Here is a 72,089-nt window from a genome sequence, read left to right on the forward strand (position 1 = left end):
GTCTAATATTGACAGTGGGGTGTTAAAGTCTCCCATTATTATTGTGTGGGAGTCTAAGTCCCTTTGTAAGTCACTCAGGACTTGCTTTATGAATCTGGGTGCTCCTATATTGGGTGCATACATATTTAGGATAGTTAGCTCTTCTTGTTGAATTGATCCCTTTACCATTATGTAATGGCCTTCTTTGTCTCTTTTGATCTTTGTTGGTTTAAAGTCTGTTTTATCAGAGACTAGGATTGCAACCCCTGCCTTTTTTTGTTTTCCATTTGCTTGGTAGATCTTCCTCCATCCTTTTATTTTGAGCCTATGTGTGTCTCTGCACGTGAGATGGGTTTCCTGAATACAACACACTGATGGGTCTTGACTCTTTATCCAATTTGCCAGTCTGTGTCTTTTAATTGGAGCATTTAGTCCATTTATATTTAAAGTTAATATTGTTATGTGTGAATTTGATCCTGTCATTATGATGATAGCTGGTTATTTTGCTCGTTAGTTGATGCAGTTTCTTCTTAGTCTCGATGGTCTTTGTATTTTAGCATGATTTTGCAGTGGCTGGTACTGTTTGTGCCTTTCCATGTTTAGTGCTTCCTTCAGGAGCTCTTTTAGAGCAGGCCTGGTGGTGACAAAATCTCTCAGCATTTGCTTGTCTGTAAAAGATTTTATTTCTCCTTCACTTATGAAGCTTAGTTTGGCTGGATATGAAATTCTGGGTTGAAAATTCTTTTCTTTAAGAATGTTGAATATTGGCCCCCACTCTCTTCTGGCTTGTAGAGTTTCTGCTGAGAAATCTGCTGTTAGTCTGATGGGCTTCCCTTTGATGGTAACCCGACCTTTCTCTCTGGCTGCCCTTAACATTTTTTCCTTCATTTCAACTTTGGTGAATCTGACAATTATGTGTCTTGGAGTTGCTCTTCTCGAGAAGTATCTTTGTGGTGTTCTCTGTATTTCCTGAATCTGAATGTTGGCCTGCCTTGCTAGATTGAGGAAGTTCTCCTGGATAATATCCTGCAGAGTGTTTTCCAACTTGGTTCCATTCTCCCCATTATTTTCAGGTACACCAATCAGACGCATATTTGGTCTTTTCACATAGTCCCATATTTGCTGGAGGCTTTGTTCGTTTCTTTTTATTCTTTTTTCTCTAAACTTCCCTTCTCACTTCATTTCATTCATTTCATCTTCCATCGCTGATACCCTTTCTTCCAGTGGGTCGCAACGGCTCCTGAGGCTTCTGCATTCTTCATGTAGTTCTTGAGCCTTGGCTTTCAGCCTCATCAGCTCCTTTAAGCACTTCTCTGTATTAGTTATTCTAGTTATACATTCGTCTAAAGTTTTTTCAAAGTTTTTAACTTCTTTGCCTTTGGTTTGAATTTCCTCCTGTAGCTCAGAGTGGTTTGATCGTCTGAAGCCTTCTTTTCTCAACCCGTCAAAGTCATCCTCCATCCAGCTTTGTTCCATTGCTGGTGAGGAACTGTGTTCCTTTGGAGGAGGAGAGGTGCTCTGCTTTTTAGAGTTTCCAGTTTTCTGCTCTGTTTTTTCCCCATCTTTGTGGTTTTAACTACTTTTGGTCTTTGATGATGGTGTTGTACAGATGGGTTTTTGGTGTGGATGTCCTTTCTGTTCGTTAGTTTTCCTTCTAACAGACAGAACCTCAGCTGCAGGTCTGTAGGAGTTTGCTAGAGGTCCACTCCAGACCCTGTTTGCCTGGGTATCAGCAGCGGTGTCTGCAGAACCGTGGGTTTTTGTGATCTGCAAATGCTGCTGTCTGATCATTCCTCTGGAAGTTTTGTCTCAGAGGAGTAACCAGCCGTGTGAGGTGTCAGTCTGCCCCTGGGTGCCTCCCAGTTAGGCTGCTCGTGGGTCAGGGGTCAGGGACCTGCTTGAGGAGGCAGTCTGCCCGTTTTCAGATCTCCAGCTGCGTGCCGGGAGAACCACTGCTCTCCTCAAAGCTGTCAGACAGGGACATTTAAGTCTGCAGAGGTTGCTGCTGTCTTTTTGTCTGTTCCCTGCCCCCAGAGGTGGAGCCTAGAGAGGCAGGCAGGCCTCCTTGAGCTGTGGTGGGCTCCACCAGTTCAAGATTCCCGGCTGCTTTGTTTACCTAGCGAGCCTGGGCAATGGTGGGCGCCCCTCCCCCAGCCTCGCTGCCGCTTTGCAGTTTGATCTCAGACTGCTGTGCTAGCAATCAGCAAGGCTCTGTGGGCATAGGACCCTCCAAGCCAGGTGCGGGATATAATCTCCTAGTGCACCAGTTCCTAAGCCTGTCGGAAAAGCGCAGTATTTGGGTGGGAGTGACCCAATTTTCCAGGTGCCGTCTGTCACCCCTTTCCTTGACCAGGAAAAGGAATTCCCTGACCCCTTGAGCTTCCCGAGTGAGGTAATGCCTCACCCTGCTTCGGCTGGCACACGGTGCGCTGCACCCACTGTCCTGCACCCACTGTCTGGCACTCCCTAGTGAGATGAACCCAGTACCTCAGATGGAAATGCAGAAATCACCCGTCTTCTGCGTCGCTCACGCTGGGAGCTGTAGACCAGAGCTGTTCCTATTTGGCCATCTTGGCTCCTCCCCCCGAGGCAGGAATTTTTTAAAAGAGAGAAGAGGAATTATAACAACAGAAACAGGTTAGCCAGCTGCCAATTTAGATGAGCATAATGAGTCCCTTAGATAGATCATTGGTGACTTTTATCAAAACACTATCAGTGGAGTTGTGGGAGTGTTAGGCTGACTATAATGGATTGAGGAATTAAATAGTGATGAACCCAAAACAGAAAGTCTGAAGAAATTCCCTTTGAGCCAAAAAAAAAAAAAAAAAGGCCAGGTGCAGTGGCTCACACCTGTAATCCCAGCACTTTGGGAGGCCAAGGTGGGAGGATCACCTGAGGTCAGGAGTTCAAGACCAGCCTGGCCAACATGGTGATGCTACTAAACATTGTCTCTACTAAAAGATACAAAAATTAACCAGGAGTGGTGGCAGGCAACTTAATCCCAGCTACTTGGGAGGCAGAGGCAGGAGAATTGTTTGAACCCGGGAGGTGGAGGTTGCAGTGAGCTGAGATCAAGCCATTGCACTCAAACCTGGGGGACAAGAGGGAGACTTCTCTCAAAAAAAACCAAAAAATTCCCTTTGAGCATCTTTGCTGTAGAGATGAAATAAGAGAGAAGTGGATTCTTTAGTATAGAGACGGAAAGGTATGGAACTAGAACATGTGGGTTGTGAACAGTGGCTAATTAAACCAGGACCAGTAACCTAGATATCACATTGGACTTAATTGCTGGGTTATTCATTCATTCAGGCAACATGTATTTGTTGAGAGGCTGAATGTGCCAGGTAATAGAGACACAAAGGTGGTTAAAATAGACCTTGGCCTCTGTCTTCAGGAAGCTTCCAGTCTGAAGAGGGATGAAGATACATATTAATCAAATAATCCCACAAATGCAGGTATAATCTGCATAAACTGACAAATATATCTACTTTGGTGTGAAGAAATTAAGAGAAATAACTGATGTGATCAGTGAACAAGTAAGATTTATTAGGAAGATGGAAGGATGACATTATTTCAAATATATTGCAGGAAACCCCAACCATAGTAACAACATCAGGCCTATCTTTACATATGTTTAATAATGCTTAACTTCACTTTTGCTCCTATCCTCCCCAAAGCAATCTTCAAGATCTTCTCTATCTTTGTTTTATTTTCTTTGTTCTTTTTTGTCTCATTTCCTATACTGTTTTTATTCCATACTTTGACAGTTCAGTGAACTCCTTTGATAGATTCCAAGTCCTCCTTTTTCAATATTTACAGTTATAATCATTTTTGATCACTCCAAAACAGAGAACTTTGAGTGTAGATTTTCTAGGCTTCTTATTTTATTTTTAGACATTATATAGAAAAATTAGAGGGAAGGGAAAAGAAGGATGGCAACATGGTAACTGGGACAGTGTTCAAAAGGTCCAAGTCCTACTTCTCACTCCATAAAATTACCTGCAGTTGTTTTATTTTTGAGACAGGCTCTTATCTCTCACCTAGGCTAGAGTGCAGTGGCATAATCATAGCTCACTATAACCTTGAACTCCAGGGCTCAAGGGATCCTTCCATTTCAGCCTCCTGAGTAGCTGGGACTATAGCTGTGTGCCACTACACACAGCTAGTTTTTTTATTTTTTTTATTTTCATAGACACAGGGTCTCACTATGTTGCTCAGACTGGTCTTGAACTCCTGGCCCCAAGCAATCCTCCTGCCTTGGCCTCCCAAAGTTCTAGAATTGTTACAGGAAAGAGGTCCCAATCCAGGCCCAAAGAGATTTTATTTATGTACTAGTGTGGAGCCTAGCCTAGGACACATCAAGCAGAAGTGCAGATAAGGTCTGACTCTTTCCAGTACAGCTAGGGTGCCTGGCTCTCCACATGTCCCCAGGCCTTATCTAGAATCTAATGTCTCCAAGGTAGGTACATTGAACAATTTTCAAAAGTCAAGGAAGCAGTTTATGACCTTAAAGCATTTAGCAAACTTACTATCTGACCTGCCTAATTTAGACCAAATGTTTACATTTTTGAAGATATTTTTATCAGTAATCTTTAAAACCATTTTTTTATTTTCCAAAGATTACTTAAGTCAAATGAACTAAAAGGCATTACACATTTTACTTTTCTGATGAAATATCTGATTTAAGCACTTATTATTTTTAAACCAATTAAAGCTTTTTTATATCACACACACAACCCATATAAATACACAGACAGGCCGGGTGCAGTGGCTCACACTTGTAATCCCAGCACTTTGGGAGGCCAAGGCAGGTGGATCATGTGAGGTCAGGAGTTTGAGAGCAGCCTGGTCAATGTGGTAAAACCCCATCTCTACTAAAAATACAAAAATTAGCTGGGCATGGTGGAGGATGCCTGTAATCCCAGCTACTCAGGAGGCTGAGGCAGGAGGATAGCTTGAACCCAGGAGGTAGAAGTTGCAGTGAGCCAAGATTGTGCCACTGCACTCCAGGCTGGGTGACAGAGGGAGACCCTGTCTCAAAAACTTAATAAATAAATACACAGAAGAAGATAAAGGACTTATCCCCTAAGGCAGGAATCAAACCCTGAACACAGGCCACCATTGTTAAAAGAAAAAGCACGGCCACATGGTTACAAGGTCAAGCTCCCAAGGAAATACAAAACAAGAAGGAAACCTCATCCAGTTTTTTCAGGGACCTGCAGCAAAGTTTGTAACTGATCAGTTTACTGGGCCATCTTGAACAGCAGGCTTACAGGTGTCCTAAGCTCATGTTCTATCCTAAGATACCCCTCTTTATGACAGAATAATACAGAAAGACAAACAACAGATTTGCTACAACTTAAAACTAGCCTCATAAATCCATTTTTTCACTAATCAAAACTTTACAGAGGAAATGAACAGTGATTTTTGCCATCCATTCAACAAGTTTTATAGAGAGAGAGGAAAGCATTGCCTGAGGCAGGGTGAGGAAGGCCCGGCACTCTGAGTGCCAGAGAAAGCCCCACCCATTGCAGCAACACTGAAAAGTTCATGCGGCTGCTTGTCAGTCATGAACGGATTTTTTCCAGCAGTCCCATCAGCTCTCAAGTTTCCCTTCTTAGGGAGGGAAAAGCTCCCCATGTTCTAAAATCCTGTACATGCCTAATTCTGTCAACCATAGCCATCAGCAAAGAGTGCAAGGCAGATCAATCCAAAGAGAATAGCGGTTAACATCCTGTAATGCCAAACCTGTTCTTAGCCGAAAGGGACTTTAAGGAGAGGGACTTTACTGAGAGGGGCCTCTAACCCCCTAAATCTTATAAGGGACTCTAATCCTCCTAAGTTGGGCCTCTAACCCAATGTCAGTCAAGCATCCTTGCCTTTTATTGAGGAAGCTTTAACCCTCTCTTAGGAGAGACTCTAACTCCCCTAAGTTGAGCTCTAACCAATCCCATCCTTTGCCTGAGTACCCCACCACTTACCCAAAGTTGTCCAATTAGTAACGCAGTCTATTTCCTTTGTGTTGGGGGGTCTCCTCAGTATCATCCCTTCGAGTTTCACCAGAAAGATGTTACCAGACCCCACCACTTACCCAAAGTTAGCCTTTGGATCGGGGGTTTCTGCATTATAGTCACTTCAGTGGTTGCCAGAAAGATGTTATAGGACCCCCAACACTTACCCAAAGTTAACCTTTGGGTCAGATATTTCTGCATGATAGTCCCTTCTGTGATAGCCAGAAAGATGTTATAGGAAAGGGGTCCTGATCCAGGCCCCCAGGAGAGGGTTCTTGGATCTTGTGCAAGAAAGAATTCAGGGTGAGTCCGCAGTGCAAAGCAAAACCAAGTTTATTAGGAAAGTAAAGGAGTAAGAGAATGGCTACTCCATAGACAGAGTAGCCGCAAGGGCTGCTGGTTGCCCATTTTTATGGTTTTTTCTTGGTGATATACTAAACAAGGGGTGGATTATTCATGCCTTCCCATTTTAGACCATATAGGGTAACTTCCTGACATTGCCATGGCATTTGTAAACTGTCATGGCGCTGGTGGGAATGTAGCAGTGAGGACGGCCACACTAATGTGTTTTAAACCTTTTCCCCAGCCAAACTACATAAAAGCAAAAATTACTTTGTTTCAATATTACCCCTAGTGGCTAACACACTAGCAGGTCATCAGAATATTTGCCATTCCTACAAAATTCCAAGATTCTGTGATGATCCTTTGAGTATAAGAATCACAGAGATACACACAATTGTTACATGCTTTCTTTAAGTTATCTTTGTTATATTTTCTCTTTATACCCCCCACCCCATTTCCTGACTCCTTCTTTTTAAACGGTCTTTGGGATCATGAAAGCAAAATGCAGCATCCTCAGTGTCACATGCATCCATGTGAAGAGACCACCAAACAGGTTTGTGTGAGCAATAAAGCTTTTTAATAACCTGGGTGCAGGCAGGCTGAGTCTGAAAAGAGAGTCAGCAAAGGGAGATAGGGGTGGGGCAGTTTTATAGGATTTGGGTACGTAGTGGAAAATTACCGTCAAAGGGAGTTGTTCTCTGGCAGGCAGGGGTGGGGGTCACAAGGTGCTCAGTGGGGGAGCTTCTGAGCCAGGAGAAGGAATTTCGCAAGGTAATGTCATCAGTTAAGGCAGGAACCAGCCATTTTCACTTCTTTTGTGATTCTTCAGTTGCTTCAGGCCATCTGGATGTATATGTGCAGGCTTGGGCTCAGAGGCCTGACACTCAGCAGCTACTGCCACCATTGGCACCACTGGCACCACTGCCGCCACCCCACCACACCCCAGTTGCTTCACTCTCTATCACAGAAGCCTTTTCAGCAACAGCCAACGTTTGTACCCTCACCAAGCCCTCTGATTTTCCCAATCACAAGGCCTTCATTACAATATTTTCTTCATTCACAAGTGTCACCTATTCTCCATCCCTAAGGTAAGTAAATTCTAATTTTTTTGCAAGGGTTGACAGAGGTAAATCCTGTCCAGATACCCCATAGATGTTTCATCTTGGCAATTCTTGACTCTTACAAGGAAATAATAATAGTCAAATATAACTAAGTAAAATAAATAAGAATATATAAGGTCTGTAAACCAAAAATAAAATTCTAAGCCCCCCAACCAACTGAATGGACCCCTCCTCTCAGCCAAGGGCATTCTAAAGTTAACCTGAAAGACTAGTTCAGGCCATGATGGAAATGGCTGGTCAGGCATGCCTCATTATATCCTCCTCCCTTTGGAATTTAGGCACAAAAGACCAACATTAACATTAAAACAGAGACCTTAAGATTGACAAAGCAGTCTCTTTGTAGCAATAAGATATGAACACAACAGATAGCAGGCCCCAAAATATATTTATTCAACATATTTTTAAATGGCTCTGCAAAGCTGTCTCTTGTGGGGAAACCTACATTCTGTAGAGAATGCCCTTCCCTTTCCAGATCTTTTCGCTTATCCAGGAGAGAATTAACTAAGAGTCTGGTACCTTTTTAAGTCTGATAAGAAACATTTACAATCTATTCTCTCTGAAGCCTGCTACCTGGAGGCTTCATCTGCATAAGAGCCTTAGTCTCAGAAGCCCCTTATGTTAATGCAGATACTCCCTTCTATTGACTTCAAGACTTTAATCAGAAAATCTCTGAGTCTAACTATGACCTGGAAGCCCCCACTTTGAGTTGTCCCACATTTTCAGACCCAACCAATGTACATCTTACATGTATTGATTGATGTCTTATGTTTCCCTAAAATGTACAAAACCAAGCTGTAGCCTGACCACTTTGGGTACATGTTCTCAGGTCTCTTGGAGCTGTGTCATGAGCTATTGGTCACTCATATTTACTTGGCTCAGAATAAATCTCTTCAAATATTTTATAGAGTTTGACTCTCTGTGGACAAGTCCTAGTTTTAAAACAGTTACCTTGTAGATGAAGGAAACCAAAATGTTCCTCTTTAAAATACTGAGGATTGTTGAGCTAAAGAAAATTAAAGTACAGGGGGACACTGCCCTCCCCCTTCTTGCCTGATGGCAGGATAGCAATTTACAAAGACAAAAGGTCTTCCTGCCCTTCCCTCTGCCTTTTTTCACCCCTTTACAAGGCTTATCAGCTCAGAGACAGTGGCACTAGAAAATCTAGAAAATCTAGGAGCAGACTTTACTCTTCCCATACATTTATCTTCTCACATTTTCCTGCCTCTTAGAAGCCTGAAGATGCTCTCTTGTTTGTCTTGTCACTATAGGATTTATGACTTGTTGTTAAACTACTGTTTAAGCAAGGACCCTAAGCCACTGCCTTAAGGGAGAGATACGTTCAAACTGAAGCGTCTCCTGCATGATGGGTACAGCACAAATCAATAAGCTTCTGCTGGTTTTTCTCTTGTTAATTTGACTTTCATTTTCAGGAGAGTGTCTCAACTAAGAACCTATGAGGGAAAGAAAAGAAATTATATTTTCTCCCCTGCACAGATAATCTGACCACTTCTCTGAGCTCTCCTAAATATAACACAGCTAAATTATCTTAAATAACACATACCCATTAGTCAGCAAATCAGTATAGTGCCTCTGCTGGCATAGCTATAAACTAAATGACTTGTTTTTATTTCATTTATTTATTTTGAGATGGGGTCTTCCCTCTGTCACCCATGTTGGAGCGCAGTGGCACAATCTCAGCTCACTGTAACCTCTGCCTCCCAGGCTCAGGTCATCCTGCCACCTCAGTCTCCCAAGTAGCTAGAACCACATACGTGTGCCACCATGCCCGGCTAATTTTTTGTATTTTTGATAGAGATGGGGTTTCTCCATTTTGCCCAGGCTGGTCTCAAACTCTCTAAGCTCAGGCAATCCACCTGCCTCAGCCTCCCAAAATGCTGGGACTACAGGCATGACCCACAGCGCCCAACCAAAATGACTTGATTTTAGACAAGAGGTGAGAAATTTTTTTCCTCAAAGGGCCAGACAGTAAGTAGATTAGGCCATGGTTTCTCAACCTCAACAGTATCCACATTTTGGACCAGATAATTCTTTGTTGTGGAGTGCTTTCCTTTTCACTGTAGGGTATTTAACAGCATCCCTGACTTCTACTCCCTAGGTGCCAATAACATCTTATTCTCAGTTGTGAAAACAAAAACATTTTCCAGACATTTCTAGATGTCCCATAGGAGGTAAAATTGCCCCGAGGTGAGAATAACTGGTATAGACTTTGCATTCCATATGCTATCTGTCACAACTACTCAGCAGTGCCATTATAGCACAAAAGCAGCCATAGACAATATGAAAATGAATGGACATGGTACTTTCCCAATAAGTACTATGGAAACTGAAATTTAAATTTCATATAATTTTCAAATGTAATAAAATATTCCTTTAAAAATTTAAGCATTTAGAGATGGAAAACCCATTGTTAGCTTGTGGGACAAACAAAAACAGGTGGTAAGCCATAGCTTTCCAACTCCTATTTGTTTTATTTTTGAAAGTTTAGTAATATATGTAATTTAAACCGCTGTATCCAAATAATATTATTTTAACATGTGGTAATTATAAAAATCAATTCATAAATTCAGTATGTATTTTACATTTACAATACATCTCAATTTGGACTAGCCACATTTTAAGTACTCAATAGTCATATATGGCTAGTAGCTACCATATTGGGGCCATGATGCCCTAGAGTATTTGCTTTTAATTATTAGGCATACTTCCTCTCAAGAGGCCCTAGTCATTGGGAACATGAGGTCACTTTCTCTTTGAAAGTAAAAGCCTCTAAGTCCTGTTATTGATCTAAACTCACAAAAAAAAAAAAAAAAACTGAAAGTAAGGTTTAAAAGACCACCATGACAATATTTATCCAATTTGTGACTGTATTTCTGATTGGCAATTCAAAATTTTATTTGGCTTAGTAATTTTTCTTGCTATCTTGAATAGAATTAATCCCAGAAGGTCTGGTAGACAATGAGTGTTTTGGTGTAACTGGGTTTCTTTATGTACAAAGCTACAGAATTCTCCTTGAAGACACTGGCCTTGACATCCCTGAAACAGCAAAATCGACTTTTTTGTTTACTCCACGTGTAGTATATGACAGTTAGTGCACTGTAGATAGGGCCATCTATTGAAATCTACATGTGATTATACTCTATTGAACATCTACTTTAAAACAGCAAACATGAGAGCCTACAATTGACATCTCATTGTTTTAAAAAAACAATTTCACATATATATTCACAAACATACTAAAGTGGTCAATATTCAAAGCAAATAGTAAAGACTCAGATATTCCTCACTTTACACCATGGTTTACTTAAATAATACAAGTACCCCAACAACCCAGTTTAAATTTCAGTTGCCATGGTATATTGACTGTGATATTAAATAAAGTACAAATTTCACTGCTAGGTTTTCAGTATGTAAATTACTATACAACTAACAGATGTGCATCATGATCAATTATGAATCACATCACTTCTTTCACAGTCTTTGGTGACTGGTCACTTATCAGCTATTCAGTACATGTGCAGAGAACAAACCATGTGTTTGTGTTGCCTCTTTGTCTGCCAGTGATAAACCCAAGTGATATTTAACAAAAACATATAATGAAAGAGGGAATTGGCCAATAAAAATGAAAGCTCAAGAAAGAAACTAAAAGTCACAATGCTGGAAATGAAATTCAACTCAAAGGTAAATGAAGTTATAGAGGAAATAGCTGACTGTGGGAATGTTGACACTTCCACTGGTTGGAAAGGCTATATAGATATGAAGCCAGAGGAACTTAGTTAAAGCAGACATTGACATAAATGAGGAATTTGGTTGTGACAAGCAATGCCTATTTTAGACTGATGGCTTGTATCCTCATTAGGGACTGTCAGTATACCAAAAGAATGGGTGTTAAGTCTAGGAAAATTATAATACATCATTATGTTGACTTTTAGTTCCCAAGATTTCCTATAATTACTGTTTTCAGTATTTAGATATTACTGCTAATGGTAAAATGGCCTATGAGTAGAAAATATGAAATTTACATTTCTCTTTATCCAAATTTCCTAGTGGAACCCTGCCCCTAACAATGTTTACCACTTCTTACTGTCCATTTTCACAGATATGGGGGACATGATTACATGCCCTCAACCCATATGTTTTCTAGGTAACTCTACCACAGAATAAAGCGGTACTCAAATTACTCTCAGCTTGCTTAATATCCACTTTAGGACACTGAAAAACAAACACAAAGGGACTAAACAAGATGAACAGTACGTATCCCATTTCTTTTAAGTCCACTATCTTGATATCATGAGGCCCCCTCACTGGTTTTATGTAGATGGGCTACTGGAATGCATAAGCTAGTGCCAATTCTTATTTTCCAAAAATGTTAAAAGATTAACATAGGATGGGAGGAGAGTGAGGATCAAAAAATCTACCTATCAGGTACTATGCTCACTACCAGTGTAATGAAATCATTTGTACATCAAACCCCATGACACACAACTTACCCATGGAAATTTACCCATTGGGTTTTGCTGCAAAAGTACCCCTTGAACCTAAAATAAAAGTTGGAAGAAAAAAACTTAACATAGCAAATTCTTAGACATCGTTCTGACTTGTTTGCAAGACCTATGCTTTCTTCCTAAGCTGGTGCTGGATAGTTCTTTTGACTTTTTTCATTATCGATCTTCTCTCTCCCTAGCATTGCCACCAAGGGAAACTATTTCATGTAAGACATTCTTTTCCCTCCAGCCATCTGGTTGGCCCTAATTTCTCTGAGCACATCTTTCCCACCTGTATTGTGAACCATAGAGCAGGCCTAAGGGAAGGTTATAAAGAAGGTAAGGTTGGTCTGTATTGTCTCAGTCTCTTTTAATATCTATTCCCTTGTGTATGGTACTCCTTCTTCTCAGAGACTCCTGTTCTCTAGCTTCTTCATAATCAGCTTTCAAAATAGGATCTGCTGTCAGCAATTTATCCCTTTAGTGTTAGGATGGTAAATAAATTTTTTCTTGCATGCCAACTCTAAATTATTAGTAGCAGCCACCTGAAATGCTATGTGAAGGATTCTGGGGATGCATCCAGTTGAATTAGTTATGAGAAGAAAAACTGGCTACTATAGGAAAGAGAATCAACAATTCAATGGATTAAACAAAAAGAATGTTAATTATTTCTTACATGACAGTATCAATGTAAAAAGTTCCAATCAGAGAGGGAATTCTGTTTCTTAGTCATTCAGGGACTTGATTTCCTTCCAAGTCATTGTACTTTCATCTCATAGAGAATCACTCTCATCTGTATACTGAAACTGGGTAGTCATTACATCCAAGTTGCAGCTGGTGGGAGAAAGTATGGAAAGGAGAGCATACCCTATGTCTTAGGACCCAGGCGTGGAAATGGCACACATCATTTCTACTCACATTTTATTGATCATAACAATCATTTGGCTACACAGAACTGCAACAGAAGCTGAGAAATGTAGTCTAGCTGGGCAGCCGCACATCAAGCAAGAATGGGAGAATGTATTTTGCTGGGCAACGAGCAGTTTTTTCCTTACTAGGCTTAACAGGAATCAATGCTGTAATTAATTAATGAAATTTTCCACGAGTTGGAAAAAAACTGTGGCATCCACCCATATTATGGTATTAGCTGATCTTGCCTTAAGTGTGAAATGGAAGTCTTGTTTTCTTTCCTAGAGGGTTCTGAAGTTTAAATATAATTCAAAAAAATTTGACAGACATTTTCTACTATGAGAAAGGTACTTTTGTTAGGTACAAAAATAAACTAGTCCTTGCTTTATCACTTATTGTAGAATCAAAGATTCATCTCCAGATAATGGAATTTCAGACATCAGCTACCAAGGAGGGAAAATATAGGCTTGGGAAAGAAGGCCTTCTTGTATGAAATCACACCACACAGGCACTAGACAGCTCTACTTATATAAAGTTTAGCTCTATAAAAATGAGATTGGGGTGTTTCAGAGATCTTATTAGGAAATGTACAGAGAAAACAGTTGATGCGGCAAAAGCTATAAACACTAAGGTGAGAAGGAATCAGAATATAAGCAAGAGTTATAGAAGCATCTAAATGGCATTTGTATCTGTTTAATCAGCCTATCAGGTAAATCTGCCCACTTTTCTCCCTACCAGTGAACATCTGTTTTGAACCTCTAGGATATGGGACTTCTTGCTTGATACCAGAGTCTTTCTGTGCCTACTTATTCTAAAGCCTGATGTCAACTTCTGTGCCTTCCCTTATAGGCTTATTTCCTTCAACACTGACCATTCCTCCAGCATTTCTTATTCTAAAGATGAACAGGTAAAGAAACTTCGTTGGAGGGAAAATTAAGCAGGGATTGGCATTAGAGAGGGAGCTGTGCACAGTCCCTGTCTCAACAAAAATAGCTTAAGATGAGACAAGTACTTTACTTAGCATAATCTTGCTACTGAAGGGGCTATTCTAAATGTCTCCCCGCCCAACACCATTATGTAAACATTCTCTAATATTCGGTACTTAATTTAGATAATCCACCCTTCCTTCTGGCCATTGCATTCCTTATCTAGCAATGCAGGAAAAGGGCAAGAAATCAAAGGGAAGGAATAAAGGGACTTCTGATTCCAGACTGTATTTTGAAGGGAAGTCATGGTTGGTTAGCGATTTTCTTTAGCTTTTGCTTTGCCTTTGCAGAATAGCTAATATTATTGTTTTACCTATGGGAACTGGTATCCAATCTAGTGCCTAATGGGGCTGTTGTTACTAGAGCTATTTTCTGTGAACCTCATAGCAGACTCTCTTCTGCTGAAAATGAGATTTACTATTCATTCTGGGTTCTCTCAAAAGCCAGCCTGCCATCTACAATTAGCGGTCACATCCATTTGGCTATAGTTCAGGTAAGTCCCATACTTCATGTCCTGCTTCTCAGCTCTCTGCTGCTCAGAGCCAAAAACCCTATCTTAGAACCCCAAAATACATGTCTAGTTGCTGTATCAAAGACCAGGTAGCAGCCTTTACAGAAAGTCCCTTTTCTCAGAATCTAGTTGAGCCAATACTAGGCAGTGTCCACTATATTCTTCTTGGTTCATTCTCTTTCTTTTGGAGGCAACAGCTTACTATGGTGAGGACAACTGGAACCCATCTCTACCTATTCACCACTTTTTAAGTAGTAAAAGTGGTAGCTCAAAAGTAACTTTCTTCCCTGCTAAGTCTCACTCTTTCCAATTATTATTCAAACATGAGAGGTGACAGTGAGAAGATTGGTTTGGCATTATAGGATGGTACCATGCAAGGTACTCTAACAACCTGCCTTCTCTCTCATGGTCTATCTCCCCGCAGATTCAGGTTGCATCAGCTGTCCTCCTATGTCCACAATGCAAATGCTATGTGATACTATGGCAGACAAGTTTTCCAGTTCTTCAGGAAGTAGCAACTGTGAGTATTCTAGCTCACAATGGGAGGAGCACAACCACTGGACTCCAGCCATGAGCAAATACAAGTAAAGGTTTAACTGAGACTGTCTGCTCCCCAGTTCTCCAACCCCTGCCTACCCCAAGCCCCTTTTTGTCTTGATTTATAGTAGAAAAGTAATAGTCGGCCGGGCGCGGTGGCTCACGCCTGTAATCCCAGAACTTTGGAAGGCCGAGGCAGGTGGATCACCTGAGGTCAGGAATTCTAGACCAGCCTGGCCAACATGGTGAAACCCTGTCTCTACTAAAAATACAAGAAAAAAATTAGCTGGGTGTGGTGGCAGGCACCTGTATTCCCAGCTACTCAGGGGGCCGAGGCAGAAGAATCATTTGAACCCAGGAGGCAGAGGTTGCAGTGAGCTGAGATTGCACCATCGCACTCCAGCCTGGGTAACAAGAGCGAGACGTCATTTCAAAAAAAAAAAAGAAAACAGAAAAAGAAAAGTAATAGTCACAAAATGGATATAAAAAGAGAGGTAACAATGGGAAACTACAGGGGGGCAAATTAATACTTTTATAGTTTCAGCAGACCTGTAGTAATAGAAGAAAAACTGACTTTCACTTGGTTCAGACTATCTCCCTGGGCTAGAAAGTATAGGGCCAAGGTAGAGGAATCGGAAGTAATGAATTATCTTCCTGTGTCTTCCTTTAAGTAGTTCACATTGCTCCCATTTAGGTACCAGTTAATAGTCATAATTACTATAATCCCTCTCTTTGGATATTCCCTAAGACTTTATTTCCTCGTGAGCATAAAGACATAAAATAGTACACTGGAGGTTAGCTATGATTAGGAAGAGCCATTCTAACTGTAAATTACTCAAAATCCATGCTCTTTCCTGATGAGCATGTATCCGTTATAAAAGAGGCTATGATAATATACAGTGAGAAAAGAATTCGTTTAGAAATTAAGTGAATTTGGATCTAGGGTCACCTCAGCTATTTTGCACTGTGACATTGATCAAGTTATTTTCTCTGGGTTTCAGATGCCTCATCTTTATTTTGTGCATTTAGATACACCAATTCTAATTGGCCCAATGGGAATTACACAGCTAACACCATCATGCAGCAAAACAAAATAAAATACAGTGGAACTGAAGTGAGGGAGTAAAACCACCACACTATGCAGATGAGACTATCTGCCTAGTAACAAGACATTTCTTGGACTCTGGTACTTCAGCCAAATGTCCTCTGGGGGTGGAGCGGCGGGAGACAATATAGCCCACTGCCAGATAGAACCCATATCTGTTCCACCATTCTCATTGTCATTGCGTTTCCTGGGATACTTTCAGAATAATTCATTAGTAACAAAACAAAACAAAACAGCAAGGAAAAGGCTACAAGGGGAAGGGTTTTTCTAGGTCTTTGGGATATATCTAATCATTTCTTCACAGAATATTATAAAGTAGGGTCCACTCAAAGCTCATCCCTCACAAGCCACCCAACCTTTGACATTCTTCTTCTATTTAATATGAGTCTGTCTAAGATTTTTTAAAATCCTGCCTGCAAAGTCTGCTTATGAATTTTTTTCCTTACCACGGAGTTCCCAAAAAATGACAGGTTCTGCCTAAGTAGTTAGCTACCTGCAAGGCTGCTCGAATCCAACTTTCTTTCCCACTCTACTTTGCATTCTGCTGTCCCTTTGCTCTCCTCTCCTTAGGCCCTCAAGTGATGCCAGCTTTTGTTTTAGCACTCTAGAAAGGAGTTACTATTTTGATCCAGCGTACATAGGGAAGCGAAACCGGAGTGGGTAAAAGGAAGCTCGTCACTGGGAATGCTGGTGCTGGGAGAAAGACTGTGGCAAACCCAGGAAATACTAACAATAAGGACCCCTCAAAAGTTCACCTTTACCAAGCTAATGGAAACAATATAGCTGAGTGGGGTTTGAATTTTGAGACCTAATGACTCCTCAGCTACCATGTAATTGCCTTGGTGCTCCATTTGCTGTAATTCATGGGAAAGGTACTAAGGTACTTCAACTGGTTTTCCTTGCTACCTCCACCTTTTTCAGAAGTTGGACCTATGACTAGCACACTTCCTGCCTACCCATTCACAGTGAAGAGAATGGCTGGTTAAATTTTAGACCCCATTTAAATTATTCCACTTCGAAATTTGAATGATAGATGCTTGCCTAAGTCTACTAGCCTCAGTAACATTACCTTTTCTCATGACCAAGGGTAAAAGAGTAAACTGATAGGAGGCACAAGTTTTTGTGAATGTGGGTTGGGCTGGCACCAAATCCAACTACAAGCATACAGTGATCACTTCATACACACCACATAAAAAATACAAAAACTGAAAAATACTATCAAATGCTTTGACATTTTCTAAATATTTCTGCTGCCCCTATAAAACTGCCTTGTCTGACCTTTCCTCACTAACCAGGAGATATGGTGTTTTTCATTTCCTCTCCCTTCAAATTTTACAAGAGAATCAAGGAATTCGAGGACCAAAGCACCACAAACACAAGGGTAAGCACAGCAAATATGACAAGGGGACTGAAGTAAGCCCCTGTGGGAATAGGATCTGCTGAAGGAATCAAGAGGGATGGACAGAGGAACAGAATACACTCAAGAATAACTTCAGGAAGTCTCCTTACCGCCTCACCTGCTTTCCCTCTGTCCTACACATCCAGCCTTGCAAAGAAATAGGAGTAAAGAGAAAAGTCCATGTAGGACCATCCCAGTTCAGAAGCAACCCCCAGGATATGGGTCAACTTTATCACCTCAAACTCTACTCATTTATAATGACAAATTCAACTGTTAACACATAGGTAAGAGTTCTTCAGGCATCGGTTTTACAGGTACATGTACTGGGACGGGTGCGGTGGCTCACGCCTGTAATCCTAGCACCTTGGGAGGCCAAGGCTGGTGGATCACCTGAGGTCGGGAGTTCAAGACCAGCCTGGCCAACATGGTGAAACCCAGTCTCTACTAAAATACAAAAATTAGCCGGGCATGATGGCGGGTGCCTGTAATCCCAGCTATTCTGGAGGCTGGGATGGAAGAATCACTTGAACCTGGGAGACAGTGATTGCAGTGAGCCGAGATCACACCACTGCACTCCAGCCTGGGTGGCTGAGCAAGACTCTGTCTCAAAAAAAAAAAAAAAAAGAAAGAAAGAAAGTACATATACTGAATAACCATCTGGGCCCATAACAGCTTAAGACTTTCCGGAGAAAAACAAAAAAAAAACAGTTTCCAGTTTAATTTCCAACAAAGCAGTAGAACTCTTGCCAATAGAATACTGTGCTGGGGGCTGGGCACTGTGGCTTATGCCCGTAATCCCAGCACTTTGGGAGGCCGAGGCAGGTGGATCATTTGAGGTCAGGATCTAGCCTGGCCAAAATGGTGAAACCCTCTCTCTACTAAAAATACAAAAATTAGCCCGCTGCCATGGTACACGCCTTTAATCCCAGCTATTCGGGAGGCTGAGGCAGAATTGTTTGAACCCGGGTGGCAGAGGTTGCAGTGAGCCGATCACGCCACCACACTCCAGCCTGGAGACAGAGCGAGACTCCGTCTCAAAAAAAAAAAAAAAAAAAGAATACTGTGCTGGTTCATTTGCCTATAAAGTCACCAATCTAATGTTTTGGTATTTGATCATTTAGAATTCTAGAAACACTGAAGATCCCTTTACCTACTCAGGGTCTGGGCCTCTTTCATGAATGCTTAATTCCCACAGCCTTACAGTTTATACCCTGCTCCTCTCCCACTTTTGATCCTCAGTAGTTTTTTGCTTCTCACATTTTTTATTGGGTTTGTGCTTCTCAGTATCCTTGACCAAAGCAACTGATGCTGTAAGAAATGAGACTTCAAACCATTTATCCACACTGGGTGATTAAGGTAGTTTAAAAAAAGAAAGAAATGAGGCCGGGCACGGTGGCTCCCGCCTGTAATCCCAGAACTTTGGGAGGCCAAGGCAGGTGGATCACTTTAAGTCAGGAGTTCGTAACCAGCCTGCCCAACATGGCAAAACCCCATCTCTACTAAAAATACAACCATTAGCCAGGCGTGGTGGCTCGTGACTGTAATCCCAGCTACTGGTGAGGCTGAGGCAGGAGAATCGCTTGAACCCAGGAGGCAGAGGTTACAGTGAGCCAAGATGGCACCACTGCACTCCAGCCTGGGCAACAAAGCGAGACACCATCTCCAAAAAAAAAAAAAAAAAAAGGAAGAAGAAAAGAAAAAAGAAATGAAGACCTTAGGGTAATTAGTGTGGTTAGGGACAGTGAAATTGTCACATCAAAATACAAAGTTTTCAAAACAGTATATTTTATTTTACAATAGCAACCAACTCCCCAGTTTGTTTCAATTGTGACATCTAGATGGCTTAAGATTACTTTTTGGTGGTCACCCATGCTGAACAATATTTTTCAATCTTCAAAACAGCAAAGACTCAAAAGAGATTCTGCATTTCACATCAGTTCACAAGTTCAAGAGTCTTCCATTTATCTTAGCATTTTGGAATAAATTCTCTTTGAGGTAGAAGGGCAATGATGAAGCCACTTAATTCCTTGTGTCTGCATAAAAGCAGATTTATTCATCACAACTTCATTTATGTGAATAAAGCAGATGATGATAAAATGTTCTCTTATTCTTGTTTAATCAGTGGTGGTAGTGATGCCAGAAACTGTGAAAGGAAGGCTTTTAGTTACTTTCTTCTTTCCATTTTCCAATAATGCATTCCCCATCCTCACCTGAAGAAAGGGGTGTTACTGAGTCCAGCTGATACCACACATTGAAAGATAAACATTAATATTTCAAATCTGATGTCTAACTAAAAATGTACAGAATGAAAACTAGAAAATTTCAACCCCAGATTATCTTCAACCTTGCTCCCTCCACCAATCATACTTCGACATTTATCTATTTCCTTCTCCACTTATGGATGTAATTGGCTTGCCACAGAAACTACAGTTTAGATGCTTTGAAAGTATGTATGAACTACAATGAACAATAAAGTCCTCTTCTTTTGAAGCATATTTTGGCTTCAGCTTTAAGATAATCTTATGACAAGAGGGGTCACACTGATTCACTTAATAAATTTCATTCTTACCTAACACAAGGTTTAGTTGATAAGCACTTGGACAAAAATAATACTTTTCAAAAATGTAAAGCAAACTAATGAGGACAAAGGATTTAGTCTCATCTCAACAATGATCAGCTATTGGAACTGCATGAAACTAAACAATTTAAACCTGGAGCTGGTAATGTTCTTAAGACCAATTCAGAACAAAAGCAGGCTGCCCTTAAAACAGGTTTGACCTTTTCCTTCACTCTTCCTCCTGTCCCACCCTCTGTGAGTGATTTAAAAATGGAAAAGGTCAAAGCCCAGCCAGGCCTACATTTAGAGAAATTTTAAAAAAAAATTTTCCTTTCAATTTTGGCCAATTATTTCCAATTTTTATTTTATTCTTAAAACTTAAGCACGGTAAAATGTTAAGCTGTTTTCATCCACTGATATTATTCTACTATAAGAAGCCCTTCTTGAGCAGATTTGATGATAAAAGGAGAACATTTCTAAGGTATAATTTGAGAAGCTGTTGCATGAGAAATCATGTCTCCATCTCCATTTTGCTATGCGTTATCTGAGGATTGTTTCTGAAAGAGATCTATTTAGGCAGTGTATGTATGTGTCAGCACGTAAAAAGTAAAGAACTGAAAATAGACAAACCTTGTAAATGCACTTCAAAACCAATTGTGGCTCAAGTGTGGGTGGTTCCCCAAGGCTGGTACCAATGAGACTAGGGTTTGGGAATTAGTTGGTCATCATCCCTCCTGCTGCCCAGCAGTGGTCAGTCATTTTTCATGAGGGATGGACTAGGAAAACGAAGTGTCTATTATAAGGAGAGTTCCCGCAACTTAAGGAGCAAGCTCACTACAAAACCCAGCTACCTGCTTATCGTAGTGGCCAGAGTGGTAGAAGAGATACAGAGTAGGAATTAAACCACACAATGTTATTTAGGGACTAAGCCATGCCCCTAACAAGAAAACAAGCCAAAACGAAAGTACTTGGCATTCTCTGGGAAGGTACATGCATTTTTTTTCCCATGTCTCTGGGGCCAAAAACCTTATACCAAGTACCTATTGGCACCCAAATATATTTGTAGAATGAATGAATACATGAAAAAAAAATAAACAGTAACCTTTCTCCTATATTCTACTTTCCAAGCCAATTAATAAGCAAGTATCTTTTCGTCATGATTTTTTTTGTTTTCTGTCTAGGATTTAACAAAATGGTTGACATAACAGTCACTTCTGTTTGATGAAGAGTATCACTTCATTCCATTTATTGTGTTTTTGTTGCATCTCCAAGTCAGAATAAATGCCTTTTGGAGCAGATATATTTCATTTAGCATTTAGTATCATCTTCATCAATATTCATATGAACGAAAAAATAAAAAGCCCTCTCTTATTCCCACTCTACAGCGCATGTCAAAGGTGATCTGTTTAGTTTTTCCTTAGTATCGAACATATCACAGCCACTCAATGAAGTTTCTTCTCAACTAAAGAAACACAGTCTCTTAGAGAATTTGTTCCTGTGTTTCCACCATAAGATAAATGAGATAAAGTGCACTTTGGTTTAGGTCTTTCAGGCACTTAAGAACAGCACTTTATTGTTTTAATAAATTTTTACTAAATTGGTAAATGCAAAAGAATCTTTTTTTATTGCTCAAATGTCTTCCTGTCTCTAAGCCTGACCAATGAGCAAATACCTTTAAAACTAGTTGTTTCATCTTGAACCATTTAACTGTAATAAAAGCAGAATGTTTCGGTAATGAATTAAAGAACAAACCCTGAGCCCTTTTATCAGTCTTCTGGCTTTAAACTAAGCCAATGAGCAAGCGATTTGGGGGATTCCTGAAACTAGGAAAAATGTCTCTTTATTTTGAAAGAAACTTGCGTTTTTCTTTCTTTTTTTTTTTTTAATCTCAAAGGCAATTGAGTGGGTCTTCTGGGCCAGACCTATTTAATTTACTAATTTACCAAACATAGTACCTTGCAGAGAATAGGCACTGAAATATTATTTATACAATCAAACCAAAGATGTTCTTCTATCTTCAGCTGTCAGTGATCTAATGCCCTCATCTCTCTTATCCTCAGGACCCAGAATGGTATATTCCACATAAAAGATGCTTTGTTTATCAAATGAATCAAAAAGCAAGCCTGAGGCATTTATTTTTACTCCTTTACTTCTGTAGGCCAGGCCAAGGTGGGTAATTCACTTCTATCATCGGCACTTAAGAAACTGGATGGAAGACCACAACACCTTGTTTTTTGCAAAAATTTTCCATCTCCTCAATCACGCCAGGAAGCATGTATCTTCTGGACAGGACTTTATCTCTCTACTTAGCTTAGTACACTGCCTTATACTAGTCCATTTTGTCCTATGTTTTCATCATTGAATAAACTTGTTAAGTGACTTATGGTCTGGATCTCACACCTATTACTTCATTTCCTTCTGTGAGCACTCTATAATGATAACATCATTTTTATATCCTAGGGCATGTAGTTCTGAGCCCCACAGAAAGTAATCACCATTCAGTAAGCCAATAGTTCATTCCTATCTGTATAGAACTGTAGGCTTGTAAATCTACACATAGATCTCTGTTGTAGGTTCAATAATGATAATAAATGTTTGTGTCCCCAGTTGTTATCTCTAAGGATAAGAGTAATCGATGATCATTCAGCAGATATTGCTTATATATGGGTGGCAGTTTAGAAATTATAAATTGATTTTACACATATTTTCTTCTGCTACCCAAGACACAATAAAGATGGTTTATCTTTACATCCCCAATGCCTAGCAATGAGATTGGCACACAATAGATAACTACTATAGTGGCATTCTTCAGACAACCAATCCCTTGCATATGCGTATTCAAAAGATAATCATTGTTATTCAAATTTTCCTACTTTATTTGCACAATATAATTAGCATACAATTTTATAAACCTAGTACTCAGCACCAAGTGAGAAAATCAACAGTTACATTTATATGGTGCCTTAGAGTTCACAAAATGCTAACATAGGTATTGCCTTATTTTTGGCCATGGCTAAATGAAATATGATAAATTTTCAGTGCCTTTAACAGTGAGTTCACATAGTAGGCAATCAAAATTGCTCTATTTAACAGGTATTTAAACCCTTGGTTTGTATAACTACTTATAGAACCCTTCTCACTGTGGTTTAACTATACAATGAGAATTTTGTAGAGACAATACCTAGCTTACAGAAAGTTTTATTCATACAGAAAGCATCGAATTTTTCATTCACAAGTGCTTTATAATTTAGAAAGCACATTCGCAAGCTGAATTAAGTGACTTTTGGTCTGGATCTCACATCTATTACTTCATTTCCTCATACTAGCTCTTTCCTGGTTACCTGGGAAAATGTATCGGTAATAATTTAACTTAACCTCACCAGTAAAGTCTTGATTGTTTAAAATTAAGCAATATATTATTCCTTACATCTGAATAGTATAGAGGATAAACTTTCCTCTTATTACATAGGAGAATTAATCTTGTATTTTACAGTACCCAAAATAGCTGGGATGTAAGAGGCACTTAATATTCATTCATCCATTCATTCATTCATTCATAAATATGTAGCCCATTGACATTTGTATCGTGCTTTAGTTTACAAAGCACTTTAATATGCACCTTTCTGAAATTTTTTGTTCTATGAGAATATTTTTCCCCCTTTGGTAGCTCTAGCACCCAGCATGGTATCTGGCACATTATAGGTGACCACAACAAGCTTAGTCCCTTATGTTTTCAGTATATTTTAAAGTTTAAAAGCAGTTTCCATGTGTTTTCGTTTCTGATACCTGGAATACTGCATTTTTACTCAAAATTACCAGAGCAGCAAACACAAATTGGCCTCAGATATACATATAATTTATTCATTCATCAAACAATTCCTTGTGTCTGCATAGTACTATATTCCTTTTGAAAGAGCACTTTTTTATGCTTGCTCCTTTCTTTGTATCCACAATGCTTATCACAGTAGAATACAAGTGCTTTACAGTTTACAAAGCACATTCACTATTTTTTTTCAGGTCACCTAGATATCAATAATCATTGCATTTTTAGTGCCTAGCACAGGGACAGGCACAGAAAAGGAAACTAGTAGTATTCAGAAATTTTCTCTGAATAACAAATAATACATAGGGGGTGGTAAGCTATGAACAGCAGGCCAAATCCAATTGGCTCAAAAACTAAGAATGATTTCGACCTTATAGAAAGGTTGTTTAAAAAACAAATATGTAACAGAAACCATATGGCCCACAGTCTAAAGTATTATGATTTGACCCCTTACAGAAAAACTGTGGACCCGAGTTACATAATGCTTCACAATTTACACTGCACTTTCAAATGTTAACTGCATGATTGCCAATACACTAATAAGGAGCATGCCTTGGTTTTTCTCTTATGTTTTACAGTGCTTTCATACACATTATCAGTCATTTAAATCAACTTCCCACATAAACAGGAAGAAAAAAATCAAGGAAAATATTAAATGTGCTCAATAGTCCCAGGTTCTCTCGCCTTTAAGCCTAGAGATGGGTATTAAACCCAGGAGTAGGGTTGGCACAGTCCACCAAATTATTTGGCCACTACTATGAGCAGGGAGTTCAGGCTGTCCCCTTGGGACCTCGCTTTGTCCCAGGCAGTCACCCTTTCCATAACTATCACTAGAAATCCCAAACCCCAGAATCCTGCTCACCTAAGCTCAAAGAAGGAAGCTGTTGCTGGCAGGTGCTTCTCGGAAGTCTGGTACATCTGTGTATTTCTTGTCTAATTCTTCTCATTGGCCTGGAGCATCTCTTCACATTTTTCTCTAGAGAGCCTGGCACTTTTTTTTCCCCAAAAACCTGACCATTTTATCTTCTCAGTCTAGGGCTTCTGGGGTTAAAAGAGAGGACTGAAATACAGTATCACCTATATAAATGCCTGCTCCTGAGGGAAGTTAACAAAAGCCAGATTAGATACTGACTGGATTTTGGTGTCTCTCTCAAGTGGAGAAGATGTGAATAGATACAGAAGTTTACAAAACACTATAGCCTAACAAATAGGTAAAAGCTGTGATTTAAAGCTGGCTCAAGACTGGCCCAGGCATAATACTGTCAATCTAAAGGTAACTGGCAACATCAAAAAGTACATCTCAAAAGAATCAGGCTTAAAGAGAAACAGGAGAACTGGAAATATCTAAGAGTAAGAAGTGTAAACAATAGAAAAGAGGTAGAGTTTAGGGTTCTCATCTTGGGATTTCCCCAGGTCTTCAAGCTTCTATCCTTCCTGGGTTCTGGGTCATGGGCCTCCAGATTCCGGCCTTTAGTCTTGAGATACCTGTTTCACTTGGGTCCTCTATCCATCTAGGTAGGCTTTGTGACAGGGGCCTTCCATCCTTGGGTTGTAGGTCTTCCAGCTACAACCCTGGGATAATCTTAGGTCTTTGGCCTTGTGTCACAAGTCTCAGTTCTTAGGCCTTCCATGTGTCCTGTCCCGGGTCTTAAGACTTCTAACTCAAGCCTTGAGACTTCCATCCAACTCAGGCCTTCGGTCCAATTCAGGCCACCCTCTGTTTTCTTGGCTCTTGAGGCTTTTGTTGGTTTCAGGCCTGAGGCTTCTATCTATCTTGGAACACGGGCTTTCCATCTTAGTCCTCGGGTCTCAAGTCTCAAACCATCTGTCTTCTACTCTGGGCCTTCTACCCATATGAGCCTTCCACCTTCTGTCCTACTCGAGTTTTGGGTTTTACTGCAGTCTAGGGCCTTGTTTTGGTCTTGGATCATCTCACGTGGCAGCCTGGCATAAGGAATCGCTCCACAATGCTTATTCTGATAGCCGACGTTCTGCACCTATCAGGCAGGGGTTAGGAAGCCCCTCTGCCACACATGACACACACACACGTACACTTGCCCACATATGCAAAGAAATATTTAAGGAGAGATTACATGAAATCAAAGAGAGGGAGATAGATTCATGAAGAGGCTGAAATACTCAAAGGTGAGTAGAAAGGGAAGAAGCAGAGAAGAAATACAAGCCAACAGAGATTAATACTGAAATAGAAAATCACAAACAGCAAGAGATGCTGAGGCACGCAGGGGAGGAGAGAGAAAATAGCCCAAGAGAGGCAGAAAGGAAATGCAGAAACGAGAAATGTGAGATAAAAAGTAGAAACAGCAGAAAGGAGGCCAGACTCAGAAAAAAGGTGAAATTTAAAACGAACAAGAAGGGGAAGGGGTAACAAGTAATCACAGTTCACAAAGAGAAAAGAGAGGTAGGCAGAGAAAGGAGAGGTAGACAGAACAAGAAAAAGACAAAAAGCACACAGCATGTGACCCAAAAAGGAGACATGAAATAAAGCGTGAAAGAAGAGCCACATCTAGGAGAGCAAACAGAAACAGCAACAAAATGAAAAATGAGAGATATGTCTAAGACAAGACACAGACCACTCTTGTGAACAAAAAGAGAAAATGAGGCAAAGGCACACATGAAAGAAATTAGCAAGAGAAACATGGAAATGGGTAAGACACACTTTAGATAGAGAACAAAGAGCAAAGACAAGGAAGAAAGAGACAAAGAAATACACACTTGAGTGCAAGAGATAAGCAAAGGAAGACATTCAGAGGAAGTAAGTAGCAGAAGAGGCAAGATACAGTGAGGGGCACAAGAGGCATGAAAAGCATCACAGAAAGATTAAAAAAATCAAAAAGTGTCATTAGTAATTATAATAAACTATTGTTACTACAAATACTACTTATACCACTACAATAATAATTATAACAACCACCAACACCAACACAGATGCTCTTCTATTTATAAACTTTTACCTTAGGGATTTCTTACATAGAACCAAAGCATGCCAACTCTGCCTGCTACCTGATAGTGCTAGTGGTCACTTATATTGTGGGAAATGAACTTATGAGTCTTCTTGGGTTACCTTTTACTTGCCATGTGCCAGGCACTGCAATAGGTGAGCACTTTACATACATGATTTCATTTAACCCTCACAAACAAACAAGTCTAATCAGAGACTTTAAGTTGTCAAAGATCATATATCTAATGAGTAGCAGAGGATTTAAAACACACAATGTATGCCTCTTAACATTCTGTTACAACTATTTACTAGGATTTCTGGAAGAGCCAAATGGGATGTCACAGATGACTAAGTATTTTCATAAAAGGCTCTTCGATAGGACTTGCTCAATCCCCTCCTTTAGCATCACCTTTCCCCAACTCTTTAGAAAACGGACTTCATTCTCACACTTTTATAATGGCTACTTCAGAGTTTAGTTTTCTTTTTACACTAATCTTAACTGACGACAGAGTCTCTCACAAATGGAGATGAGGAAGGGTTACCCTTTCAGCAGAAAGCAGAAATGGTGCTTTAAGCTTCTCAATGTTTAAGGCTCTAAGAATGACAGAGGGCCTATACAGTGAAGACAGAACACACAAGCAAAGGCTAAATTCTGTGATACAACTGGTAAGAAGACCATAATGTCTTTGAGTTGCTTCACTGAACCCAGTCAGCAATATGGAAGACTGGTCATCTTTCCATCTCACATTTAGCCCCACTTCACATTAGACCAACACACCCCATCCAACACCAGCTCCCAAAAAACAGCTGTTGTAACAGTTCTGAAGTGATCCTCACAGGACTGCAACATCAACAACTTACTTCATTCAGCTATCCTAAAGTGCTAGAGTGCCAGGCACGTTGATCTTCAGGTGGGAAGGCTGACTTCCTTCAGTGTGTTCAAATTTCTTGGACCTGCTGAAGACTCAGCTCTCCGCACCGCTTGTAGGAAGTATAATGATTTGGCAGATAGGAACAATGAAGAGCTATAAAAAAACGTGAGATAAACCATGTAAATGCCATAAATATTGAGTACTGTGCTAAAGTTACATAAGATTCAAATTAATAAGCAATAGAAAATGTTTCCACAGAACTTTGAAACCTATAAAGTCAAAACTTTTAGGGTCTTTAAAGAGAAAATTTCCTCATTCAACAGAATAGGAAACTGGCATAAATGGGAAAATGTCTTGCCAAATATCACTTGATGAGTCACTAGAGACACCACCACCAGTCATAGCCTTATACCTTAGTTAAAGACCAGAACTGCAGGGCGTGGTGGCTCACGCCTATAACCCCAGCACTTTGGGAGGTTGAGGTGGGAGGATCACCCGAGGTCAGGAGTTTGAGACCAGCCTGACCAACATGGAGAAACACCGTCTCTATTAAAAATACAAAATTAGCTGGGTGTGGTGGCGCATGCCTGTAATCCCAGCTACTCGGGAGGCTGAGGCAGGAGAATCGCTTGAACCCGGGAGGCAGAGGTTGCAGTGAGCTGAGATTGCGCCATTGCACTCCAGCCTGGGCAACAAGAGCAAAACTCCGTCTCAAAAAAAAAAAAAGACTACAATCTTGTTTTAAGTGCCAATCAGCTAGGAAAGAGTCCCTTTAAATGATTAATAACTGAGATCACAAAAATACTAGATATGAGAGGAAAAACACAAGGTCTTCCCAATGTTTAAGGCTCACTTTGATGTTTTAGGACCACCTCAAGTTTGCTTTATTTAAGTCTCCTGGCTCAGGACTAACAAAACACAGCCATAGAGCAGCATTTCCAAAACTCATAATATTGCTCTCTGAGATAAAGGTGAGTCACTCTGGAAGGCAAATATTCTCACAATAAGAAAATTCACATAAGTTGTTTAACATTACAGCTAAAATACAAAAAAAAAAAAAAAAAAGAAGAAAAAGAAAATTCACATAGGCTACTGGCCCTAGGAGAATTTATCTAAAGATTCTGAGTACAATAGATAGATCTTCCTACATAACTCTCAACTTAGCTTTCTAGTTCCTAGGCTTTCTAACAATTTCTGTTAGTAACTCTCTATTTCTAAACCTACAGAGCTTTCTAGTCAATTATAACATTTCAAGAGTTCTTACCCATGAAAATATTTCATGAAATTTATAGGTACCCACTATTTATGAAGAATGCTGGGCAAAGCCTATACGTTCAGGATTTATTGCACCGAATGGTCACCTTTATCTGCCAATTCTCACTCGCTAATCAGCCTCTCCCAATACTGACCTAGAGAATGTAGGGTCCTGGTTCTTTAGCTCCTGCCTGATGACAGATAACTTTGTGCCATTTTTAGTCAGGTTTCCATCTGTATTTATGCAGCTTCCATCAATCAGCAACCATAGCATAAAAAGACACACCTCTCACTTGTTGTGTTATATCCCATGGCATCCCAAGCCATCCTGAAGTATGTAAATGATTGGCAAAGTTCTTCTGTAAGGCTTTAAGAGAGACTTTGGGGACTACATGGAACAGAATGATTTGCCCATGTGATCAATGTCACTGATGTGACAGTTGTCCATGTTCTCCTAAAAGAAAGAACAATTTAGCTGTAAGCCTCTGCCACATGCTATAGTCCCACTCTAAACACCCGAACACATGCAACCCGCTACCCTCTTTACGTCATCACTTTAACCAGTTAATCTCACACCCCGTTGCTTCCCAGGTTAGTTAGGAAGCTATTTTTACCAAATCATATGCAGAATAATGATGAATACGACCTCAGTGAAATGCTAAGTGCAATGTATACTGGAAAACAAAATCAAAATTAAGACTACTTATTATGCTTTTAGGGACAGCTTACGCACCTTGACTTGTGGTGGTTGTTTTTGAGACTTTATCTTCCTATCTGGGACCAGGAAAGTATCTTGACAGAACCTCCTGACCTAGGGTTGTTGCCCAGTGGTAGTGAGCTTTTCCCCTGGAGGATCCTCATGCCCCATCTCCACCTAGGGATCGTCAAAGGGAATGGATCACTAACACTGTAAAGCAACAAGCCTATTCTTCTGAGGAAGATCTGAAAAGAGATAAAAGAAAAAGTATTGAAATGCAGTACACTGGGAAAGTCTGTTCTAATGGGCAACTAGTGGTTGAATTCAATCATATTTACCCTTTTCTTCATGTGGATTGAAGAGTGGACATTTACAGTTGTGCACAGCTGTTATAGTCTGGCTACCAACCTAGCAAAAAAAAAAAAAAATTATCCTATTCGTCCCAGCTCTATTCTGTATGCTTTCCCTCATTTCCAAGAGAAATTTAGAACTGAGTAATTGCCAATATTCCCATGCTGCATTTTATTCTCCAGTCTTTATTAAAGAGCGATCCTCTACAATGTGGGTTGTTAATGCCCTTGTGTTCTCAGCACAAAATATAGTAGGGGGGTCAAGAAATCAAGAGGTTGAAACTAACGGAAGGAGAAGCTAATGCTTTCTCAACCAAGAGAGCCATGAAGCCACACAGAAAAGGTCCAATGTGGTCTAACCCTATGAGTTCTGTAAGAATTCTCCTCCACAATGCCTCTGGCTTCTTTTATAAAGCGCTATTTTAAGAACTGAGCAATCCACCTCTATCAAAGTGCCTGTCAGCTAGTTTTGTAGCATTCCCCTCTTTTAATTTGTACTTTAAGTAGTGCCATGCCATAATATTGCCAAGATAAAGAGAATTGTTTCCTACTCAATCCACGTGGTAACATTTCTTTAACAACCTGTACAATAGGGCGCCACCAAAGTTCTAGGATATTCGGAGAAACCAAGAATGGTCACAAGCATATAGAACTCCAGTTATAACAACAGCTGGCCAGGCGTGGTGGCTCACGCTTGTAATCCTAGCACTTTGGGAGGTCGAGGCGGGTGAATCACCTGAGGTCGGGAGTTCGAGACCAGCCTGACCAACATGGAGAAACCCCGTCTCTACTAAAAATACAAAATTAGCCTGGTGTGGTGGCACATGCCTGTAATCTCAGCTACTTGAGAGGCTGAGGCAGGAGAATAACTTGAACCCGGGAGACAGAGGTTGCAGTGAGCCGAGATTACACCATTGCACTCCAGCCTGGGCAACAAGAGAGAAACTGCGAAAAAAAAAAACCACACACACACACACACACCACAAAAACAGTTAAGCAAATCTATGCAGAAGGAAAAACAAGGTACAGAAGACTAGGGATTCAGTAAATTCCTTATACAGGCCCCCGGGGCTCTCCTATTCCACTTTTTAACAATTTCAATTGTTTTTCAAGCTAAGAAACTTTTGATTTCTTGAAACAAGGAAATGGCAGTGATAATGGAATTAGGCCTACCAAAACCGAGCTAATACAGATGAAGTTAGTCTTATTTGTAAACAAATCCTGAGAACTTAATACCCATCTGCCAAAGGAAAGTGGGAATAATTTAAAAGCCCACTAATCAAAAGGTGTTAAGTTCATTAAATCTATCTTGCTAACTATGTGGTGAGAAAGGAAATAATTTAGTGTTTTGCATCTCTCATTCTTCATTGGGGATCAAGTATGCTTGCCCTTACAGACCTCACTGGAGCCCAGCTGTGAGGGATAAATGAAACAGGCCGAACTCATTATGTAAAGTTAAAATGTATGTGTACATGCAAAAGAAAAAGTATAGGAATTGATGAAAACTGGCTCATGTCCTGCTTTTCTTTCTTTTTAAGAGACTGGGTCCTACTCTGCCACCTAGGCTGGAGTGCAGTGGCCAATAATGGCTCACTGCAGCCTTGAACTCCTGGGCTCAAGCAATCCTGCTGTCTCAGCCTCCAGAGTAGGCAGGACTACAGGCACATACCACCATGCCCGACTAATTTTATTTTATTTTATTTTATTGTAGAGACATGGGTCTTGAACTCCTGGCCTCAAGTGATTCCCCCACCTCGACCTCCCAAAGCCCTGGGATTACAAGCAGGAGCCACTGTGCCCAGCTGTATTCTGCTTTAAAAAGGAGAGTTGTAGGAAGTTAAAGCCAAAGACAGAAGCCCTACAACAATAAATTCCCCAAACTACCTTTTTCTCCAGATAGCTGGCAACCCATCCAAGTAGATTAGCTGGAGCTTGGCCAGATTCTCAAAAGGAAAGATATGCTGAATTTGGAGCCTCTGACAGCTGTTTGCAGTCCTCAGGTCTCACATGCTCAGAATGTCCTTAAGAAGAAAGACAGGGTTCAGTAGGCTACCAAAGCACTGGTAGGATACCAAAAGAGTTACAAAAACCCCAATGAAAAAAAACCTAGGAAGTATAAACTGAAGCATTAGACATAGGTATCTCCTGTCTCTACTTTCTAGCCTGCTTGGTCTCCCTAAAGTCCTCTAACGACAAGCCCTGACAGTACACGGGAGGATTAGACAAGTGAAGAAAAAGAACTACATGAAAATATGGGTCAAACCAATACCGACCTTAAGGGCTGACACTAAATTTGTGGCTAACGGTCATCCTGTTGCTGAAAATACTTCAAGATTCAAGGTAGTGTGGCAACTGCTACTACTGCTTAAAGGTGCAATTGTCTTGACTGTTTTTAATAATTGGCTATCTACCTTTACTATACCATAGGAGCTCACTAAAGCGGATCTAAGCCAAATTTGCAGTCTTGAAAGCACTTTGCATGGTATGGTGTAGTATGGTGTGAAAAGCACCCAGTATGTTAAACCTGAGTACCTTAAATGAATATGGGCTTCCAGATCCCCGATCAGGGATTATTGTATCATGAGGAAACCTTTATGTCAATGTCAAACAGGAATATATGGAATATCACTTATTCAACTCTATTCTCTAGCTTTAAAAAGGCCAAACTGTTCTATGATGTTCTCAATATAAGCAGAACAAGCTTCAAAATCTCTTGCCAACATCCTTCCCCATCCTAATTTAATCTAAGATTAGATACTTCACTTCCAAATGCAGGCTTCCAGTTAAACATGGCGGTTCATACATGTTTATGCATTTACTCTACTGCTTCCTGAAACTCCATTAATGAGTAAATGTGCACTCCATGTGCAAGCAAATTCACCTAAAGAAATTTTAAATAAACGGATCCTAGCTTAAATTCATTTATACACTGGCATCTAAAAGGAAACAACTATTCCAGTCTCCCCAAGTCTTCTTAAGCATATTTATGGAGTATCTTGCTTTAGCATCAAAGCCCTCTAGTTTTGCCTGTTACTATGGTGATGACATACTCAAGGAGCATTCCCTTTCCCTTAACGGGAATCTAAGGCTAGAGAAAATGGTTACATTTTGCAACTGGGAATCTAAGGCTAGAGAAAGTGGTTACATTTTGGAACTGATACAGAACCATACATTTCACTAGGGTTCAATATTCACTGACAAGAATTTTGAGAATCTGTCATCTTGCAGACCAACAAAATATCAAAGTATTATGGAGAGAATAACTGAGTGGCATACCCAGCCATCTGGTTCAAATACTCCAGCATCAGACAGAATTGTCACAGCTAGACGTGATATTAATAATCACATAGGCCAGGCGCAGTGGCTCATGCCTGTAATCCTAGCACTTTGGGAGGCCAAGGCGAGTGGATCACCAGAGGTCAGAAGTTCAAGACCAGCCTGGCCAACATGGCAAAACCCCGTCTGTACTAAAAATACAAACATTAGCCGGGCGTGGTGGCGGGCGCCTGTAATCCCAGCTACTTGGGAGGCTGAGGCAGGAGAATTGCTTGATCATGGGGGAAGGAGGTTGCAGTGAGTCGAGATCGTGCCACTTCACTCCAGCCTGGGCGAAAGAGCAAAACTCTGTCTCCAAAAAAAAAAAAAAAAAATTACATAATTCAACATTTTCATTCTCTAAGGAAACTGGGAACCCAGAAGATGAAACTACCTCAATGTTACACAAATAGTAGGTGACTAAGTGATACTTAAACCCATGTCTTCCCTCAATTCAAAGGTCTTTTAACTCTGGGGTCTGTGCATGGATTCTCAGGACATATGGGGAGCTTTCTACAAAACTTTCACAATACTCTCATTTCACTGTAAGGATAGTTTAGATCAGCTATATGACTACCTCATAATATAGGACCACGTTGCCAGATCAGTGGCAAATGTTCTAGTTTTGTTGCCTGGGGATTCTAGAAAAGAACAGAAGGAAACAATATATAAATGTGTTTTGTGCCAAATGAAAGCGAAATAGCATTGCTATGTGCTATAATAGCAGGATTTAAAGCAGTTTGAAAACAGCAGTTTGGTGAAGTGCATCAACACAGCATGTGATATTACAGACACACCACTCAAAAGAAACTATAATACTATAATAGTAGTGCCATATTTGCATTTTAGTTATCTATTAACTACTAATTTGTACATCTGCTATGTTTTATAGTTGTATTATAGATGTAGGCAAACAGATTTCATTCCAGGTTTGTTCATACACTTTAACTTAACAATTATTCCCATAAACCTAAAGGGTACATAATAATATTTTTCTCTTACAGAAAAAGTTTAATCAAATATAGCAAAATATTAATTGTAGAATCTAAGCAGTGATTATGTAGGTGCACACTGAATAATTCTCTTCTTGAGAGAAAACCTCCCTACTATCAAACTTATTATACAGACTTGAGAAACACTGTCTCAAACTAATATCTAATATAAAATATTAAAATTATACTCAACATAATTTCATGTTATTTTAAATTGCTGATTAATATGCAATGCACATGGCAATGCTGTTAATCAGGGCACTTTTTGTAACAGCACACCAACTTTCTTGACTAAAATTGAAAGGTTAAAAATTATATTTGGGTTACAATTGCCAAGGAAGACATCTACTCCTTGGGTCTTAAATAGGCACTTTGGAAGGCTAGCTGGAGGTCAGTAAATGAACCTTTCCTATCCCACATGTGAACATGCCTTTCCCCTCCTTTCCCACCTCCAGTGTTCTCAGGGTCCTTTAGCTCTTAGAAAAAAACTGAAAGAAGAAATGCATACCCAAGGAACAGCTTACCTGGCAATATCAGAATAATTTAATCTGAAAATCAATGTCAAAATGTGGATTGAAGTAAATTCTGGTTCTTAAGATAAAGTTTGTTTCTGCAACCTATTTTACGTTTCAAAATTGGCAGAAACATTTAGGGCAGAAGGGTCATTTCTAGTTTCAAGAATACCCTACAGCTAAACCCTCCCTAAACTTAACCATAGAAGCAAATGTCAAACACTCACTACCGTAATATTAACAGAAAAATTTCCCAACCAAGCCAGGTTTCTCACTGTAGAAATGGGAGGTAACAGATAAGCAAGGAGGTGAGACTATAATGATCCATGTGGCAATGATTAGAGTTGGAGACGTAGGTATAAACACATTTAGTTTAACATAGATACAGATGGTTACACATATTTATAGATATGTGCATATATACAAGTTAGAATGCAAATATATATCTCCTTGCTCTTGTCAACTGAAAAGGTCTTGAAGGAATGACACTCCAGTAGCAATGAGCGCACCTAGCATTCACTTCTTGATTTCTAATATAACTCTCCAATAAAAAGTATCAAGGCTCCTTGGAGAAATACATCATTCTAGGTCCAAGCAGGAGATATGCAAATGAGTCTGAAGCATCTTGTAGTGCCAAAAATAAGAAAGTGCTCAAACATAAAACCCACATTCATGGGGTTATATCAAAGCCAAATGAAAGAACTCCCAATGGCCAAAGCTGAAACAATTTGAACAACAGAATAAAGTAATACTGTATTATAACCCAGAGTATAAAATATCCCTGAGATCATACTGATATAAATGACTGAATAAACACAATACATTGTGGAGAAAAGACATCCCGTGCAAAAGAATTCCAAATAATTTATGTAAATACTCTGCCTTCAACGAGGTGGAAGGTAATTTCCCATTCCTTAAGTGCTGGCTGCACATAGTGACTTCCTATGTGAACAGTACAATATGGAAATGGAGAAATAAAAACTAATTTTACGCTGGAGAAACCTGACAAACAGTACCTCAGACAGGTGATTAAGGATAACATAAACAGTGGTAAGTCATGTTGATAGTATGTACTCTTGATAAATGATAAGAATGGCACTCTACCTTTGTAGTCTTCCTCCTAAACACTCATAAACCCAATCTAGTCATGAGAAGAACATCAGACAAATTCCAATAGAGAGACATTCTATAGAATACTGGACCATTAGTCCTCAAAACTGTGAAGTTCATAAAAAACAAAGAGTCTGAGAAACTGTCATTACCAAGAGGAGCCTAAGGAGACATGACTACTAAGGACACATGCAGCGTGGTATCTTCAATGGGATCCTGGAACACAAAAAGAACATTAAGGAAAAACTAAGGAAATCTGAATAAAATATGGACTCTAGTTAATAATAATCTATCAATATTGGTTTGTTGTGACAAATGTACCAAACTAATGTAAAATGTTAACACTGGGAAAAACTGGGTGTGAAGTACACAGAAACTCTATCTTCAGAATCATTCTGTAAATCTCTACACTAACATTAAAAGGTTATTTTTTCTAAAAATCTCCCAACCAGATGCTGAAGACTTACAAGACACAGTTTTTAAAAAGCAAGCAAAATGGAACCTAAGAACTTGTAAGTCTATGTTCCAGATTTTGCTACAGTACGTACCATCATTGTTGCAGATCTGACCTAAAGACTTACTCTCTTTCTTTTCTGTTTATGTGGATTTATAATAGGTAATTTTGATATTAAAATATACAAGGCCCAAATGACCAGGTATCCATAATATCAAAAAGTTATTTTTTAAAAAACATTAGCAATTAAACTTTGTTTTTGTACATCAACAGATTTCCTGGAAAGACCTAGTCAATCTGCTGTAAAAAATAAGTCGTAAGTACGTAGCTAATTTTCAGTCAAGGGAGATCTATAAGGCTGGAAAATTTTAATGATATATAGTTTGTAGAGTGATTATATCCCTTCACTGTTCAATGCCAATCACACTAACAGCATACTATAAAATATACTATGCAAATAGTTTTCAAAGCTATGGGTAAAGTAACATAGATAATTTTATAATGGGACCTGGTAAAGTACAGCGATGTTCCAGTCATATCCCTATTTTTAAATTCTTATACGCACTTGATTATGTAGTAAGAGGGTATTGCTTGGGTCTACTGCATAACCTCTCATGTTTCCAGGGACACTAGAAGAATAACATTCTAATTGGTTAAGGAAAATAATACTTTAAGTCTACCCATAATTTAAGAAGTCTAGCACTGGTCAAATTTACATTTTGTTTCAGTCTCTCATCCTAACATGAAAAAAAAAATCAAAAGTTGTTTCCAATATAAACATCAAAACAATAAAGGAGCGGCTTATTTACCAAACTCATTTGTATAAGATGCAGAAGAAGCCCAAGTTCCATGTATCAGTACTCAATTTGGAAAGGTCAAGGAAGAGCTATCAAGTAAAGCCTAAGTCACCAACAAAAACATTTCCAACTCAACAGCCTAATACACATATATATAGTGATATACAACTGTACATGGCCATTGAAGTTTAACTTGTTAAATTCAGCAGGCCAGCTATGTCTTAAATACATGAGCTCTAACTTGAGTTGGATTTTTGAAGGAAACCTGTGTAAAATGCTACTTGCCTACAGCCCAAAATATGGTAGTGAGATTACCAATTTTCTCCCAAACCAGTCTTTAAGACAAGGCAGAGGCAGGCATTAGCTCTGTTTAACTAGACATACCATTACTCTTTTCCATCCAAACTGATAAGGTTTGGGGGAACAGAAGACGCATTAGCTCAGTTCAGATATAATCATTAGTTTCTTTCTCTTTAAGCTGGTAACATATTTTTCCAGGATGCTTTCACATATAAGAATATTTTAGCAGTCAACAAAGGTCAACTCTTAATTCATTACTTTAAGACATGAACTCCCTTCAAGCTGTACATTTGATAATCAGGGCACAAACACCCTGAAAAGAAATTATGAATGCCTAATCACAGCAGCCCTGGGTCTCACAGTCTTCTGTAATTTAGGGAGGTGGCTAGAGAAATGGAAGTTACAGAACGATAAAGCTGAAAGAGGATATGAGAAAATGGTCAGAAAACTTCCTCCAATCCTACACGTTAAGGTTTTATAAAGGGAAAAGTCAGAAAAGAAATGACAATAATCATTTAGAGAAAGGCCAAAAAAGTTTCCTTTATTAGACTTTTGAAAATTTTCCAAATCACAAAATGTCATTTTCAGGGATTTAGGTATGTGATTTAAGCCCCTATCTTATTTCACTAGCAGTCTCAAGATGGTCAGATTGATGGTGATTTGAACCAAAGTAAGAGCCAGGACTAAAGTCTAAGCGTTTCTGCCCAACACCATAATGATTTCCTTCTGCATCCTCCATAAGAAAGCAAATTCCTTGATATAAATCCTGTCTTCGGTTTTGCTATTTATTCCAGCACCTGGTACAATAATATTTGTTGAATTAACACAAGAATTATCTCTATTTTGAAGATGCCCACATTTCCAGAGCATCCCTTTTTACAATTGTTAGAGATTTTTCTTAAGGGTGGAAATTATTTCAGGCAATGAATTTAAATACAGCTTCAAGATTCACCTTTGGATGCTATCTAGTATAATCAATCCACCTAAAATCAAGCCATCCTTCCTCTTGAGTTAAGGTACAGAATCACCTCTAAATTCATTCATTTAAAACAAATTCCAATAATAATTATAATTGTTTGTTGACAATGAATGACAATTTAATTAGCAATAGAAGATTTCATAAGCATAGACCAGTGTTTCTCAAATTGGGGTTATAACCCTGGGGATTTGTGGATATATTCTAATGGATCCCCAAGTTCTACATAAGTTATATAAAACACATCTTTGACGAAGACAGCGTAAAATTGGAAAACATATTTACATTTCAAATATCTTTGTTAAGTCAGTGTTCCTCAAAACACATTTTTTTAGGATCTCAGAAAATTTTGTTCCTTTAGAAGGTGTTTCATCATGAAGCATTACTTGAGTTTGAGAAACAATGGCACAGACCATGTTTCCAAGAAGGCTCAAGACCATGATGTATATAACCCCCAGTCAGCCAGACAATGTTGTTAAACATATGGAGTGGGGGTGGGGGGCATGAAAACAAGCCATGAGGAAATATGGATATGAATTAAAATGGGTTGTAAGTGAAGCCAGTTCATTTATATGGTTCTTGTTGCTCCTGCTGTGATGCATGAATGTGCACCAGAAAACAAGTTTCAAATGTTATTATGTTAAACAGTATTTTTTCAGCTGGAAAACATTAAGGAGGCTAAGCTTCTTTTAGTTTTACGAAAGTAAATTATTACTATAATTTACGAAAGAGGGTATATAAACTACAGCATAAAGTAGGCAAGGAAGGTCAAGGTTTTGACTTCACTTCTCCACTACCCTCTTGGCAAAAAGATTCCAAACTTAAAAAGTATCTACGATATGCATTATCCATGGTCATCTGTTCTTGGGCAGAAATGTAGTAAAATTGTGGAAAGAGCCGAAGTATTAGATTTATACCCTCAATCTCTGAACTTTAAAATACTCAAGCTTATGAGATTTAGCAATCACTAATTTGCCAGCCTTCGCAAATAGCCAAACACAATGGCTATGCTCTATCCCTTTCATCTCTTTCCATGGCTCCAAAAGAGGTAAAAAACAAATGACATTAAAATAAACCAACTGGACTATCCAGATGGCTGCAATATTAATCCTATCTTGGCTTAAAGAGAAAAAGCAAACCCACTCCTTAAGTTTATTCTATCAACTTCAAATCCTTGTGGGTTGCCTTCTTAAAACTACTACTTATGATGCACACAAAACAGCACTTGATTATTATTTTCTAAAGTTGTTTCAAATGTGCTTACATTAGCTCCTCAACAATAAAACCATCTCAGGAATGAAATTATATAGGATGGTATCATTCCTATCCAGGTTATCAGTGTAACCTAGCACAGAGCTGGGTCCACAATATTAATTCTACAGTTCTGCTGGTTAACTCACATATGTGTATTTATGCATGTATGTATGTATGTATGTATCTATCTATCTATCTATCTATCTATCTATCCATATATTGCAGATGAGGTGGGAAGAAGGAAAGAAACTTACTGGACCCTCTGACTTTTCTATAGGTGGCATCTAAGAGAAAGAAAATAGAATAGGAAAAAGATTACTTAATAGCTACAAAGTAGTACTTACAGTATTCTAAAGAGCCAGAGACTCTTCTTACAGCTGTCCGAGGAGCTAGTAGGGCAAACTGCTCCCTGAGCTGGGCCGATCTTTTGACATCCTTCTCCGAGAAACAATATTCTTTTTCAGTTATTACAAAGAACTGCTGTTGTGATGACTAGTTATTTGCTTGAGCAGTTCCATATTACATAATCCTGTGCCACAAAACACCCTGTACACTAGTGGCTGGGATATTATTCATTTCCACTAGGCAGCTATCTACTGTTGAAATTTATATCCAAAAGAATATTTAATTTTGGCTTATTTTTCTTATAAAATAGGGAACTCGTCTTATCATTTTTAAGTCCTCACCTCAGTGTGGTACTTCAAACTACTTCAAATTATTACTATAATTAAATGCTTCATTTTATATAATAGATTAATTAATAAAAAAGGTGGCATATGCTTTTTAAAAGCACCTCTGCATATGTTCCCTCATTTAATCATTTTACTGCAATCTTCTTGAAATAAGTAGGGGCAGGTGCTCCAGATGAAGAAATTAAAGGATTATAAAATTTAGGTAGTTTTTCTAAAAGTGAATGCTGGTAAAGCCCACACAAAGATACTGGTCTTAAGAGTTCCACTCTAGAACGTCTTTGATCATATTAAAATAGCAAGAGTCAGTGTTCTATCCACAGACCCACCACCCTCAGTTAAAATGAGACACTGGTCACCAGGTACATAGTATAAATGGATATTTTGGCTTCAAAAAAATAATGACCAGGTTATCGAGTCCACCCTACAATCCAGATGTCTTTCTTAAAAAAAATTTTTTAATAATAATAACAGCAATTTTTCTGGCTGTATCCTGGCATTTGGCACTTTACAATAACAATATACAAAGGGGACAACAATAGATTCTTAACCAGGCAATCTGCTCTGGAAAGAAGAATGCAGAGAAAGTGCCAACCTTTCTTCCTGGGGAGACAATTTGATAGTGTATACTGGAAACACAAAATAAAGGATGGCAATCCCGCTCCCTGGGTCTGACTTGCCTTGAGTATTTTGCACAGTAAAGCAGTAACACAGGTGGGCAAGAATGGTTCTTGCCCCCAGAATCTGACAATAATTGAAACTAGGATCATTAATAAATAAAAGAAAATGAGTGAAGGCTTATCCACCTAGTTCAGGCCTGCTTTTCATAGTCAACACTGCACAAACACACCAAAGTGGTAGGGAGATCTTCGACTGATGGGCTGAAAAATGGGACAATCAGTACTGTGTTTATTAATAACACAGAAGGGGCTTTGGGTAGTCAGCATACTCAGAAGCAATGCGAAAGGAAGTAGAGGGGTTCGTGTATAATGGGTGGGACCAAGGAAAGTGCAACTGAGAATTGTTTAAGTCCAAGAGAAAGGACCTTGTCCGGTCAACATTACCCAGCAAAGAGGCAAAAGGGGCAGGGCGGAGGGAAGGGAGGAGGGAGACAGCACAATCTTATCTAATAGCTGGATATATGGACACCTGAGATTGTGAGCAATAGTCTGTAAAAAGGGGCCAAGGGCACACAAAGGGCAGAGAGAGGGAAGACTTCGTATATAAAGCATGACACCATGGCTACCTGTGATTTTACACACTGGTGCAATGCAAAAGGGGTGGGAGTATGGACCACTGTTTGATGGACAAGGGCATGGAATACTCCAATGCTTATACTTTATTATACCATGGGAAACTAAGGGTGGGTAGGGTGCTTGCTTAACAAGGTCAGGGAGGGAAAAAACCATTGATAACTGCCATTGTGCCTATTAACAGTCCCAGGAGAAGTTTTGAGTAGTCAGCAGCCCCTGCAGTAATGCAAAGGGGATACTAGGGCATAATATCCCACTCTTAACAGAAGGAGACATGTATAATTGCAAATATTCACGTTAACAGTACAAGGGGCCTTAGTGGGTCAGTACCCCCGATGTATGCAACGAGGAGGCAGGAGTCTTATCTAATGATCAGTGCCCTTGATAACTGTTATTAATGCTATTAATTGTCCAAGAGCTGAGATTATGAGTAGTTAACACTTCTCAGCAGCAATCCAAAGGGTAACGGGAGGAACATAGGGTCTTTTTCTACTACACAGGTCCACAAATACAATTATGACATTAATATTAAAAGAAAAGGGTTCATTCATAATTAACATGCCCCTGATGCAAGGGGAATATGTGGAGATCAACTCTTAGTCTAAAAGAAGAGGTGGACAATTGCATTAATGCATATTAAGTCCAAAAGAAGGGGCACTAAGTGAATATCATCCCTCTGCTCTGAAGCAAAGGTGGTACACGAACATGCTTAGAGAATTGTGTTTGTGCACATGAACATTCCAAGTGACAGAGTCTTGAGTAGTGGGCACTACCTGCTAAAAACGCTAAGAAAGTAGGTAGGATCCTTATCTAGTGCACAGATCAGGAGCAAATGTAATTGCACATATTAACAGTCCAAAACAACAGGACTTTGGTTGATCAGAACACCCTGCTGTACTACAAAGGAAAGGTGATGGGGTATGACTTTAATCTACTGACAAATACAAAAGAAAATTTCAATTATGTATGTTGATAGTCCACCAGAAGGGGCCTTGGAGGGAAACAGTATACCCCACAGTAATGTAAAAGATGTACAGTGGTCCTAGAAGTGATAGGGTTGTGGACAACTGCAATTATTCACATTAACTGTTCAAATGTAAAGATCATAAGGAGTGGGCACCCACTACTGAAAAGAGGTGGGACATCCTTGTCTAGGGCACAAGAACCCACATAAATGCAATTATGCATGTCAACACGCCAAGAAAAGGGGACTTAGGGGGTCAGCAACCCTGGTATACTGCAAATGGAGGGTGAGAGGGTAGGATCTTGTTTAATTAGGATGAACCATGCGGTGATTACGTACATTAATGTCCAAGGGACATTGTTGTGGTCAATTAAAACCATGTACTTTGGACAAATATAAGAATATTAAAAAGTAGTGGGTACTCCTTGTTGAAAAGCAAAGGGAGTCCATGAGGTGCCCTTATCTAGTACACAAGAATATAGACGAGCCAAGAAAAGAGACCTTAGTGATCAGCACCCCAGCTATACTGCAAAGGAGGTCTGAGAGTAAGACCTCATTCAAATAGGATAAGCCATGTGCAGTTATGCACATAAATTTCCAAGATGCATGGTTGTGGTCACTTACAATTGTGCACCTTGATTGTCCAAATGTAAGGGTCTTATGGAGTGAGCACTCGCTGCTGGGAGGAAAAGAAAGATTACGGGTAGGTGGGGTGGGGCAGAGGAGGCTTCCTTGTCTAGTACACAGAAACCTGGACAAATATAATCACACACATAACAGGCCAGGAAAATGGGCCTTGGTTATCAGCACCCCTGCTGTACTGCAAAAGGGGTCTGAGAGTAGGGCCTTGTTCAGATGAGATAGGCCGTGTGCAGTTACGCACATTATTGACCAAGGTGCATGGCTGCGGTCACTTACAATTGTGCACCTTGACTGTCCAAAGGTAAGGTTCTTATGGAGGGGGCACTCCCTGCCAAAAGGGAAAGGAAGATTGAGGGTGGGGTGGGGCAGGGGAGGCTTCCACGTCTTATACACTGGAACCCAGACAAATATAATCACATACGTTAACAGGCCAGGAAAAGGGGCCTTGGTTATCAGCACCCCTACTGTACTGCAAAAGGGGTCTGAGAGTAGGACCTCATTCAGATGGGATGGGCCATGTGCAGTTACACACATTTATGTCCAAGGTGCGTGGTTGTGGTCACATACAATTGTGCACCTTGACTGTCCAAATGTAAGGGTCTTATGGAACGGGTACTCCCTGCCGGAAGGGAAAGGAAGATTGGGGGTGGAGTGTGGCAGGGGAGGTTTCCATGTCTATTACACAAGAACTGGAACAAATATAATCACACACATAACAGGCCAGGAAAAGGGGCCTTGGTGATCAGCACCCCTGCTGTACTGCAAAAAGGGTCTGAGAGTAGGACCTTATTCAGATGGGATGGGCCATGTGCAGTTATGCACATTAATGTCCAAGGTGCGTGCCTATGATCACTCACAATTGTGCACCTTGATTGTCCAAATGTAAGGGTTTACAGAGTGGACACTCGCTGCTGGAAGGGAAAGGAAGATTGGAGGTGGGGTGTGGCAGTGGAGGCTTTCATGTCTATTACACAGAAACCGGGACAAATATAATCACACACATAACAGGCCAAGAAAAAGGGCCTTGGTGATTCAGTACCCCTGCTGTACTGCAAAGGGTATCTGAGAGTAGGACCTTATTCAGATGGGATGGGCCATGTGCAGTTACGCACATTAATGTCCAAGGTGCGTGGCTGTGGTCACTTATAATTGTGCACCTTGACTGTCCAAATGTAATGATCTTATGGAGGGGGCACTCCCTGCTGGAAGGGAAAGGAAGACTGGGAGTGGGGGCGGGGGGCGGGGGGCAGGCTTCCTTGTCTAATACACAGGAACCCAGACAAATATAATCACGCACATAACAGGCCAAGAAAAGGGGCCTTGGTGATCAGCACCCCTGCTGTACTGCAAAAGGGGTCTGAGAGTAGGACCTTATTCAGATGGAATGGGCAAAGTGCAGTTATGCACATTAATGTCCAAGGTGCATGCCTGTGGTCACTTACAACTGTGCACCTTGATTGTCCAAACGTAAGCGTCTTACGGAGGGGGCACTCCCTGCCAGAAGGGAAAGGAAGATTGGGGGTGGAGTGTGGCAGGGGAGGCTTCCATGTCTAATACACAGGAACCGGGACAAACATAATCACACGCGTACCAGGCCAGGAATAGGGGCCTTGGTGATCAGCACCCCTGCTGTACTGCAAAAGGGGTCTGGGAGTAGGATTTTATTCAGATAGGATGAGCTGTGTGTAGTTATGCAAATCCATGTCTAAGGTGCATGGTTGTGTTCACTTAACAATTACGCACCTTGACTGTCCAAATGTGAGAGTCTTATGGAGCGGGCACTCCCTCCTGGAAGGGAAAGGTGAGACTGAGGTATGTGGAGAGGACCCTCCTTTTCTAGTGCATAGGATCCCAGACAATTATAATCACACATAACATGCCAAGAAAAGGGGACTTGGTTATCAGCAACCCTTCCGTATTGCAAAAGGGGTCGGAGAGTAGGACCTTATTCAGATGGAATGGGCAAAGTGCAGTTATGCACATTAATGTCCAAGGTGCATGCCTGTGGTCACTTACAACTGTGCACCTTGATTGTCCAAACGTAAGCGTCTTACGGAGGGGGCACTCCCTGCCAGAAGGGAAAGGAAGATTGGGGGTGGAGTGTGGCAGGGGAGGCTTCCATGTCTAATACACAGGAACCGGGACAAACATAATCACACGCGTACCAGGCCAGGAATAGGGGCCTTGGTGATCAGCACCCCTGCTGTACTGCAAAAGGGGTCTGGGAGTAGGATTTTATTCAGATAGGATGAGCTGTGTGTAGTTATGCAAATCCATGTCTAAGGTGCATGGTTGTGTTCACTTAACAATTACGCACCTTGACTGTCCAAATGTGAGAGTCTTATGGAGCGGGCACTCCCTCCTGGAAGGGAAAGGTGAGACTGAGGTATGTGGAGAGGACCCTCCTTTTCTAGTGCATAGGATCCCAGACAATTATAATCACACATAACATGCCAAGAAAAGGGGACTTGGTTATCAGCAACCCTTCCGTATTGCAAAAGGGGTCGGAGAGTAGGACCTTATTCACATGGAATGAGCAGTGTGCGATTACGCACATAAATGTCCAAGAGGCATGTTTGTGGTCACTTACAATTGTGCACCTAGACTCTCCAAATAAAAGGGTCTTACGGGGTGGGCACTTCCTGCTGGAAGGGAAAAGTGGGGATGAGGGGAGCACTTTCCTTCTCTAGTGCATAGCAATCTCGACAAATACAATCACACATATTGGGAGGCCAAGAAATGGGGCCTTAGGTGTCACCAACCATGCTGTCCTTCGAAAGGAAGGATCCTGATGTAATTGTCATTAGGCACATTAACAGTCTGAGAAAGGGGCCTTAACTGAATAGTACCCCATGCAATAAAGCAAAGAGGGTGTGATAGGTCAGAAACCCAAGTCTAATTGAAGGACCATTGACAACTGCAATTACATGCATCTACAGTCCGAAGAGAAGGGCTTAATGTTGATTAGCACTCTCTGCTTTGATAAGTACAGGAGTCCTGATAAAAGGCACAACTGTATACAACTGAAAATGTGTATATAACAACTAAGATTATGCACGCTAACTTTACTAGTCTAAGGTTCTTAAGTAGTAGGTACTTCCAGCTGGGATGTAAATACAGTGGGTGGGGTCCTTACATGGTAAAAAAGTACAGCAGCAAATGTAATTATGCACATTAACAGTCCAAGAGAGTGAATTCAGGCTAGTTAGAAGCTCCTGCAGTAATGCAAATGGAGCAAGAAAGCGGGATTCTACTCTAACATAGGGGCACATCAACTACTGTTAATTATGCGCATTTAAGCAGTATAAGAGAAGTAGCACTAGCTAGTTAGCACTCCTGCTGCTATGCCAAGGAGGTGTGAGGGGGATGGGATTCCAGGGCAATTGTTTTACTTTTTTTCTTTTTAATGTTGGCCAGGCTGGTCTCAAACTCCTAGCAGTAAGGGATCTTCCCACCTCAGCCGCCCAAAGTGCTGGGATTACAGGTGTGAGCCACCACATCCGGCCTCAGGGCAATTTTGCATAATAAAGTTCAAGAAAGACTTTAGGAAATCAGTACCCCCTTCTATGATACTGAGAAGTCAAGATATTAGCTTGATATAAAAGCTAGATATTAGCTTGATATAAAAGACTCAGTTCTAATCAATTAGACATTTGAAATGTCTTAGACAATTGAAATCAATTAGACAATTGAAAATATGCACATTAAGAGTCATGGACAATTAAAAATACACATTAAGAGTCCCAAGAGAAGGACTTTGGGTTGCCAGCATCCCTTTCTATAATGTAAAAGGGGTAGAATATAGGTTTAAAGGGAGAGACCATGAACATTGGAATTTTGCACATTCATAGTCCCAGGGAAAGGTAACATAGGTAATTAATAGCCCTTGCTGTAAAACAAGGAGGATACAATGGATCTGATCTGAAAGACATTGTTGTGATCAGTTGCCATGGTTCACATTAACTATCCTAGTGCAAAGGTCTTGACTAGAGGTCATCCACTGCTGAACACTAGGAAAGTGAGTGGGGTCTTTAGTGCACAGGAAGAGGGACAAACGCAACTAGCACATTAACAGTACAAAAGAAATGTCCTTGTGATTAGCACCCTCTACTGTAATGCTAAGAGGGTGTAAGCGGTTGGGATCTTAATTTAATGGAAAAGACCATAATTGCAATTATGCGCATTAACAGTCCCAAGTACCCCCTGCTGTAAGACAAAAGGAATATGAGGGGATGAGACCCCAGACTAACAGCAGATAGGGAAATTGCATTTTGCATATCAATAATTTCTGGAGGAGGGGCATTAGGTAACCAGCACCCTCTTGATGTAAAGCAAAGCTGATGCAGGGACCTTAATATAAAAGACTCAGTTCTAATCAATTAGGATTGTGCACATAAACTGTCCTAGTACAGAGGTCTTGAGTAGTAAGGGTCCCCTACTGGAATACAAAGGGAGTGGAAGGGTTAGTGCACAAGATCGTGGACAAATACAATTATGAACGTCAATGCACAAGAAGAGTCCTTGGGTGATCAGCCCACATTGTAGCGTGCAAATAGGATACAGAGTCCCTTTCTAATGGACAGGACTCTGGACAATTGCAACTGTGCAAATTAACTGTCCAAGAGCTGTTACGGAATAATCTGCACTCGTTAGCAACATCCCACAGAAGGTGGGATGGGGTGAGAATCCATTTTTATTGCACAGAACCATGAATATATGCAATTATGCATATCAACTGTTTAAGAGAAGGAAACTTGGGTAGTCAGAACTCAGCAGCAATGGCAAAGGGGACATCCTAGACCAATGAGTGGGACTATGGGCAATTAGTGTTTTACATATTAATGGAAGGTGGTGGTAGGTAGTTCACACTACCTAGGAGCAATGATAAGGGCATATACATAAGTGGGTCTTTTCTGTTACACAGAACTATGAATAATTACTATTGTATCCATTAACATTCTAAGGGAAGGGGCTCTAAGAATGAGTCAGTCCCACTGCTGTTACGCAGAGATGTTTGCAAAGGCCATAGTGTAACTAACATAACTATGGATAATTGGGATTTTACTCAATAATTTAAGAAACTCTTAAATCTCAGGTAGTCAGCACTGCCTCAAGGCAAATGCAAGGGCGACTGGTAGTCTTCATGATTAATGGGTGAGACAATTAGCAATTACTACTTTGTTCTTTAATTGTCCAAGAACAGCAGGATTCTCCAGAAGCACAGCAAAAAGCGCAGTAGGGTGCCTTTGTTTAATAGGCAAAGCTATGACAATTGGGACTGAGCATTTTAACTGTCCAACAAAAGACGGGTTGTCTGCGACCCCCTGCTGAATGCAAATGGGGTTCAGAGTGCTGTGTAATCCAATGGGTAGGATTATAGGCAATTAGAATTTTACTCAATGCAAAGAGTTTTAGGTGGCCAACACAGTACACAAGAAAAGATCACTACTCAAAATTGGGACTGTGACTACAGAAGCAATGACAGAGAAATGGTTTCTCCTTTAAGGGCAGGGGATCGAGAAAATGATAAGTAACTCAAATTGTGGGCAATAATGCTCTGATAGAAAGCTCTCAATTGACATTCCCTAACCTTAACGTACCGAGTAAGGAAATTCTTTGTTCTGAGATCACAGACAAATGGGATTGTATGCATTAACTGAAAATGGTCAAGGAGTCAGTACTGAAGATCAGCAATGCCAAGGGTAAACAGAATATCCCAATATAATAGGATAAGCAATGGACAACTTATTTTGAGCACTGAATCAATGAAAATTAGAGTGACTTTCAAGAAAAGCTGGGCGGGACTGAGGAACCAGGACTGGGACTGGGGCTAGGGCTGGGGGGTTAGGGGACTGGGGCTGGGGCAGGGCTGGGGCGGGGTGGGAGAAGGGCTGGGGCTAGACTAGGGGTTTGCTGGGAGCAGGGCTGGGGAGGAACTGGATGCTAGGCAGGCAGGATATAACCAAAAATTGAAATACTCCAATATAATAAGTATGAATAGGGGACACCAGACCACAGCAATTCAAGTTTCCTGTCTGATAAGTAGGTGATTAGTCAATTAGTGCAGCATCAAGGATGGGAACAAAGCAAGGCCTGGACCTGTGTAAACCTTCAAACACTTTTTTACATTAGGTCATGAAGTTAAATTTTTTACTGTTTCTGTGCTACAGACTCTTCAAAATCCAAAGGAAAATAGTTAAGTCAATTTCAAAGAAAATAACCAGCACATTTTTAAAACATTAGAAATGATTTGACTTTGACTATCTACTGCCAAAAAAAGGTTAAGGAATTTGTAACGAGAAGCTAAAAACTTTAAGGAATTTTAAGGAACTCAAAACAAAAACTCATTAAATATAATTAAAATGAATTCTACAAATAAAGCCTCTTAATACATTTCTATAATAGTCACTTAAGACTTAAATTCAAACACTAGCAAACCACAAAATCAGACTGTATGACTGACATCCAAAAGATAAATATAAATCAAAATCCGACCCCAGCATTAGCCAAGGGGTAGGTGTTCCTCTTGAGGAAGGCAGGAATTCCTCTTCTGCCACCTGTTGGCCAACGATCATCTGTGATCCATTCTGGTCCTTGCCACGGCTCACCACCATGTCCACACCAAGCAGGCCTGGAGCACTGCCCATGGCCACAGTGCAGTGCAGGGCAGACCAGAGGGGGTGGGGGGGGTGGGGCGGTGGGGGGGGGAGTTGAGTTGGGGGGGTTGGGGGGGGTGGGGGGGAGGTATACTTAGCCTTAGGTGAGGCACCAATACAAAGGAATGGCGTGAGGTTCAGACCACACAGCCAGATATCCAGCACTGCAAGAGGCAGCACTGGAAAGGAGGGGACAAATGAGAGGGGACAGAGGTGGAAAGGCCAAATGTCCTTGAAAAGACCTTGAAAACACCTGGTGTACCGCCCACTGGGAGACATACACGTGGCGCCTCCACTTCTTTCTCCTGACTGGCTGAAGACAGCTGCGAAGTGCTATGCTAATTCACCCAAGTCCTCGCTTAGTAGCTGGACAGTGTGTCATCAGTCTAATTCCATCTTCTGCTCTAATTGGCTGTGACCAATTCCACCCCCATTTCTAATTGGTTGGGTTATGCAGCAATCCAGCACTGTCCATCCCACCTTTTCTCCCGCTCTGCGTGGCACTAGGCGGCAAAACCCGCCATCTTTAACAATGCGGCAAGCCCGCCATGATGTCCACGTGACAAAAGCCATGCTATACATATGACAACGCCTGCCATATTGTCCCTGCGGCAAAACCCAACACGAAAAGCACACAGCAAAGACAAAGAGGCCCGCCATGTTTTACACTGCGGCAAGACCTTCAGCCGCCATCTTTTCCTGTGTGACCGCACATGTCCACCACCATACTAACCACTTAACAAAGCCTCGCCCATCATGATGTGGCCTTCCCGCCACTTGAACACTGCGACAGAACTGGATCCGCCATTTTGGACAACCTAACAAAGCACAGCCCGCCATGCTGAGCAATGCCGCAATGTCAAAATCGCCATTTTAAGCCCTGCACCTTAGTCTTTTCTAACCTTTCATTTTCAACTAGTCCCTTGTACTGGTAAAAGACGATTCTGTCTTACTGCCTCCCGATACAACAATCACGCAAAGCTCCTAACAAGCCCCAAATCAACTCATTCAGATAGGTTTAGCTCATGCAATGCACATGACTTCCTCTGCCTGACCTGCTATCATCCATCTTGCCTCCCTAGTTTAACTTAGCACAAACGACTAGCCCTAAGCTGAGTTATGCGGCAAGTCTAAAATGGCGGCCACTTTTCCTCCACAATCTGAACACGCCCTTAGCTTAACTGCAGAGTCATTCTCTGCCAAAGCCGTAGGTACACTCACACACCACCAAATGATCAGCAGCAAAAAAAGTGTAGATATTCCAGAGAGTGCCACAACCCACAAAACCAACATTTTTTCATCCATAAAAAGCACCGATGGGCGATGAAAAAAAAATCAAAGCAGGTATCCGCGGCCCCGATGGGCCAGAAAAACAAAATTAAAGCAGGTATCCGAGGCCCCGATGGGCAAGGAAAAATAAAAAAAAAAAAAAAAGCAGGTATCCGAAGCCCCGATGAGCCAAAAAAGAAAATTTTTAAAAAGCAGGTATCCGTCACCCCGATGGGCCAGAGTGTTGGGGGTTCAGAGGGGAAGGGAATCAGCAGGTATCCGATACCCCGATGGGCTAAGGAAAAAAAAAAATAAAAAGCAGGTATCCGCGGCCCCGATGGGCGAATAAAAAAGAATTAAAAGGCAGGTATCCACGGCCCCGTTGGGCAAAGAAAAAATAATAAAACCAGGTATCCGCAGCCCCGATGGGCAAAATATAAAAGAGAGTGGAAGAGTAGAAAACTGATCCACAAAAAACAGAGATGTCAACCAAAAATGATTCCAAAGAAAAATTCCTTAAAAATTAAAAATTGCCTCAAAATATTCCAAATTTTTTTTTAAAAAAATATGGAGGATGTGTCAAGAAAACACTAGAAGAAAGTATAGAATTTTTAAAAATATTTTATGGAATTTAGGTGATTTTTTTAAAGAAATACTCCATAAGGGGTGTTGGGGGACTAGAAAATGTTCTAGAAAGAACCCCAAGTGCAGAGAGATCTTCAGTCAGTAAGCTTCCAGCCCCGAGAGAGGAAGAAATATGGCTGCAGCAGCGAATTGCAGCGCTTTAAGAACTGAGGGGGGGCTGAGGGCGGAGAGAGCATAAGAGGCGTGGCCTAGAAGATTGAAAGCCCGACATCTTTGTGATTTGGTTGGTTCAAAATTTACCCAGCAACGACAAAAAAGGGAAATTTCAAGAAAGCAAAGACATACCAGGAAGAACATTAACTGGAAGTAGACTTCATTTCTAGACCAGGAGTCATAACTTCAATGGGTTTTCCAGTTCTCATCTATAACATGGGGACATTGAGTAAATCAAGCAATAATTAATGCTAAAATCCTCCATAAACTGCATAATAAATGTAAAGATGTTAATTCAGCTTGGTTTTGAGATTGGGGGAAGGGATAGGTAGAGCTTTGATGTGTTGATAAAGTATCCAAATATATCATTCAAACCAGAATTTGTAACTCCTCCACCAAACTTTTGAACCAAAGAAGCTAGAAAGGAGTAATACATTGAGGTTAGTACCATCTTCAAGGGACTTCCCATTCCATTATCCAATGTAATAGATAATGGAATATGTATTGCATAGATAATAATAAAGGATTATTCCTGTTTTGTACATTAAAATAGAGTCCTATAGAGGTTACATCATGTGCCTGAGGTCACACACCATGATTCAGCGTCAATGTAGTTTTTACTCCAACACTCTACCTTGTATGGTTCCCAACCATAAGAGAACGGAAGTGCTTATGAGTCAATTGGTGAGCAAGAGAGAAAAAGGAAAGAAAGACATTTCATAGAATGGCTATTTGGTTCCTAAGTAATCAAGAAAGAGTACTGTTTGTGACCTGTTTGTAATTTTTTAACTATGACTCCTTAATCTTTACTATTTTCCTATTTCCTCTATGAATCTGAGGAACCCAACATTGGACCAACCATATGACACAGTAGTGAAGTTGACCCTCTGTCAGTAACTGATAAGTGGTAGGGAAAAAAAGCTCATATAAAAGCCAAAGCTGCCCTCAGAAACCTGGCTATTTCAGTAGGAAGCAATTAATCTCATAAACTCTTCTATCTTATTCGAGAAACAACAGAGAAACAGAAGGGAGACAATGGCAACTTAAGTATTATAAAGTAACTTCTAGAAAGTCAAAGGATACATTACCCTCCCACTGGCTGAACTGGAAAGTGTAACTATCAACCCAAATCTATCAGGTAAGCTTGCTCTTCAGTTTCCAGAAAAATAATAAAGTATGCAAATTTTCTTCCTTAAGAAATGCCTTCCATCTTCTAAGTGTCCTTGGGTCAAACAAAAAAAGTAATCTGACTCGTCATTCCAAATGAGGGTTATTGTATTGTAAAGTGGTGCAATACAATGGTACCTTTGAGAAAACAATGCTTAACAAAGAGTGAAACTACCTACAGTGAAACCTATGAAGCAGCTATCAGAAAGACTGGATTACCAAACCTCTAATACAACTTTATCTACTAGAAGTTTCTACAAGTGTGGAAATGTTCTATACTTTTAAGAAATTTGGTTGGCCGGGCGCGGTGGCTCATGCCTGTAATCCCAGCACTTTGGGAGGCCGAGGTGGGTGGATCACCTGAGGTCAGGAGTTTGAGACCAGCCTGGCCAACATAGTGAAACCCCGTCTCTACTATAAATACAAAAATTAGCCGGGCATGGTGGCAGGCACCTATAATCCCACCTACTTGGGAGGCTGAGGCAGGAGAATCGCTTGAATCCAGGAGGCGGAGGTTGCAGTGAGCTGAGATTGTGCCACTGCACTCCAGCCCGGGCGACAGAGCAAGACTCCATCTCAAAAAAAGAAAAAAGAAATTTGGTTGGGGAAAATTTTTCTAAAGACTCAAGTAGCATCAACTATAAAAGACTGATAAATTTGACTCTGAAATTAAAACCTTTTGTTTCACAAAAATACCTTTTAAAATAAAAAGGCAAAAAGAAAATTTATAAACTGGTTGTCCTGGGTTTCTGTGACCAGGCCCTGGTTCCAAGTGGGCAGCCACGCTAGCAGATCACTCTCATTGGTTGTCATTGGATTTTTTTAAATGGTGACTCTTAAGGCTAGGCATGCAAAATGGTGCTGATGTGCCGTTATGGGGTGACACTCACATTGGACACAGGACATGTTCAGAGCTGTGGCCTACCTAAATCCACTGTTGACCCTTAGGCTAAAGAAACTGCAAAAGCAAGAAATTTATAATTTCAATACAAAGAGGTTCCAGAGTGCCATTGCAAAAATGGAAGTAGTACAGTGTTGCTATGTTTTTCTCATGGAGGGAGATATGAAATTTGCCAGGAATGGTGCATTTGACAATAAACACAAAGAGATGATTTCTGGACCTAAAAAGGAAGATATGGTGCAAGGTCATTATAAAAATTGGTACGTGAACTGTTGAATAAACAAATATGTAAGCATCTCTTCTCCACCACGTATTCTAAATTTTCATTGATAAATCACTACACCTCACATGGGCCCATGTATTTATAATATATTTTTAATCAAACTGTTTACATTAAAAGGAACTTCTGAAAAATATTTGCCTAGGCCTTTGCCCTAGAGCAGTCCTGCCCTCTTCTGCCATTTATCACCTTCAGGTTTTACTTACTCCCCTGCCCCCACTAGCTTTCAATTCACTTTACTTCCTCCTCTTCCCGACCTGGCCTCACCTTCACTACTGCTTGGCTCCATTTTATAAACCTGTTAGGATCAGAAGTATGGAAACTGAGACACTAGAAGGAAAAGTGACTTGCTCAAAGTCAATTAGCTAGTAAGAGTTGGGCTCTGATGGGGATATTTCAGGCATATTTTCTGTGGCCATGCCATAGCTGTGTTAGCATCCTCTTCTTTGGGCTCCCAATCACATGGCACACAATAGGAAGAAATCAGGTCCTCTTTTTAAAGATTCAGATTATTCCAGTTCTAGGATTGTCACTATGTTAATCTGTACATCCTCTCCTCTGCTAAATTAGGACCCAAAAAAAGCCGGCACTGTCGACTTAGCCACCAGATGGCAGCATAAAATCACCAAAGAAGCACTGAGCCTGTCTGCAGGAAAGGAGCCAAAGTTGTATACCGGGCAGGACCAGAATCTGATATAAAGGGGGGAAAGTCTGATTCAGACAAGGTCAGTATCAGAAGAAAGGGTCAAAGAAAAGTGCTCAACCCCCTCTAATTTGAAGAGCCCCTACCCCCCCCACCACACCCCCACTAAACAGGAGTCTGTCCTTGGCTTCAGGGCTATGCCATTTAAAGAGGACTTTGATAAAGCCTTCAGGATCTAATTAGCAGGCTGGTGGGGGCCCTCCAAATCATCACCAGTGAAAAGCAGTTAAAGGGACCAGGACATATTATGGAAAAGAAAATAAAAGACCTGGGGAAGGCCTCTTTACAACTCAAAGGGCTGTCTGCAATGGGGGAAGTTGATGAATAGTCTTGTGTGTAGTTCTAATAAATAAAGACGTCTGAATACTCTGAGCTGTCCAAAGATGGAACAGTTAACACCTCCAGAACTGGTGAATGCCAATCTCTGAAGACCTGCAAGCCAATAGTGGATTTTGTGAGGATGCTACAGAGACAATCAACAGACAGAAAAGTTGTGCTATATGCCTTATAAGGGTCTTCCAAATAGCCCCAAATCTTATGAACCTCATCACAGTACTTGGGCCATTCCTCTAGCCCTCAAACACACTATTTATGATATCCTTCAAAAGTGTATTAGGATGTTGGGAAAAGTTTTCTAGTTTATCAAAAGAGAACACGGTGTTATACATATTAAAGCTCAGTGAGTGTACGCTTAACAATTGTATACATACTTCATGTCAACATTAAAAATACTGTAAATGGGCTGGGTACGTTGGCTCATACCTTGAATCCCAGCACTTTAGGAGGCCAAGGCAGGAGGATCTTTTGAGGCCAGGAGTTCGAGATCAGCCTGGGCAAAATAGAGAGACCTCTGTCTCTACAAAAATAAAAAATATAAAAATTAGCCAGGCGTGGTGGTGCATACCCGTAGTTCTAGCTTCTCAGGAGGATGAAGCAGGAGGATTGATTGAGCCCAGTAGTTCAAGGATACAGTGGGCTGTGATCGCCCCACTGAACTCCAGACTGGGTGAGAAAGCAAACACTACCTCAAAAAAAATTACAATCTATTAAAAACATCACCAGTGGCCGGGTGCGGTGGCTCATGCCTGTAATCCCAGCACTTTGGGAGGCCGAGGCAGGCAGATCACGAGGTCAGGAAATCAAGACCACCCTGGTCAATATGGTGAAACCCCATCTCTACTATAAATACAAAAATTAGCTGCGCATGGTGGCACACGCCTGTAATCCCAGCTACTCGGGAGGCTGAGGCAGGAGAATCGCTTGAACCCGGAAGGCGGAGGTTGCAGTGAGCTGAGATTGTGCCCAGCCTGGCGACAGAGCAAGACTCCATCTCAAAAAAAAAAAAAAAAAAAATCACTGGCAAACACTAGGGAGAGGGAGGAATTTTATTTCCCAAGGTATCACATTATAATATTAAAAATGTGCAGTTTTAATTAAAAAATTACAAGGCATACAAAAAACAGGAAATTATAGCTAATATATAGAAAAAAAGGTAATTAACAAAAAATGGTCCCTGAGAAAGTACCAACATTAAACTTACTAGACAAAGATTTTAATTAATTAATTAATTTGCTTATTTATTTTCTCATTTTTAGTTTTTCTAGTAGTTCTTTTTCAAATGTATTTTTAGTTCACAAATAATTGTATATATTCATGGGGTAAAATGTGGTATTTTGATATATGCATGCATTGTAGAATAATTAAATCAAGCTAATTACTATATATCTCAGCTCACATACTTATTTTGTGATGAGAATACTTAAAATTTACTCAGCAGTTTTTGAAAGTACAATACCTTATCACTATTGTCATCATGCTGTGCAATATATCTCAAAAACTCATTCCTTCTCTCTAACTAAAATTTTTATCCTTTGATCAACACATTTTCACCCTCCCTTCAGATTATTAACCACCAGTCTACTCCCTACAAGTTCAAGTTTTGAAAATTACACATATAAGTGAGATAATATAGTATTCATCTTTCTGTGCCTGGCTTAACTTAGCATAATGTCCTCCAGGTTCATATATGTTGTTGCAAATGACAGATTTTCCTTCTTTTTAAGGCTGACTAGTGTTCCATTGTGTACGTATATCACATTTTCTTTATACATTCATCTGTTGATGGGGACTTACCTTGATTTCATATCTTGACTATTGTGAATAATGCTATAATAAACATAGGAGGGGAAATGTCTCTTCAACACACTGATTTCAATTTCTTTGAACAATACCCACAAGTGGGATTATTGGATCATAAGGTAGTTGTATTTTTAGTGTTTTCAGAAGCCTCCATAATGGTTGTACTAATTTATATTTCCACCAACACTATATAAATGTTCCCTTTTCTCCACACCCTCACCAATCCTTAACTTTTGTCTTTTTGAAAATAGCCATTCTAACAGGTGTGAGGCAATATTGCATTGTGGTTTTGATTTCCATTTTTCTTTTTTTTTTTTCTTTTCTTTCTTTTTTTTTTTTTAAATTTTTGTTTTTTTGAGACAGAATCTCTCTCTGTCACCAAGGCTGGAGTGCAGTGGTGTGATCTTGGCTCACTGCAATCTCCACTTCCTGGGTTCAAGCGATTCTCATGCCTCAGCCTCCCAAGTAGCTTGGATTATAGGCATCTGCCACCATGCCCAGCTAATTTGTATATTTTTAATAGAGACGGGGTTCACCATGTTGACCAGGCTGGTCTCAAACTCCTGAGCTCAGGTGATCTACCCGCCTCGGCCTCCCAAAGTGCTGGGATTACAGATGTGAACCACTGCGCCTGGCCTTATTTATTTATTTTTTTAGACACAGTCTCATTCTGTTGCCCAGGCTACAGAAAGTGCAGTGGTGCCATCTCGGCTCATTGCAACCTCTGCCTCCCAGGTTCAAGTGATTCTCCTGTCTCAGCCTCCTGAGCAGGTGGGATTACAGGCACCCACCACCATGCCCAGCTAATTTTTGTGTTTTTAGTAGAGAAGATGTTTCACTATATTGGGCAGGCTGGTCTCGAACTCCTGACCTCAAGTGATCCACCCGCCTTGGCCTCCCAAAGTGCTGGGATTACAGCTGTGAGCCACCACACCCGGCCTGATGTGCATTTTTGTGATGATTATTGATGTTGAGCACTTTTTCATATATCTGTTTGCTATTTGGTTTTTGTTTGATTGTTTTTTGTTTGAGGCAGAATCTCGCTCTGTAGCCCAGGCCAGAGTGCAGTGGCACAATCTCAGCTCACTACAACCACCGCCTCCCGGGTTCAAGTGATTCTCCTGCCTCAGCCTCCCAAGTAGCTGGGATTACAGGCATGTGCCACCATGCCAGGCTAATTTTTGTACTTTTAGCAGAGACGGGGTTTCACCATGCTTGCCAGGCTGATATCGAACTCCTAACCTCAAGGGATCCGCCCACCTTGGCCTCTCAAAGTGCTGGGATTACAGGTGTGAGCCACCATACCCAGCCTGTTGGCCATTTCTAAGTCTTATTTTGAAAAATGTCTATCCAGGTACTGTGCCCATTTTTTAATTGAGCTATTTGTTTTCTTGATATTGAGTTCTTTGAGTTCCTTCTGTCTACTGGGTATTAACCCCTTACTGGATGTATGGTTTACAAATATATTCTCATATTCCAAAGGTTGTCTCTCACTCTGTTCATTGTTTCCTTGCCTATGCAGAAGCTTTTTAGTTACATGTAATCCCATTTGTCTAGTTTCACTTTTATTCCCTCTGCTTTTGTGTTCATATCTAAAACATTATTGCCCACACCAATATGATAAAACTTTGGAACCATGATTACAGTGTAAGAGTATTCTGAATTTGACCATGTGTTTACTTTTACTGGTAAGTTTTAAACTTTCATATCTTTTCATTTCATTAATTAATATCTTGTTCTTTCAGATTGGAAAACTTTGTTTAGCATTTCCTCTAAGGCAGGCCTTGTCTGATGAATTCCCTCAGCTTATGTCTGGGAAAGTCTTTGTTTCTCATTCAATTCTGAATGATTATAGTAGTCTTAGTTGACAGATTTTTACTTTAGCACTTAGAATATATCCTCACGCTCTTCCCTGGCCTGTAAGGTTTCTGCTGAGAAGTCTAATGGTAGCCATATTAAAGCTTCCTTGTATGTGATATGCTTCTTTTGCTGCTTTGAGAATTCTTTCTTAGTTTTTGAATTTTGATAGTTTGATTATAATGTGTCTTGATGAACTCTTCTTTGGGTTGAATTTAATTGCATATTCCTGAGCTTCTTGTAATTCAATATTCTCTTTTCCCAGATGGGAACTTTTTGGCCATTATTTCTTTAAATAAGCTGTCTGCCTCTTTCTTGCGCTCTTCACCATCTGTAGTTTTAGTATGCAAATATTAGTTTTCTTGGTGGTGTCCCATAGACCTGTAGGCTTTCTTAATAACTTTTCATTTTTTTTCTTTTTCTTCTCTGACTGGATGATTTCCAATCATCTATATTTGCATTCACTTATTTGTTATTCTGCTTGATGTAGTCTGCTGTTGAAGCATCTTTGGTATTTTTTACTTCAGTCATCATATTTTTCAGCTTGAAAATTTATCTGGTTCTTTTTTCAAGTTTTGAATCTCTGCTTACCTTCTTGTTTTGTTCATATTCTGTCTTCCTGATCTTTCAAAAATATTTGTTTTTTTGTAATTTGCTGACCTTCTTTAGAACAATTATTTTGAATACTTTGTCAGGCAATTCATGTACCTCCAATTCTTCGTGGTCACACACTGGAAAGTTTCTTGTGTTTTTTTGGCAATATAATGTTTCCCTGATTCTTCCTCATCCTTGTAGTCCTGCAAAGGTGTCTGTACTTTTGAAGCAGCAGTCACCTCTTTCAGACATTATGGCCTGGCTTTGGCAAGGAAAGCCCTTTACCTAAGGAGGAAAAAGGGAGACGTACTAGGTACACTGTGGCACTGGGTCTAGACCATAGGAAACCAAATGCGGGGGCACAGTGTGGCTCTGGGTCTGGTGGTGTGGCGGCAGGTAGGGGCTGAGTCTAGTCAGCTCAGGCATGCCTACAACATTGGCAACTGCATGGTCCTTTGTGTCAAGAGCTGTGGGAGGTTCGCAAAGATTATGAGGGCTGCTGGGGTCCTCAGCTATGTATATGTGACAAACAGCTAGGGTCTGGGGCTGGCAGCAGTGGAGGCCAGAGCTGAAAGTGTACACATGCTCCACTGTGGAGTCTGGTTGCAGCAGCAGCTTGTTGTAGTCTCACACATGGTAGCAAGAGCTTGGGTCATATGCCAAAGCTGGGCCTGAATGTGAGCATAGATATGGTGGTAGGTGCTGCAGGTTGCCCATGCCTGATCACAAGGGCCAGATGCATGGTGGCAACAGGGGTCAGGCTGTCTGCATGTGTGTATGAGTGTGGCAACTGCAGGGCTCAACTGGAGGTGGGTAGGCATGTGCAGCATGGTGATAAATTCAGGACCCATGGGGCAGGGCCATGGCTTATGCGTGCACCACTACAGGAGCCAGGGCTGGCAACATGCAGTAGTCCTGCAGAGATCAGCCTTGAGTGTATGTGGGGTCAATTTCTGAGGTGAAGGGCTTTGGGGCTTTTTGCAGGCACAGGTGCAACAGCTGCACTGGGCCTCTGGGCCAGAGCACCCATGTAAGCAACATCAGGGTTAGCTTTGGAAAGGATGGTTGTCTTAGGCACCTGGAGTATATGAAGGCCACTGCAGTGGTACCCTGGGCTGGGACAACCACAACAGAAGCAGTTCAGGTGGCTTTGGGGAGGAGGGTGGTTGGTTAGGCACCTAAAGACTTCAAGACTCCTCGGTTGTGTCACCAGGCTGAGGAAACTGCAACAATAGCAATCCTGCCCTAGATGGCTCCTGGGAATGGGGAGGGGAGGTGACGCCAGCACCTAAGACTATGAAGGTGAAGAAAACTGCAAGGCCTTCAGTAGCACAAGTGGCAGGGGGTTTATTGCTGGTGTGCTGGCATTTGTTTTTCTCAGTAGTAAAAGCTGCTATGTTCCTCTGCAGGACAAGCTGCTGGGCTCCACAATTTCAAACACTGAGGAATCCTCAGCAGTTAAGGCTGTGGGGTCTACACAGCAGCTCCAGGGGCTGTTTGGGTCCTCAGTGGAGAAGTCTGCTGCTTTCCCATGTCAGGTAGGCCACCGGGGGTCACAGTAACTTCCACCTTTTGGCTGATTCTAAAAGAGCTCATCCAGGCCAGGCGCGGTGGCTCACCCCTGTAATCCCAGCACTTTGGGAGGCCGAGGTGGGTGGATCAACTGAGGTCAGGCGTTCAAGACCAGCCTGGCCAACATGGTGAAACCCTGTCTCTACCAAAAATACACAAATTAGCCAGGCATGGTGGCAGGCACCTGTAATCCCAGCTACTCGGGAGGCTGAGGCAGGAGAATCGCTTGAACCTAGGAGGTGGAGGTTGCAGTGAGCCGAGATGACGCCATTGCACTCCAGCCTAGGCGACAGACCAAAACTCCGTCTCGAAAAAACAAAAAACAAAAAAACAAAAAAAAACCCTCATCCCTTGTCTTTGTTCTCAGCTGTCTCCAGATATCTCAGCTATGCAGGTTACCCCCAGAGATCTGGGTGGGGTGAAACTGAAGCTAGTCATATAGGCAGTGTCCTAAAATACTGGCAAAACTGGTTCTATACCTTGCTCTGCTTTGTCTTGCAAGGTAAACTTAAGCTAGGGAGGTCCCTCTCCATGCTGAGCAGTGTCAGCATGGAGGATGCAGTGATGGAGGTGAAATGAACTTGTTCTCATTACCATTTTTGTGTGGCTCTTCTTGGGTTTTCCCTTCTACTGTATTGTTGTGTCACCTTAAGTGGATCCTAGCCTCTTCCAGAGATATTTTGGTTCATGGATAGTTGCAGAATTGTTCTTCACAGGGAGAGGAAGGCTGAATCTCCTACTCTGACATCATGCTGACCTCACTCCACTAGACAAGGAGTTTAAATTAAATATTTCCAATATGCTCAAAGACATAAAAGAAACAATAGACAAAGAACTAAAAAACACAGAGAGAATAATGTCTCAACAAACAGAAATTATACATTAGAAATAGCATTTATAAAAAGGAACCAAATAGAAATTCTGGAGCTGAAAATACAATAACTGAAACAAAAATATTCATTCCAGGCATTCAACAGAAAATTTGAGCAGCCAATAGAAAGAAACAACTTGAATAGGTCAATTGAAATTATTCAGTCTAAGGGGCACAAATACAAAGAATTAAGAGAAATGAACAGAATGTAAGGGACCTATGGAACACCATCAAGATGCCAACACACACATTATGGAAGTTTCAGGAGGGGATAGAGTGAACTAGCATTAAAAAAAAGGAGAAATAATGGTTAAAATAACTTCCCAAATTTGATAAGACACATTAATCTACACATTAAAAAAACCTCAGTGAGCCAGGCCAACCCCAACAGCCCCAGGCTCTAGACCAGCTCACCACTAGGCCAGCCCCCACAGTCCCAATCTTCAGTTCCACCCCAGCAATCAGCTGTTCCCTGCAACTCTAGTCATTAGGCTGACACCCACAAACCCATCTCCAGGCCAGCCCCTGGGGTGCCAAGTTTCAGGCTTGCTCCAGCACCGTCTCAGCAATGCTGGACTTAAACACCAGGCAGCCACTCACAAACACAGGCTCCAGGCCTGCCCAGCACCAGGCCAGTCCCCATGACCTCACACTCCAGCTGGACCTTGTGGCTTCATAGCTTCAGCAGACCCAGGGTCCAGGCCTGTCCCAGTAGACCCCTGTGCTGGATTTGCCACTACAGACACAAGCTTAAAGATTGCCCCAGTGTACTCAGGTCACAGGAACCCTCAAGTCCTCCAAACCCAGGCCAGCCCTCACAGTCTTAGCCTCTAGGCCAGCACCTACACACCCAGCCTCCAGGCTGGGACAAGTGGACATGAGCTCCAGGCTGAGCCTGACAGCCCCGTGCTTAAGACCAGCCCCAGGATCTCCAGGCACAAGGTCAGTTCCCATAGACCTAGGCTTCAGACTAGACCCTGTGAACCCAGGCTTTACACCAGCCCTAGCACCAGATTAGCCTAGGTTGATCCCAGTGGAAACAGGCTCCAGAAAACACAAGATCCAGGCTTGTTCCAGCAGACCCAGAGTCAAGGCCCACTGCAGTAGACGCCAATGCCGGGCTAGATCCCGTGGACTGAGGCTTCAAGACTATATCTGCAGACATAGGATCCAGGCCAGGCCCTGTGGACCCAGGACCCAGACCTGCACTATGGACAGGGTCCAGGCCAGCCTCAGTGCCAAGCCAGTGCTTGTGGACTCAGGCTCCAGGATCATCCCAGCACCTGCCCAGCCCCTGTAGATGTAGGCCTAAGGCCCACCCCATCAAGTGCTAGGTCAGCCTCTGTGGACCAGGCTTCAGGCTTGCCTCTGGAGACACAGGTCTCAGCCTCAGACTCATGGACCCAGGCTCTGGGCTCATCAGTGCAGTCCCAATTAACAGGTTCACCCAAGTGGATGCAGGCCCAGACTCAACCCTGCAGTTTAGGAGTCAGGCCTGTCTACCTACTGACCCAGGCGTAGGCCAGCTTGTTCAAGGACTCCAGCAACAAGGTTTTCTTCAAATCACGCCTGAGAGCCTGCTGAGAATATTTGGATGAGCTGATTGGTGAAGGGCTTTCCCAGGCAAAGCATTCTATAAAAACTGAAACAAGTCCCAAATTGTTCAAATCCACAGACATCAACTTAAGGCAACAAGAAACATGAAACACCAAGGAGACATGACATCACCAAAAAAACACAATAACCTCTCAGTAGGCCGGGCACCGTGGCTCACGCCTATAATCTCAGCACTTTGGGAGGCCGAGGCTGGTGGATCATGAGGTCAGGAGTTCAAGACCAGCCTGGCCAAGATGGTGAAACCTCATCTCTACTAAAAAAAAAAAAATTAACCGGGCATGGTGGCCGGTGCCTGTAATCCCAGCTACTCGGGAGGCTGAGGCAGAGAATTGCTTGAACCTGGGAGTTGGAGGTTGCAGTGAGCCAAGATCGTGCCACTGCACTCCAGCCTGGGCGACAGAGGAAGAATCCATCTCAATAATAATAATAATAATAATAATAATAATAATAATAATCTCTCAGTAGCTGACCCCAAAGAAGTGGAGATATACAGACTGCCTGGCAAATAATTCAAAATAATTATTTAAGAAAGTTCAGGCTGGCACAGTGGCTCATGCTTGTAATCCCACCACTTTGGGAGGCTGAGGGGGGTCAATTGCTTTAGCTCAGGAATTTAAGACCAGCCTGGACAACATGGTGAGAACCCGTCTGTACTAAACATACAAAAAAATTAGTCGGGTTTATTGGTGCACACCTGTAGTCCCAGCTACTTGGGAGGTTGAGGTGGATCACTTGAGCCCTGAGGGTGGAGGTTGCAGTGAGCTGAGATCTCACCACTGCACTCCAGCCTGGGTGACAGAGTGAGACCTACCCAGTTTCAAAAAAAAAAAAAAAAGTTTAACAGCTTAAATAAAACAATTAAAAGTAATAATAATGACTAAAATAAGAAATTTAACTGAGATTGAAATTAATTTTTTAAAAAATCAAACAGAAATTCTGAAGCTGAAAAGGAATGAAATGAAGAGGAAATCTGTGAACTCATAAGACTAGCAATTTGAAAATATATCATCAGAGGCTAAAGAAGAAAAGGAATGAAGAAAGCTCACTACATTTATGAGATAACATCAAAAGAACAAATATTCAAGTTACGGAAGTTCATTAAAGAGAAGAACAGGCTGGGAGCGGTGGCTCACACCTGTAATCCCAGCACTTTGGGAAGCCAAGGCGGGTGGATCACCCGAGGCCAGGAGTTCAAGACCAGCTGGACCAACATGGTGAAACCCCATCTCTACTAAAAATACAAAAATGAGCTGGGTGTGGTGGCAGGCACCTGTAATCCCAGCTACTTGGGAGGCTGAGGCAGGAGAATCGCTTGAACCCAGGAGGTAGAGGTTACAGTGAGCCAAGATCACGCCATTGCACTCCAGCCTGGGCGACAAAAGCAAAACTGTGTCTCAAATGAAAAAAAAAAAAAGAGAGAGAGAGAAAGAGAAGAACAAAGGAGAAGAAAGTTTATTTAAAGAAATAATAGCAGAAAAAAATTCAAATTTGGAGAAAGATGTAAATATCCAAATACAGGAAGGTCAAAAGTTTCCAATCAGATTCAATCCAAATGTAATAAGACTACATCAAAACATATTATAATGAAACTGTCAAAAATCAAAAACAAAGAAAAAATTATAAAAGCAGCAGGAAAAAAGAACCAAATAATATATAATGGTTTTTCCAATAAGACTAGCAGGAGATTTCTCAGCAGAGACCTTACAGGCCAGAAGAAACTTGGAGGAGATATTCAAAGTGCAGGAAGAAAACTGCCAACCAGCAGTACTGTACTTGGAAAAGCTGTCCTTTAGAAATAAAGATGAGGTTGGGCATGGTGGCTCACGCCTGTAATCTCAGCACTTTAGGAGGCCAAGGCGGGCAGATCACTAGAGGTCAGGAGTTCCAGACCAGCCTGGCCGACATGGTGAAACCCTGTCTCTACTAAAAGTACAAAAAATCAGCCAGGCATGGTGGCACACACCTGTAATCCCAGCTAAACGGGATGCTGAGGCACGAGAATTGCTTGAACCCGGGAGGCGGAGGCTGCAGTGAGGCAAGATTGTGCTGCTGCACTCCAGCCTGGGCAACAGAGTGAGACTTCATCTCAAAAACAAAACAAAGCAAAAGTAAGTGAAAGGTCAAATGCTCTAATAGTGTAATGGTGGTGGTTTGTAAATCATTTTTATTTTTAGTATGAAGGTTATAAGACAAAGCTATTAAAATAATAGTAGCACCTTGGGAGGCTGAGGTGGGAGGCTTGCTTGAGCTCAGGAGTTCAAGACCAGCCTGGGCAACATAAAGAGACCTTGTCTCTACAAGAAAATGTTTTAAAAATTAGGTGGAATGGTGGCACATGCCTGTGGTCCTACCTACTTGGGAGGCTGAGGTGGGAGGATTGCTTGAATTCAACAGGTAGAGGCTGCAGTGAGACATGATGGCACCACTGCACTGCAGCCTGGGTGACAGTGAGACCCTTTCTGAAAAATAATAAAAATAATAATAGCTACAATAATTTGTTAAGGGATACGCAGTATAAATATATGTAAATTGTGACATCAAAAATTTTTAATGAGGGAGGGAACAGAATAAAGCGTAGAGGTTTTGTTTTTTTGTTTTTTTGGTTTTTTTTGAGACAAGGTCTCACTCTGTCACCCAGGCTGGAGTGCAGTGGTAAAATCTCAGCTCACTGCAACCTCCACCTCCTGGTTTCAAGCGACTGTCATGCCTCAGCCTCCCGAGTAGCTAGGATTACAGGCATATGCCACCACGACCAGCTAATTGTTTTTCTATTTTTTGGTAGAGATGGAGTTTCACAGTGTTGGCCAGGCTGTTCTTGAACCTGACCTCAAGTGATCCGCCTGTCTCGGCTTCCCAAAGTGCTAGGATTACAGATGTGAGTCACCGCACCCAGCAAATGTAGCGTATTTGTTATCAGCATAAAATAGACTGTTATAACTATAAGAAGCCTTATGTAAGCTTCATGGTAACGACAAAGCAAAAACCTATAGTAGATACACAAAATATAAAAAGTAAGAAATGAGTCAGACATGGTGGCTCACATCTCTAATCCTAGCACTTTGGGAGTATTCCTTGATGCCAGGAGTTTGAAACCAGCCTGGGCAACACAGTAAGACCCCATCTCTACAGAAATTTTTTTAAAAATTAGCCAGGTTTGGTAGTGCATTCCTGTAGTCCTGGCTACTCAGGAGGCTGAGGCGGGAGGATCACTTGAGCCCAAGAGGTGGAGGCTGCAGTGTGGCATGAGCATGCCACTGCACTCCAGCCTGGAAAACAGAGTAAGACCCTGTCTCAAAAAATAAATAGGAATGAAAGAATGCTAATAGATAAAATCATATAATTGCAAAGGAAGAAAAGACAGGAAGAAAGAAACAAAAGATCTACAAAATAACCAGAAAATAACTAACAAAATGGTAGTAGTAAGTCCTTACCTATGAATAATTACCTTAGTGTAATTGGATTAAATTCTCCAGTCAAAAGAAAGAGTGGCTGAACGAGTTTTTTTATAGCCAAAAAAAAAAAAAAAAAAAAGCCTCAGCTATAGGCTACCTACAACAAATGCACTTCACCTGTAGGAAAACACACAAAGTAAAGGGATGGAAAAAGATATTCTATGCAGATGGAATCGAAACAGAGCAGAGCACATCGTATTTATATTAGGCAAAATAGACTTTAAGTCAAAAACCATAAAAAGAGACAAGGGAGATCACACTATAATGATAAAGGGGTCAGTTCATTAAAAAGATATAACAAATATAAATGTACATGTACCAGTCGGGCATGGTGGCTCATGCCTCTAATCCCAGCACTTTGGGAGGCCAGGGCAGGCAGATCACTTGAGGTCAAGAGTTCGAGACTAGCCTGGCCAACATGGTGAAACCCCATATCTACCAAAAATACAAAAATTAGCCAGGTGTGGTGGTTCACGCCTGTAATCTGAGCTACTTGGGAGGGTAAGACAGGAGAATTGCTTGAACCTGGGAGAAAAAATTTGCAGTGAGGCGAGATCTCACCACCGCACTCCAGCCTGGGTGACAGAGCAAGACTCAGTCTCAAAAAATAAAAAGTATATATATATGTGTGTGTGTGTGTGTACATATATGTGTATATATGTGTGTATATATGTGTGTGTGTGTGTGTGTATGTGTGTGTATATATGTGTGTGTATATGTGTGTATATATGTGTGTGTATATGTATATATGTGTATATGTATATATGTGTATATGTATATATGTATATGTGTATATGTATATATGTATATATGTATATACACACACACACACACACACATGCACCTAACATTGGAGCACTTAAATATATAAAGCAAATGTTAATAGATCTGAAGAGAGAGACAAACTATAATATAATAAAACTAGGGAACTTCAATAACTCACTTTCAACAATGAACACATTCTACAGAAAGTAAATCAATAAGGAAACAGGACATTGTTTCGAGACCCCCCCCCCCCAGTTAAATTAAGGTTCCAGTACTAGAGTGGCTAGCAACCTTGACCTAGGGGAACATGAAAGGGAGTTAGACATGGGTGTTTACAGTGTGCCTTTCATGGGATACCTCTTTTACCTGGTTGACAGCCTAATGCCTAGCTGTCTGACCTGTAACCAGGAGAGTGCCCTCACACAGGAAACTTGTTTATACTGGCAGAGACCAGATCACTGTGACTTTTGTCTGACTTGTGTCCAATTTATGCCATGCTTGCCATCACTCTGCCACTGGGAGCCAGACATGATTTTCTCGCCAGCATCCTGGGCAAAACTCAGCCTGGAGCAGCCCCGAGTTCTTCAGGTGGAAGGTAAAAAATCAATATTTACCACAATAGGAAACAAATTTAAAGATTTTTACTTAGATTCTGATCAGGTGGCCAGGCATGGTGGCTCACACCTGTAATCCCAGCACTTTGGAAGACTGAGACAGGCGGATCACCTGAGGTCAGTATTTCAAGACCAGCCTGGTCAACATGGTGAAACCCCATCTCTACTAAAAATACAAAAATTAGTCAGGTGTGGTGGCGCACGCCTGTAGTCCCAGCTAATCAAGAGGCTGAGGCAGGAGAATTGCTTGAACCCAGGAGGCAGAAGCTGCAGTGAGCTGAGATTGCACCACTGCAGTCCAGACTGGATGACAGAGTGAGACTCCGTCTCAAAAAATAATAATAATATTAAAATAAAATTGTATTCAAAATGGATATTGAGGCAACATAAAATTTTAAGAATTTTCTGCAATCCACCCATTGGTGCCTCAGCATTATATTTTAAGTCTAAAGGAACTGTAGTTGAATGGTGAGGATATATTAACTTTAAAGAGAAAGAGATGTTGTGGTGGTTATATTCGCAAGGTGAGAAACTGTGGTGGAAAGCTGGGGGTGGTAGTAGAAAAAGACATCAAGGAGTGGGTAATCCTCCCCTAGGGTGTCAAGGGGTTGATGAATATGAGGGCTGGTGTTTCCTGGGGAAAGTACTAATCTCCATTAATTTTAGTAACATGTATCACAGTCCCTTTTAGGTATGGGAGTGTGAGGGTAACAGAGAGCAAGAAACATACCAGAATCATGGGCTAAGCAAAAAAAGTCCTGTGTCCGTTTGTGTCTTAGGAGAAGCAGTCCATGGACATCACTAGAGTGCAGGTTTAGTACAAGTGGGGATGTCCTCTGCAGCACAGAGGCAGAGTCATTCCCAACACCAAGGTCTTGGGTTGGGCGATATTGTCTGAGGCAATGTCATACCCAGCAGTAAAGTTTTGAGTTGGGGCAATATCCTCTGAAGCTATGTCATCTCCATAGGCGAGATTTTGGGCCAAGACAATGTCATCTAGGATATGGGACTGGGTATCGTTTACAAGTGGGTACCCACTCAAGTAGATGTGGGCCTCAGCATTTTTCATGTTTACTTGAAACAATCATCTACTGGAGGGTTTGGGCCTCTGGTTCTAAACCAATTAAAGTACCCAAACCACTGGTAAGAAGACCAACAATCAACAGAATAGAGTGCAGTTGCACCTGATAGAGTTTTGTTTTAGGTGGAAATTTAGGTTCAAATGGTACCTTATCATATGAGAAGCTGTCTGGTCTATGGGAAAAGCTATGGTTAATGAGTCTGAGGAGAGTAAGTGTCTTTGATCTGGTCTCCAGCCTTTATGGGATGGGAGTAAGATCAAAAAATTATTTCAAAAAATAGATTAAGGCCTGGGGCAAATTAGAGAGCTTTAGGAGTGTATTTGTTGGACTGGAATTTGAAAAGAAATTGTTGCCAGGTGCGGTGGCTCACGTCTGTAATCCCAGCACTTTGGGAAGCTGAGGCGGGTGGATCACCTAAGGTCAGGAGTTCGAGACCAGCCTGGCCAACTTGGTGAAAGTCTGCCTCTACTAAAAATATAAAAAATTAGCCAGGCATGCTGGTGGGTGCCTGTAATCCCAGCTACTCAGGAGGCTGAGGCAGGAAAATCACTTGAACCCAGGAGGCGGAGGTTGCAGTGAGCCAAGATCATGCCATTGCACTCCAGCCTGGGTAACAAGAATGAAACTCTGTCTCAAAAAAAAAAAAAAGAAGAAGAAGAAAAAAGAAATTGTTTGAGGACATCATTGTGTCTCCCAATTAAATCAGTTATTTGGAATCTATCAGGGGCATAAAAGTTTTATTGAGTGTTTAATGCCTTTTCCAAGAGCCCAGCATGGTATAGTATAATGAGTAACATTTGTGTTTTGGTTAATATTAGTAACGTCTGTAACTCTGAAGGGAATAAGGAGTGTCCTGGCAAGGTCTTGCATTGTGGCCTTAGTATAGGTGGAGATAGGTGATTTTGATTTGTATTTTGAGTGTTTGTGCAGCAAGAGGTTTCCAGAGTTGAACCTTGAAGGGAACAATTATTAGGTAATGGCCTAATAATTCATAATAAATATGAAGATGAGATCATTTGTTGATTAGGGCATCTAGTGCTAAGATGACTGCTTGAAGTTTGGCTAAGTGTGTTGTCCCTTAGGCCTGGTCCTTCATTAGGGACATCCAGGCTAAGGGATAGAAAAAATAACATTCCATTAAGCTGTGTCATGTATGATAGTTAGAAGTGCCGTTTGCAGTGTCTGAACTCCCATTGCTGTTCACTCAGTTTATCCTGAGTTCCTAGGTACTCCAGAAGTCTGGGAGAGGAATAACGTCCTTTAGCACCCTGGAATTTGTCAAGGGACAAAGGACAGGAGAAGCCACCACTTTCTGCAGGTGGAATATACCAGAAGGCCCAGGTTTGGCTCAATTCTGTCTCAAGGAGGCCTCAGTAGCCAGGCGGAACTTGTGAGGTGCTCACTCCATGACCCAAAGGATAATGGACAGCTGGGTATGGAAGATCACAGGGTCACAGGCTCAGGGTCTATGACAGCCTCTATTTGTTTTATTTATTTTTTATTTTATTTTATTTATTTATTTATTTGATACTGAGTTTCACTCTTGTTGCCCAGGCTGGAGTGCAATGGCATGATCTCAGCTCACCACAACCTCCGCCTCCTGGGTTCAAGCGATTCTCCTGCCTCAGCCTCCCGAGTAGCTGGGATTACAGGCATGCGCCACCACATCCAGCTAATTCTGTATTCTTTTAGAAGAGACGGGGTTTCTTCATGTTGGTCAGGCTGGTCTCAAACTCCCGACCTCATGTGATCTGCCCGCCTCAGCCTCCCAAAGTGCTGGGATTACAGGCGTGAGCCACCGTGCCCAGCTATTATTTATTTTATTTTTTTGAGACACTCTTGCTCTGCCACCCAGGCTGGAGTTCGGTGGCTCAATCTTGGCTCATTGCAACCTCTGCCTCCTGGGTTCAAGTGATTCTTGTTCCTCAGCCACCCAAGTTGCTGGGACTACAGGCGTGCACCTCCATGCCCGGCTGATTTTTGTATTTTTAGTAGAGATGGGGTTTCACCATGATGGCCAGGGTGGTCTCGAACTCCTGACCTCAAGTAATCTGCCTGCTTCAGCCTCCCAAAGTGCTGGAATTACAGGCATGAGCCACCGCACCCAGTGAAAGCCTTTATTTCTAGGACATCCCAGTTAGCCAGCCATGTGTTATTTTAATGGTGCATAGCATGAGAATTTCTTGCATTGGAAGCCCTGAAGTAACTATCATGAGTGGTTCAGAGACTCCAGGAGGCATGAAAAAGGTTGCTGTGAACAAGTTTTTTGAAAGCACTAACAGGAGTGATGGTTAATTTTAATTTATAAGTAAAAAAAGACATTGGACTTATATGTACTTATTGAGTGTGTCAGATGAATCTCCTTGAAAAAGGATGTTATTACTGTAATGGCATACCTGTGTTCCTGGAGAAAGGTAGATGTCATCAAAATGTTATCTGCAAAGCCTGTCCCAAATAAGCAATCTCTGAGGAAACTTGTTAACCACTAGATCAACCTTAAAAGTAATTGTCGGGAAGTTCTAAACCTAGAAGAAGAAAAAAAGACATTTGCCATCATAAAAACATGAAAGGATAAAACTC

At 41.1% G+C, this 72,089-nt stretch overlaps 2 long non-coding RNA genes across 5 annotated transcripts; both read right to left on the reverse strand.

Moving 5' to 3' along the window:
- Positions 1-19,165: 19,165 nt before the first annotated feature.
- On the reverse strand, positions 19,166-25,901 carry LOC129052958 (uncharacterized). The gene is made up of 2 exons (XR_008518103.2): positions 20,590-25,901; positions 19,166-19,545 (listed from the first exon to the last, which is right to left on the reverse strand). It is a non-coding gene; the product is annotated as an uncharacterized LOC129052958 (long non-coding RNA).
- A 412-nt stretch (positions 25,902-26,313) lies between these two features.
- On the reverse strand, positions 26,314-49,848 carry LOC100938839 (uncharacterized). Of its 4 annotated transcripts, none has more exons than XR_008518102.2 (9): positions 39,969-49,848; positions 35,996-36,059; positions 33,807-33,870; positions 31,799-31,935; positions 29,903-29,972; positions 29,601-29,809; positions 29,154-29,321; positions 27,603-27,766; positions 26,314-26,458 (listed from the first exon to the last, which is right to left on the reverse strand). It is a non-coding gene; the product is annotated as an uncharacterized LOC100938839 (long non-coding RNA). The 4 variants fall into 4 exon arrangements; XR_002912947.3 differs by having other exon boundaries at positions 26,314-26,514; XR_008518101.1 differs by lacking the exon at positions 39,969-49,848 and adding an exon at positions 39,879-39,896 and having other exon boundaries at positions 26,314-26,514.
- Positions 49,849-72,089: the final 22,241 nt, after the last annotated feature.

The sequence above is a fragment of the Pongo abelii genome, chromosome X, assembly GCF_028885655.2.
Source record: "Pongo abelii isolate AG06213 chromosome X, NHGRI_mPonAbe1-v2.0_pri, whole genome shotgun sequence".
NCBI classification, from domain to species: domain Eukaryota; kingdom Metazoa; phylum Chordata; class Mammalia; order Primates; family Hominidae; genus Pongo; species Pongo abelii.